Raw genomic sequence first — 72,089 nt, forward strand, 5'->3', positions numbered from 1 at the left:
CTTGTTCATCACCTACATATATATAGAGAGGGTGAGCTTGGATACTCAGTGAATGATACTAGAAATAAAGGTTTTGCATGATTGCTATCCAAGATTTCTTTCAAAACTATACATAGCATACTTTTCGATCAAGAGGGAAATCAAGTTCATTTGCCGGCTTTCATGTTCCTTGGATGTTAATAACATCTACTTATTTCAAGGGGTGATGACATATCAAGACAAGAGTTTCAAACAAGCTGTGCTGCGAAAGTTTATAGTCCTCTAGCACTAAGGACTGTCAAGACAAGCTGTGCTGCAAAAGTTTAGAGTCCTCTAGCACTAAGGACTGTCAAGACAAGCTGTGCTGCAAAAGTTTAGAGTCCTCTAGCACTAAGGACTGTCAAGACAAGCTGTGCTGCAAAAGTTTAGAGTCCTCTAGCACTAAGGACTGTCAAGACAAGCTGTGCTGCAAAAGTTTAGAGTCCTCTAGCACTAAGGACTGTCAAGACAAGCTGTGCTGCAAAAGTTTAGAGTCCTCTAGCACTAAGGACTGTCAAGACAAGCTGTGCTGCAAAAGTTTAGAGTCCTCTAGCACTAAGGACTGTCAAGACAAGCTGTGCTGCAAAAGTTTAGAGTCCTCTAGCACTAAGGACTGTCAAGACAAGCTGTGCTGCAAAAGTTTAGAGTCCTCTAGCACTAAGGACTGTCAAGACAAGTCATCAAAACAAGATAGCATTTGATATACAAAATAGGGATAGTCATTCATGCTAGATCAAGTACTTTTCAAAACAAGGCAAGACGAGATTTATCAAAACAAGTGTAACATAGCTTTATTAAAAATACCACTCACATCGTTTCTTCACACGTCGGGGTCGAGACAAGCCCAAGTCCTACAACACATGGCAAAGCCTATTGAATGCGCTTTCAAACAAGTCTCTCATATACACAAATGTTTTCGGAAAACATGCTGGGCACCAACCAGGTCTAGGCCGAGGTTCCACACCTCCTTGCCGAGGTGTGTTCCCGAGGGCCACATGCAAGGAAAGAGGTCGGGAAACTCTGGGTTTCCCTCTGTTGATGAACATGAAGAACATGAGTGTGAAAACATGAAAAATACGAATGCTTGATCATAATCCGCCATCACAAATCTGGGATTTTCGTGCTATGAGTTTGAAAACATGGACCTGGGTACCCGTAGTTGAAAATCATGCAAGAACAAACACAAAACATGAGTCTAGGCGAAAAGCTTTCGGATCAAAACAAGACTTTCTTGAAGAACACATGAATGTCATTTTCTCTTTCTAGAATCGAGCTTCAAAACGATGCATGGCTTACAAATCATTTTCAATCATGCAATGCAATAACATAAACATAAAGAACATCATGAGCAGATCAAGAATCTAACCTTAGAACACGGATCTAACGGTTCGATCTCTAGGAATCAAGCTTGAAGATCTACTTCTCTCTCAAGAACTCTTCTCCCTCTTCTAGAGCTTCTCTCTCTCTACAAGGCAAGTTTATGATACCAAATGATAGTTTTCTATACTCGGTTCTGGGGTTAACCCTCTGCAGAGACACGTGGCGGCGACTGGTTGGGTTCATCCTGAAAAGGTGGCTGACAGGCCAGACAAAGCATGGTGGAAGGGTGTTCAACAAGCAAAGCGGTATGGCCTTCTGACAGACTATGACATCGGCTAACAACAAGGCATATCTAACAAGCTACACGTAGTGGCACTCCGGCAAGGGGTGACATCGGCTAACAAGGACTTCGGTGACTAAGGTGACAATGACCTCGGCTAGGAAGGACAACACTTGACTAAGCTGTGCCACATCTTGGCCTAGATGTGCCACACCTCGGCCTAGGTCATACCACTTCCAGGACGAGATCACTTGGGTGCAAGGTAACATCTCGGCTAATGTGGTCAAGGCAAGGACTGAGGTCGACAAGGGGTTTCAAGATACTAAGGCCAGACTAAGGAAGACCTCAGCATTGAAATAACGTCGGCTAGAGGCAAGGCGTGACCTAAGTTTTAACATCAAGGAAGGAACAAGACAAGTACACTGCGCTTAGACAAATCACAAGGCTTCAAATCAAGGCACGAATCTCACTTGTTAAAGCAAAACAAGTCACAACACACACATGCAAGCTAGCAAGTCATAATCTTACCGATGCTCATGAACATGATGAGGACATAAGGTGTGGGTTCCTACAGTCTACCCTCCTTAAAGAAGTTTGGTCCCCAAACTTAAGTTACCTTGTCCTATGAATAACTCCGGGTAACGGATTTTCATCTCTTCTTCTTTTTCCCATGTGGCCTCCTCGCCATAATGCTTCTCCCATTCGATTTTCACCATTGATATCGACTTGTTTCTCAACTGCCTCACTTGTCTGTCGATAATTCTCATCGGCTTCTCTTCGTAGCCCAAGTCTTCATTAACTACAACCCCGGAGTAATCTATTGCATGCAGTGGGTCTCGGATATATTTTCTCAGCATTGAAACATGGAACACACTGTGGACTTGGCTCAAATCTGGCGGCAAAGCGAGTCTGTAAGCAACGGTGTTAACTTTCTCAAGAATTTCAAACGGCCCAATATATCGGGGTGCAAGTTTACCCTTCTTCCCAAATCTCGAAACTCCTGTCATCGGCGAGACCTTCAAAAATACATGATCCCCAATTTCAAATTCTAACTCCCTCCTTCTTTGGTCGGCGTAACACTTCTGTCGACTCTGTGCAGTCTTAATCCTTTGCTGAATGAGTTTGATCTTTTCAGTTGTCATTCGAACCAATTCGGGGCCAATTAGAGCTTTGTCTCCCACTTCAGTCCAACATATCGGCGATTTACATTCCCTTCCATACAAAGCTTCATACGGCGCCATGCCAATGCTGGCTTGATAACTGTTGTTGTACGCGAACTCTACTAATGGCAAATGTGATTCCCAACTTCCCTGGAGGTCCAACACGCACAGTCTGAGCATGTCTTCGAGCGTCTGAATCGTTCTTTCTGTCTGTCCGTCGGTCTGGGGGTGAAAGGCTGTGCTAAATCTCAATTCTGTTCCCAAGGCTCCTTGTAGACTCTGCCAAAATCTAGAAACGAACTTCGGATCTCGGTCTGACACAATGGACATCGGCACACCATGAAGCCTAACGATCTCATTCATGTACAATTCGGCAAGTCGGTTGGCATTGAATGTAGTCTTGACAGGCAAAAAGTGAGCTGACTTAGTAAACCTGTCAACTATAACCCAAATGGAATCCATACCTCTTTGCGTCCTCGGCAAACCCACTACGAAATCCATGGAGATGTGCTCCCATTTCCACTCAGGAATTGACAAGGGTTGAAGAAGTCCTGCTGGTCTCTGGTGTTCTGCCTTCACTCGCTGACAACACAGACACTGAGATACAAACTCGGCTATCTCTCTTTTCATGTTTGGCCACCAAAAGGTCCGCTTTACGTCCCGATACATCTTGGTGCTCCCTGGATGAGCGGCAAATTTGGAACTATGGGCCTCTTGCAAAATCTTCCTCTTTAACTCTGGTACGTCGGCCACGCACAATCTTCCTTCAAACTTAAGCACCTGATTCTCTATAGTGTATCCCGGCCTCGGCTTGGTGACGAATTCATCAGTTACCTTCTTGAGGAATTTATCCTCCCTCTGACTAGTCTTCACTTCCTCAATAATAGTTGGTTCCACCGAAACCGCTGTCAGGCACGCCAAACTTCCAACTAACTTCCTGCTCAATGCGTCGGCTACGGAATTTGCCTTACCTGGGTGGTACTGAATCTGCATGTCATAATCCTTCAGTAGTTCGAGCCATCTTCTCTGCCTCATATTTAACTCTTTCTGGGTGAACAAGTATTTCAGACTCTTGTGGTCGGTGAAAACTTGGCAAGATGTTCCGTACAGGTAATGACGCCAGATCTTCAGAGCAAAAACCACGGCAGCTAACTCCAGGTCATGGGTAGGATAATTCTTTTCATTGGGCTTCAATTGACGAGACGCGTACGCTATGACTTTACCTTTTTGCATTAAAACGCAACCCAAACCTTTGTGTGAAGCATCGCTGTAAATCTGAAATTCCTCATCAGCTGATGGTAGTACCAAAACTGGTGCTGTAACCAACCTCGCCTTCAGCTCCTGGAAAGCTGATTCTCTTTCGTCGGTCCATTCATAAGTTGTTCCCTTCTTCGTTAGTTGTGTCAATGGCACTGCAATCCTCGAGAAATCCTTTACAAACTTTCTGTAATAACCTGCCAAACCCAGAAAACTACGAATCTCGGACACGTTGGTCGGCGTCGGCCAATTCACAATGGCTTCAATCTTACTGGGGTCAACTGATATACCGTCTTCATTAATCACATGCCCTAGAAACGAAATGCTGGAAAGCCAAAACTCGCATTTACTTAACTTGGCGTACAACTTCTTATCTCTCAAGGTCTGCAGGGCAAGTCTCAGATGATTCTCGTGCTCGCTCGCACTCCCAGAATAGATCAATATGTCGTCGATAAAAATAATGACAAATTCATCTAGGTACGGCTTAAAGACTCTGTTCATCAGGTCCATGAATGCTGCTGGGGCATTGGTTACTCCGAAGGGCATCACCAAAAATTCGTAGTGGCCATATCTTGTCCGAAAAGCAGTCTTCTCGATATCCTCGGCTTTAACCTTCAACTGGTGGTAGCCCGACCTAAGGTCAATCTTGGAAAAGACTCGTGCTCCTCGTAGCTGATCAAGCAAATCATCGATTCTTGGCAATGGGTATTTGTTCTTAATGGTCACCTTATTAAGTTCTCTGTAGTCAATGCAAAGACGAAGGGTGCCGTCCTTTTTCTTAACAAATAAAACGGGTGCTCCCCACGGTGAAGTGCTCGGCCTGACGAATCCCTTATCCAACAATTCTTGTAATTGCGATTTCAGTTCTCTAAGTTCAGCTGGAGCCATTCTGTAGGGTGTTTTGGAGATAGGTTGTGTTCCTGGCAAGACGTCCACAGTAAACTCTATTTCTCTATCGACAAGGTGGCCAGGAAACTCAGTCGGAAAGACGTCGGAGAATTCCTCCACAACGGGTATGTCGGCTAACTCAACATTTCCATTCAGATCACTTAGTATACTGCATAAGTAACCCTTACATCCTTTTTGGATCAACTTGTAGGCCTTCATGGATGAGATTAAGTAAGGTGGGGGTACAACTCCTTTACCCTGGAAAATGACCTCGGCTTGACTTGGGGTCTTCAATGTGACGTTCTTAGTAACACAATTAATGGATGCATGATTCGCCGCTAACCAGTCCATTCCCAATATAACATCGAAGTGAGTCATGTTTAATGGCATCAAATCAACTAACAATTCTACACTCTCAATCATAGCAATACACGCCCTATAAATGGATGTAACAATCATATTTCTCCCAGATGGGGTAGACACAGATAATACATAATCAAGGGGTTCTAATTCTCTATCCAACTTCTCGGCGAATATAGTGGACACAAATGAATGCGTAGAACCCGAATCAATCAGTACGTATGCATCTTGAGAACAAATTGAGAGGGTACCTGACACTACCGCCTCGGCATTCTGGGCGTCTCCTGGTACTAATGCAAAAACTCTGCCCTGCCTCGCCTGTATTCCCCCGATGTTATTCTTCTGCGCAGAGCCCGAGGTGCTTCCAGTCCTCTTCCCATCATCGGTCCTTGCTTTCGGGCAGTCCTTCACGCGATGGCCTATCTCTCCGCACTCATAACAAGCTCCTGTTGCCCAACGACAAACCCCGAAATGTAGCTTTCCACAACTCGCGCACATCGGCTTAACGTTACCTTCCTGATTTGAGTTGCTGGAACTGTCTGTGCTTATCTTCTTCTTGGCATTGAACGGAACTCGGCGATTGTCATAACTCTGTCTCTTCCTCTGACCCTCACCCGAACTCTGGTACCGGTTCAAGTTAGCTTCAGCCAGGATGGCCTTGTCCAGTACTCCGGCGTACGTCGGTATATTGAGCATATTGACCCGATCTTGTATCGGTCCACGCAACCCACTTTCGAACTTCCTCGCCTTTCGGTACTCGTCGTCAACCATATGAGGCGCATATCTCGCTAGTTCAGTAAAGGCACGATCATACTCTGCCACTGTCTTGTTCCCCTGTGTCAGATTCTGAAACTCCGTGGTCTTTCGGTCTCGGACGCTAAGGGGAAAATGCTTGTTGTAGAACAACTCCAAAAATTTTGCCCAAGTCAAACCCGGATTGCTTTCTCGGACCATCATCCACCACCTACGAGCATCGTCATCTAATGTGAATGCTGCCAGAGATACCTTCTGAGCGTCTGTACTGGGGAAAACTTCAAACAACTTCTCCATCTCTAAAACCCATGCCTCGGCTTTCATTGGTTCTATGCCTCCCTGAAATCTCGGCGGTTTCATCTTCTTGAACTCTCTGATTAGAGTTATCGTGTCGTTCCCATACAAAGCTTGCTGCGGAGGCACTTGTGGCACCGGAGGGGGTGGAGCTGCATATCGGCCATTCGTCTGTTCGGCATGCATAGAAGTGGTACCAGTATCCTGCGGCCTAGATTGCCTCTGCTCACGAACCAAGCCTTCGACTAACCTTTCCAATCTCTCCAACCTGTCTTCCGATCGATCTCGGCCAACCGGGGGTCTACCTCTCCTCATGATGCTAGGGGGGGAATGCAAGATGAGACTTTAAAACAATTAAACAGATAACACATATGCAAGTAACGAGCGTCTAGGCCAAAATGATGCACACATAGTCAAGTAGCAAGCAATATGATGCAATTCCTAACATCATTCTAGGGGAAATCCTAGGCTCTCTAGGACTCAAGGTGTGTGATTAACGTACTACAAGGATCTTGTGCTCTGATACCAATCTGTCACGCCCCCAAACCGCCCCTAGTAGTTTGGTGCCGTGATGGCCAGTAACCCGAGGTTACCGAAGGCCGTCTTACAAAAATCACACACAATCAGAGTATGAAATATGGGGCTTACAAGAGCGGAAGCAAAATATACATATAAACCGAGTTGTCCATGAGAGCCGTGCATAAGTCCAATGGAATGCCATACATCAAACATCTTTACAAGTCTTACAATTTTAGATACAACAAAATGGAACACAAAATACATCCTGACCAAAAGGCTTCTCAAGCCGACATATGCCAAAACAAACAAAGAAAACATAAGCCGAGAAGCATAATCTTCAAGACGATGCAAAACGCAAATCCAAAACATGTCGGCAAAGCACCCAAAACACATCGGCAATCACGTCTAGGCCTCAATGCCTTCTTGTTCATCACCTACATATATATAGAGAGGGTGAGCTTGGATACTCAGTGAATGATACTAGAAATAAAGGTTTTGCATGATTGCTATCCAAGATTTCTTTCAAAACTATACATAGCATACTTTTCGATCAAGAGGGAAATCAAGTTCATTTGCCGGCTTTCATGTTCCTTGGATGTTAATAACATCTACTTATTTCAAGGGGTGATGACATATCAAGACAAGAGTTTCAAACAAGCTGTGCTGCGAAAGTTTATAGTCCTCTAGCACTAAGGACTGTCAAGACAAGCTGTGCTGCAAAAGTTTAGAGTCCTCTAGCACTAAGGACTGTCAAGACAAGCTGTGCTGCAAAAGTTTAGAGTCCTCTAGCACTAAGGACTGTCAAGACAAGCTGTGCTGCAAAATTTTAGAGTCCTCTAGCACTAAGGACTGTCAAGACAAGCTGTGCTGCAAAAGTTTAGAGTCCTCTAGCACTAAGGACTGTCAAGACAAGCTGTGCTGCAAAAGTTTAGAGTCCTCTAGCACTAAGGACTGTCAAGACAAGCTGTGCTGCAAAAGTTTAGAGTCCTCTAGCACTAAGGACTGTCAAGACAAGCTGTGCTGCAAAAGTTTAGAGTCCTCTAGCACTAAGGACTGTCAAGACAAGTCATCAAAACAAGATAGCATTTGATATACAAAATAGGGATAGTCATTCATGCTAGATCAAGTACTTTTCAAAACAAGGCAAGACGAGATTTATCAAAACAAGTGTAACATAGCTTTATTAAAAATACCACTCACATCGTTTCTTCACACGTCGGGGTCGAGACAAGCCCAAGTCCTACAACACATGGCAAAGCCTATTGAATGCGCTTTCAAACAAGTCTCTCATATACACAAATGTTTTCGGAAAACATGCTGGGCACCAACCAGGTCTAGGCCGAGGTTCCACACCTCCTTGCCGAGGTGTGTTCCCGAGGGCCACATGCAAGGAAAGAGGTCGGGAAACTCTGGGTTTCCCTCTGTTGATGAACATGAAGAACATGAGTGTGAAAACATGAAAAATACGAATGCTTGATCATAATCCGCCATCACAAATCTGGGATTTTCGTGCTATGAGTTTGAAAACATGGACCTGGGTACCCGTAGTTGAAAATCATGCAAGAACAAACACAAAACATGAGTCTAGGCGAAAAGCTTTCGGATCAAAACAAGACTTTCTTGAAGAACACATGAATGTCATTTTCTCTTTCTAGAATCGAGCTTCAAAACGATGCATGGCTTACAAATCATTTTCAATCATGCAATGCAATAACATAAACATAAAGAACATCATGAGCAGATCAAGAATCTAACCTTAGAACACGGATCTAACGGTTCGATCTCTAGGAATCAAGCTTGAAGATCTACTTCTCTCTCAAGAACTCTTCTCCCTCTTCTAGAGCTTCTCTCTCTCTACAAGGCAAGTTTATGATACCAAATGATAGTTTTCTATACTCGGTTCTGGGGTTAACCCTCTGCAGAGACACGTGGCGGCGACTGGTTGGGTTCATCCTGAAAAGGTGGCTGACAGGCCAGACAAAGCATGGTGGAAGGGTGTTCAACAAGCAAAGCGGTATGGCCTTCTGACAGACTATGACATCGGCTAACAACAAGGCATATCTAACAAGCTACACGTAGTGGCACTCCGGCAAGGGGTGACATCGGCTAACAAGGACTTCGGTGACTAAGGTGACAATGACCTCGGCTAGGAAGGACAACACTTGACTAAGCTGTGCCACATCTTGGCCTAGATGTGCCACACCTCGGCCTAGGTCATACCACTTCCAGGACGAGATCACTTGGGTGCAAGGTAACATCTCGGCTAATGTGGTCAAGGCAAGGACTGAGGTCGACAAGGGGTTTCAAGATACTAAGGCCAGACTAAGGAAGACCTCAGCATTGAAATAACGTCGGCTAGAGGCAAGGCGTGACCTAAGTTTTAACATCAAGGAAGGAACAAGACAAGTACACTGCGCTTAGACAAATCACAAGGCTTCAAATCAAGGCACGAATCTCACTTGTTAAAGCAAAACAAGTCACAACACACACATGCAAGCTAGCAAGTCATAATCTTACCGATGCTCATGAACATGATGAGGACATAAGGTGTGGGTTCCTACAGAAATGGCATCAAGCAGTGAGAGAATTGCAAATGAATATGTTGTGGACAACATTAAAGTAGTTAGGGCGTTCGAAGTTGTGTCTTTTGCCAATGGCTTGAATTTGTTGCGTACAGGCTAAGGAATATTTACTTTTAACCAAACAAATTTGTTTTAATGAAGAAAATTTATCATCTATTGGAAAGCATACAGGCTGAGGTATTTACTTTTAACCAAACAAATTTGTTTTAATGAAGAAAATTTCTAAATCTATTGGGAATCATACAAGCTGAGAGTAGTTTCTTTTAACCATACAAATTAGTTGTAATGAAGAAAATTTCTCATCTATTAGGAATATCATTGTTGATCTGATATTAAAGAGTGGATGAGAGTTTTAAATCTGCTTGTATTCATGACAAAATGCTAGGAAATGAAATTGCTCATCTATGGTCACTTTGAATGGAAGAGGTTCTAATTTAGGTTGTTTCTTGTGTCCATTCTGATTTTGTCTGTATTTTATAAATGAAATCATTTTTCTACATAAAAAGATTTTTTTTTAATTCTTTTACGCGTTGTTTTTAAATCGTTACAGCAGTAAAAGACTTCCATCATTCCATACATTTTCATCCATGGAATTTATTAGTACAATTCCTACCTTATTTACATCTCTAAAATTTCTAACATATTCATATTTCATTGAAACCCAATAAATATGTTTTCCACTACAAAATCACTTGGGTCTCCACAAAGAACAAATGAGGGTAATTTAATTAATAAAATTACAACTTTTTCCTTTCCCTGAGCAAGGCCAAAGGTTTCTACTGAAGCATAGCCATAATAATAATAGTTTAAAAAAAAAATAAATAGAAAAAGCTAAGAGAGATAGTTGTCTTGCAATATATGACCTTCAAATCACTCATGCCAGTTCCAATAATCCTTTAGGCTTCGTCAAAATCATTTAAAAACCTATATTTCAACCAAAAGAAATATGTCAATGTGAAATGTAATTCAAAAAAAAACTGATGCTGATTACCACAAAAGTATAAACTCCCTCTATGTAAAATTTTAACATATATAATGTAGTAAATATTTTCAGTAAAATTTTCTAACTATTCTAACCCCAACAAAAAATCTGATTCTAGCTTAATAAATCAGATTCAAGCTCCCCAGACAAAGATTTGAAGATGTCAAGGCAAAAAATTAAAATAAAAGACTCGTCAATGGACCTGCACAGCCCTTTCAAACCTCCAAAACCTGAAAATTTTCCAATTGAAAACAAAAATACAATATCCATGTTTACAAAGATTGACTAATAAAATAACCATGTCTGCTATAACGGTAGCTAAGGTGCTATTTTTCATTCATTTCTCCCAGCTATCACGGAGAAAAAAAAGCTAATATGAAGATTGCATCCGAACATGATAGAAATTAAAGAAATATAAATGCAAGGTGAGTGGACACATGCAGGCATAGCAATAACCCTAAGTCCTAACATTATCAGTAGCATTTCAATTTTGAAGTGATAAATTACAATTTACAATAAGACCCTTGGTCTGCTTACTTTTTTAAAAAAATGTACCTAACATTAATATCAACCCCAAAGTCAACAACCCTCCTCCACAATACAAAAACAAATATACTATTCCTAAAACAAATCATTTTAGAAAGTTAAGTAATCTGAGTGTTCCAGCTAAAAAGTTAAGTAATATGAGTTTTCCAGCTAATTCATAAAATACAAAAACAACAAATCTCATCAAGCAAAGGATACCGATTAATGTAATTCACTAACAACATACCAATAACATACCAAAGGGCACTAACTAATGCACTCCAAAAAAAAAAAAATTCTTATCTAACTCTCACCAACAGCATACCAATGGCATGGAAATTCAATAAAACCAAAGGACACCAACTAATGTACTCCAAAAAATGTACAACAAACAATAAAAAACCAAAATATCTAAATATAAACAATTATTATGAAACCAACTCTACTTTGACAACTGTTAGTTTGCGATTGTTTCTCTATCTTTGTATGGTTCTTCTCACAACAACAACAAACTAAACTTATCTCGATAATAAAAAAAAGAACCACCAAAAATGCGTGAATACCTTATTTTGATATCATTGAAGCATATAATTCTACCATTTGAATATATTGTTTGTGAACTATTTTATTTCTCTCATTTGGTGTTATGATGAAGTGCCAGAGCATGGGAAAGTGCTGGAAGAGATTTCCCTTTCCATGACAGGTAAACTTAATAATTTCTTTAATTATATATATATATATATATATATATATATATATTTTAAAAGGGTCTGTTGGTTTATTCTAAGCTTACCTCAATGCCTCCCAGGTAGCGAATGTGTAGTGTTTATCTTTTTTATTTCAACTTGAAATAGGAAAGAGTTGGACAATGGAGAGAGATCAATCGATTGATTTCCACTAGGAGCAACTGAATCTTAACCAAAAGTAGTGATCTAAAATCTGTTACATATAAAGAAAATAGATCGGAAAGCAAAGTATGCAAATCAACTTTGAAAACAACTAGGTGTGCAATTCCAGTTTCTTTGTGGTTGTTCAGTATTTTGCAAAACATTAAAGTGGACTGGAACTGCAATTCTACTACCAAAATCTAATTACTCACCAATATCACTATAAAAGTACTATCATGCACCATTCCAATATGCACTGTCACTCCATTCAACCAAATCTTTCAACCTGTATTCATTACAATACATAGTGCCTCTCACCAAATCCCAATTCCCCTCATCTTGAACACTGTTAAATAATTGTAAAAGTGGATGTATAAGTCACCATGTTTAATGAAAACAAGAGGGGAATTTGAAATTGTCCCTCAATTTCAAAGTCAATTAACTGAAAAAATTCAAATCCTAACCATGAACATAAAGAAACCATTAATTTGAAAACATCTTTTAAATAAAAAAAAAAACCCAATTAACTGATGAATTTACCTTTTATAGCTGTGAATTTTATAAAGTAAAAATAAAACAAAGTAAGTTTCCATCTTTCTCTCTATAACCATAACTTTTCCAGTTAAAACAAACAAAAAGACAATTTTATAAAAAGAAAACAAAGTAGCAATCTTTCGCAAATCAACAATAGCTAAAGATACAATATTAAATATTAAATAATAAATAACCTATCTTCATAATTGTGCCTAATTGGTGAGCATACGAGATTGTGTTTCTCATTGTAAACTTAAATTTCAGAACATGAAACTTCATATTTCGGATCATCTACCATGTATATCATCAAGAAAACAAGACTAAAACTTACCCGAATCCATCGATGAACGGTTAAACGGAAGTGTCTGATTGTCAATAAAACCTTTGATATTGACTTTGTTAAAGCCTTCTAATCCTTTCCCTTTGGTGCCTTATGTTTCTCCTTGAGAGGATTTAGAAAAACAAACAGTGTTCTTATTTTTTTCCACCTTAGGAAGGAATAGGGACCATAACCTTTTAAAGGTTGTAATTGGTTTTCATAACTGAAAGATAATGAAAACCAATAAATTAACCATTATTGGTTTTAAAACTGAAAGGTAATGAAAACCAACTTTAACCAATATGTTTTAATTTCTATTTCTGCCTCTCATAGAAATAGAAATTATACAACTAGTATCTACACATTAGGTCCATAACACATATACCCTTAAGCCTATTAACTAAATTGAATCACTTAAATTGTAGGCTTTTTATAAATGATAACACCACATTTAATTATGTGGTCCCATTGAGACATTATCTAACAATCTCCCACTGGACCACATATGTATCTTGAAAAATGTGCTTAACTTTAGTGAGCTCAGAAATTTGTTATCATAACTTGAGGGTATCCAAACAATCTTGTCCATTAACTATATTAATATAGGATCAAAGCGGTCTTCGTTACATCAATCGTAACTTGACCCACCAATGGTCACGTATACAAATATAGCTAAATGACATAGATCAATCATGGATGCGTAGCATGGAAATTACATGTGATGTGATCCATACATGCCTATGTCCAACTGGTCCTACTTAACTTTATTGAGATCAATACTTCAAAATACGTAACGGAGCGTAATAAACTGAATACTTCATTTCTGCAGAAATTAATCTAATTACATAAATAAAACTCAAGGCTGACATAAAGCAGTAATATAAATACAAACTCCCACTAAACCAGAATGTTCTCAAATAGAACAACACCCATATGAGCAGTGTGCTCATGAAAGACCTTGGGTGGTAGTTTCTTCGTAAGTGGATCCGCTATCATGGAGTTTGTCCCAATGTGCTCTATGGAAATCTGTCCACTCTGCACTCTTTCTTTTACAACTAGGAACTTGATATCAATATGCTTTGATTTTGTCGAGCTCCTGTTGTTATTGGAATATAAAACTGCAGACTTATTGTCACAATATATCTTAAGTGGTCTTTCAGTGCCTTCCAAAATACGCAACCCAGTGACAAAATTCCGCAGCCATATCCCTTGGTTTGATGCCTCATAACATGCTACAAACTCTGCAGCCATGGTGGACGAAGCTATGAGCGTCTGCTTTGTAGACCTCCAAGAAATTGCTCTGCCAGCTAACAGACAAATATAGCCTGATGTGGATTTCCTACTGTCTTGGCATCCAGCAAAATCGGAGTCGGAATATCCAATGACCTCTAACTTATCCGATCTCCTATATGTGAGCATATATTTCTTTGTTCTCTGTAAATATCGCATAACACGCTTGACTGCTTTCCAATGATCCATGCCAGGATTACTTAAATATCTGCCTAACATGCCAACTATAAACGCAATATCCGGACGCGTACATACTTGAGCATACATTAGACTCCCTACAGCTGAGGCATAAGGAATCTTCTGCATTTCTTGAATTTCAAGACTGTTCTTCGGGCATTGGCTGAGACTAAACTTGTCTCCCTTAGCAACCGGGGTTTCACCTGATTTACAATTTTGCATGCCAAATCTAATGAGTATTTTTTCAATATAGCTCCTTTGTGATAATCCCAGAATACCTCGAGAACGATCTCGGAGTATTTCGATTCCTAATACAAAGGAAGCATCACCAAGATCTTTCATTTCAAAATTCTTAGATAGAAATCTCTTGGTGTCATGCAATAAGTTTATATCGTTTGTGGCAAGCAATATGTCGTCAACATATAAAACCAAAAATATGTGTTTACTCCCACTGAACTTGTGATACACACATTCGTCAACAACGTTAGTTTCAAAACCATACGAAGTGAGAACTTGATGAAATTTGAAGTACCACTGACGAGAAGCTTGTTTGAGTCCATAGATAGATTTAGTCAATTTGCAAACCATATTCTTTGGGTCTCCTGACACAAAGTTTTCTGGCTGCACCATATAAATTGTTTCTTTAATGTCACCATTAAGAAAAGCTGTTTTGACATCCATCTGATGCAACTCAAGATCAAAATATGCAACAAGCGCCATAATTGTCCTAAAAGAATCTTTCGAAGAAACTGGAGAGAAAGTTTCTTTAAAGTCAATTCCTTCTTTTTGAGTAAAGCCTTTGGCTACAAGACGTGCCTTATACCTCTCCACATTACCATTTGAATCCCTTTTGGTTTTAAATATCCATTTACAACCTACGGTCTTCGCACCAACTGGTAATGAGACAAGTTCCCAAACTTTATTGTCTTGCATAGACTTATATTCTTCATTCGCACCAACTGGTAATGAGACAAGTTCCCAAACTTTATTGTCTTGCATAGACTTATATTCTTCATTCATGGCTTCTATCCACTTATGAGAGTTGGAACTTTCCATGGCTTGACGAAAGTTGATTGGATCATCTTTCGACATTCCATTTTCTACCTCATGTTCCTGGAGATATACAATATAATCATCTGAAAATGCAAATCTCCTTTCTCTGGTGGATCGCCTTAATGGCACAGATTCTTGAGGTTGAGGTTGTAGAGTTTGTTCCTCAGGAACAATTACCTCATCTTGAATGGGGGTTTGAACTATATTATCTTGAACAACATTGTCTGGTTGAGGATTTGAAATTACTTCTCGAGCAATGACAGGTATAGGAACCTGTGATTGGTCAAAAGTAGTAGTAGGAAGTGGGATTACTCCTGCTTCCTCCTCAAAGACAATGTCTCTAACTGGATTTCTCCCCCCAAACTCAACATCCTCAAAAAATGTTGCAATTCTCGTCTCAAATATTGACCTATTTGTGGGATCATAAAACTTGTAACCCCGTGATCGTTCGGCATAGCCAATAAAGTAGCTGCTAATGGTTTTAGAGTCCAATTTTCGTTCATGAGGTTTATAAGGCCTCGCCTCAGTAGGACACCCCCACACATGCAAATGTTTTAGACTAGGCTTTCGCCCAACCCAAAGCTCATAAGGTGTTTTTGCAGCTGCTTTAGTTGGCACCCGATTTAAGATATAAGTTGCTGTCTTTAGAGCCTCACCCCAGAGGGACTCTGGTAAAGTAGAATGACTGATCATACTTCTTACCATATCCTTAAGAGTCCGGTTTCGTCTCTCAGATACACCATTCATGCTAGGTGATCCTGGCATGGTGTATTGTGGGACGATTCCACAGTCCTCCAGGTATTTTGCAAACGGTCCTGGACGTTGTTCACCTGATCCATCATATCTGCCATAGTATTCACCACCACGGTCAGACCTGACACTTTTAATCCGTTCGTTGAGTTTTAACTCAACTTCGGCCTTAAATCTTTTGAAGACGTCCAAAGACTGTGATTTCTCATGGATAAGAAATATATACCCATATCTGGAATAATCGTCTATGAATGTGATAAAATATTGTTGACCATTCCAAGACGCCATAGGGAATGGGCCACAAATGTCTGTATGAATTAGTTCTAAGACATCTGTAGTCCTATGGGCACCATATTTCTTTATTTTGGTCTGTTTTCCCTTGATACACTCAACACAGACATCAAAATCTGAAAAATCAAGAGAGTCCAAAATTCCATCAGACACAAGGCGCTCAACTCTAGATTTAGAGATGTGACCTAGGCGTTTGTGCCATAATGAGGCTGAATTTTCCTTAGTTAATTTACGCTTTGTACCTCGTGATTCCACGTGCAAGGTTGCATTATAAGATGCAATAGTTTCGAGCAAATATAGATTATCAAACACATTAAGTAAACCAGTACCAATAACATTGGAATTAATAGACATACTAAACTTCATATTTCCAAAAGAACAATAATATCCCAATTTGTCCAATACAGAAACAGAAATTAAATTCCGTCTAAAGGACGGTACAACAAAAGTGTCTAATAAATCCAAATAATAACCAGTTTTCAGTAATAATCTAAAGTGCGCTATTGTCTGCACTTCTATTGACTTGCCATCACCCACAAAGATGTATCTTTTAGCATCAGTTGGCTTTCGGTAGTTCAGGCAACCCTGCATAGAAACACATATGTGAGTAGTAGCACCAGAATCTACCCACCAAGTGTTTCTTGGTACTGAAGCTAAATTTATTTCAGAACAGACCAAAACATGAAATGGACCTTTCTTTATACGCCAGGCGACGTATTTGGCACAATCCTTCTTTCTGTGTCCGGGCTTGCCATAAAATAAACAACCATCCTGCGTTTTCTGTTTCTTTGGTTCCGGACCCTGAGGAATAGCAACTTCCTTTCCCTTATGCGTTCTTTTGCCCATATGCTTGGAGGTGCTTGCTAGATGAGCACTTTCAGTCCTTTCTTGCTTCAATCTCTCTTCCTCTTGCACACAAAATGAAATGAGCTCATTGAGAGTCCATTTCTCCTTCTGGCAGTTATAACTGACCTTAAATTGGTTAAACTGTGCAGGAAGAGAGATGAGAACTAAATGCACGAGCAAATCATCAGATAGGTCGAGCTTTAGTGCCTTAAGTTTTGAAGCAAGATGAGACATTTCCATGATGTACTCGCGAACATTACCCTTGCCTTTATACTTTATTGAAATCAAGCTTGCTAAAAGCGTGCTTGTTTCAGCCTTATCGTTTTTAGCAAAACGCTTTTGAATTTCTAAAAGAAATTCACCGGCAACGGTAACATCCTCTGTTATTGCACCCCGAAAAACTTCTGGAATCCCACGCTTCATGATCATAAGACTTAGCCTGTTAGAACGATCCCACTTTTCAAAGTACACAGTTTCCTCAGGAGTACTTTGTGTAGTGAGAGCATTCAGTTTTAGCATCTTTAATGCCAAGTCTATGTCCATGCAGCCGAGAACAATCAATATGTTCTCTTTCCAGTCCTTAAAGTTTGTTCCATTTAACATTGGAACATTGTTCATGTTGGCAGAGATTGAAGTAGTCGACATTAAAGCTGAATCGAAAAGAAAATAAAAGGAATAAACAATTATACTCACATTAAGTTACCAAACAGATAATCTCTAAATAAATTAATTTAATGACAACATCTCAAGATACCTAGCACAACATTAATACCAAACCTTTGGGTAGTGATATTAACTGTAAGTGGTATTCTTGTTGTAATGATCAAACATTGACAATAAGTTATGTCAAATAACAAATCTATCTTTTGATGGATTTATTATTCACATTAGGTTTCCTTGACAATTGGCACATGTTTATCACCACAAAATGTATGTGTAATTCTGCCAAGTCTTAATCATGTCTTTGGACCGATAAATACCCGCATGAGATACACAGACATGAATTTCAAAACATTCCATATAAAACAATCTAGACAAGAGAGATCACTTTTGTGACATCTTGTTTGAATTGACTTATATTTAGAACATTAGAAAATTAAATTTCCATAGACGTTGTATGAAATTACATTAAATTTAAAGATTTCTAAATTTGTTACCCCGTATATGTTATATAATCTGAATCCATCCCAATTATATACATATATATATAAATACATAATGTTCACCATTTGAAAAATGAACCGCCCATCCGAATTATGTTCCATTTCCAGAAAACAAAACAGAATTTGCAGCAGAGGGAAAAACAGAAATACAAAAAACAGAATCTGATTCCAAGAAACTAAATAGGATGAATAAAAGCATATCTATTCTGATAATACACATGATATAACCGCTCTGATACCACTTGTAAACTTAAATTTCAGAACATGAAACTTCATATTTCGGATCATCTACCATGTATATCATCAAGAAAACAAGACTAAAACTTACCCGAATCCATCGATGAACGGTTAAACGGAAGCGTCTGATTGTCAATAAAACCTTTGATATTGACTTTGTTAAAGCCTTCTAATCCTTTCCCTTTGGTGCCTTATGTTTCTCCTTGAGAGGATTTAGAAAAACAAACAGTGTTCTTATTTTTTTCCACCTTAGGAAGGAATAGGGACCATAACCTTTTAAAGGTTGTAATTGGTTTTCATAACTGAAAGATAATGAAAACTAATAAATTAACCATTATTGGTTTTAAAACTGAAAGGTAATGAAAACCAACTTTAACCAATATGTTTTAATTTCTGTTTCTGCCCCTCATAGAAATAGAAATTATACAACTAGTATCTACACATTAGGTCCATAACACATATACCCTTAAGCCTATTAACTAAATTGAATCACTTAAATTGTAGGCTTTTTATAAATGATAACACCACATTTAATTATGTGGTCCCATTGAGATATTATCTAACACTCATGACACAAACAATTTCAAGGAGAAGGTTATCTTAAAAATAAAAATAAAAATAAAAATATTCAACCCTCCATTAAGATAACCCAAAGCGTCATCAACTTTCAAACAAAACAGTTATCTAGATGTTCAAATGTGACTTTAATTAGTAGTAATAGTTTAATTAAATCAAAGATCACAACCCAATTAAACATAGCTCAGGAAACCACCGGGAACATAAATGCTTGAAATACCAATGCTATTCACACAAATATTCACAAAAGGCAATGAAGTTGCCACAGCACATATAGCGATCCCGGTATTCCCTGTTGTTGTATAACTATAATCTGGACTCAGTTCCGTAGATTCGTTGTTGTTTTATCCTCATTTCTATCCCTTTCTCTTTGTTTTAGAGTTTTGGGTTGTGTTGGGCAAGTTGGGAATTAGTTGGTTGTATTTTAAAGCTTTGAAATTTTGCCCAGGTTTTGGTCTCTCCGCTCGAGCGGCGGTTTTACGCTCGAGCGGGCTTTTGTTGCTGCCTTTACGCTCGAGCGGCAGTTTGGACGCTCGAGCGTGAATTTCCTTCTCTCAGCATTTTGGTCGTCTGCAGAAAATTCTGGGAGAGTGCATCCGGCGCTCGAGCGGATCTTTGGACGCTCGAGCGTGAACCTGTGTCTGACGCTCGAGCGGGGTGTTGTCCGCTCGAGCGGACCAGCTTTTATGTCAGTTCGTGAAACCACCTTTTTGATCACTTTTTGATTTCCTTTCTCTCTCTTACTTTTTCAAAACGTCCATTGGAGAGCACCTCACTCTAAAACCAAACTTCTCTCTTAGGATTGATCTACCTAGAGTGTTTTCCTCACCTTGGGCCTTTGTAAGAAGTGTGTTGATCGTCGAGGGCTTCGTTGTGATCCAAGAAATTTGGGATTTGGAGCACTTCCGAGTTTTACTCATCTTCTCCTTGAGTTCTTCATTTGAGGTAGGGATTCTCCTTGTTCTTTTTCAATACTTCGTCTATAGATAGACATGTGGTAATTTTGTATTGCATAAAAATCATATCCATGTTGGATTTGTTTGAAATCATGGGGAGGAACCTAGGGTTGGGTATTTGAAAATGGTTATGTTATCATTGAGAGTTGTTTTGGGCTAATTGGAGTGTTAATTAGCATGTGGTTGTTGAAAGGAGAGGAAACCCTAATTCTTTTTATTCGATTTAATAAATTAATTGAGGGGTTTTGATCTTTGGGCAAATACTTAGGTATTTTGAGTCTTAATTGTGGTTATTGTTGTTGTTGATGTTAATTGGGCCTTTTTGGTCAATGTTGAGAAAGAGGAAGGAAAACCCTAATTTATTGTTTATGACTTAATCTGCATAATTAGTTTGAAATGGCTTTGAAAAGAATGTAGTGAATTTAAATGAGTTATGGCTTTTGTCCTTGGGCATGATTTTGTGAAAACAAAGGAAGTGGAATTCATTTTGTGAAATGGAAAGGTATTTTGAAACAAGTATAAGAAAATGGGAATGTTGTATCTTGAGTGTTGAACACACACATGTGGGGAATTGTATCTTGAACTACCATGTTAATGTTGTTGTCGGGTTTGTGGTCTCATAGTAATTGAGTCTTTAATTGGTGTACTACATATTTGCATCTAGAGGTTTTATCCTTGGTCATCGGTGGAGGATGACGTGGTTGTGTTGAATTGTTGTGTATGTAATACACCATTGTTGATTGAACATTACATGTGATGAAATGCTGAATTACATTATATTTGTATACTGGTTTGGGAGAAGAGAGGGGCTGTACTCCAGTGTGTGTGAGAAGATAGGGGATGGACTCCACACACTTTTGTGTTCAGCGCTTATAATCAGAGGTATCATACCCTTCCAGCTAGCGCCTGGAGAACTGACGCGCTGATAATCTAAGGTACCATACCCTTCCAGCTAGCGCCTGGTAAACTGGTAGATTGTGGTGAGAAGTGTATCTTTGGCTTACTACGCATATGGCTAGTAGTGCAGTGTTGTTTTGTTATTGTTTCAGTGTATCTGGAAACATTGTGGATTGTATTTGTTACAGTGTTGGAGGGACGAGTTGAATCATTGATTGATTCTATGTATGTAGTTGAGTTGTTATCTTTTTATAGAGGTGTGCATGGATAACTATGAAATAATTGGAATTGCATTGAAATGCCAAATATGTTTTGAAAAGGCACATCTGTTGTATGTGTGGCAAATGGAAGAGTGATGGGCTTAGTGAATCTATGTTTCTAAGTAGTTGTTAATGTTATAAAAGATTGGGAACGGGGGTTAATGAAAGGAAAAAGGAAAGATGAATCGCTTATAGCGTTGAATTAAATGGTTGTTTTCGAGAAAAGTTCATATATATATATATTTTGTATAAATTGTCACATTATTATTCTAGTATGAGAATGAGTGTTCATGATCATAGCTATCTGTAATGTTGTTATTGTTGAGGATCATGTTGAGATCCCTACTGGACTATATGTTCATCCCACGTTGTTGAATTCTTTTCAGGTTTCAAGCAGGTTGAGCTGTAAGATTTGGATCTACTTATTTGTTGGCCACGGGGCCTTAGCTATGTTGGCGGAATGCCATTGTTGTAAAGGGTTACACCCTTCTTCTTGTACTTTTAATGATGTAAGCCCAAGGGCAATTTATTAAGTTAGTTCATGTAATGTTTACTTTGCATACGAATGAGAGTATTGTTAATCATTTCTATGGATTGAATGTATGAGTTTATTTCCGCATGTTATCTCTGAAATTGGATTAGTTAAAGAATTTAGTAATGACTTCAATTAATAAAAGTGGGGCGTGACAGCACATAAACAACGAAAATTTTCCCTTGTAGAACCATAATGATAATGATAATGATAACAATAACAAAACTTCAATAGCAGTTATAACACATCATCTAACACATCCAAGTAGTGGACCTACCAAGTCTAGAGCAACTGGAGCAACATAGATTCAACCACAAAACATTAAATAACACAAACAATCAAGGCTCAAATGGTCTTCAAAATCACATAATCTCATAAATTACACCTAAAAAAAAATCAAGTCTTTCTTCAAAGGAAATGAGACCGCATGAAGATGGGTTTTCAATTTTTTTACTTAATCATACAAAAAAATACATGTCCTCTGCTTGAAAACCCTAAATTTGAAATTTCCTCTCACCACAGACAAATCGCAGATAATAACAGTAAAAGTACGGGCTTTGGGCGATTATGAACTACATACATACCAATTTGTAATCCAGCTCGAATACATCTAGGGTTTCGTCGTCGCAGAAAGGGGTTGGGCGTTATCGAATAGGTTGTTTAAGTTGGAGATGACGGTAGAAACGAAGGCGGTTGAGTTAATGGCAGGAAGTGTAGGATCCCTTGAGAGAGAGTGGCACTTACTTGGAGTGGTGATGGTTAGTGGCGAAGACCGGAGAGAGAGAGCATAATTTCTCAAAATGTTTAGGGCCTAAGAAATGGTCCAGGGATTTGTCCAAAAAAAAAAATTAGAAGGGAATTTTGATTTGGACAAAATTTTGGGTGTGTCTTCCAAATTTTTGACAATTATTTGGGGGGAAATTATGATAAAATTGATAGTAATTTTTTTTTAGTAATAATTATAATAAAAAATACCATGATTTGAGTATTACAATAAAATAAATTATTAATTTTTTATGTTATCAATTTAAACCTTAAATTTTTTATTTGCTTTTAACATAAATTATTTGTCTATTTTTGTGTATTGTAGTCATCAATCACAAAATGTACAACCACACCACTAATTGGTGTAACAAAAATATCTAAACTTCGTAGAAATTGCAAATATCGTAATCAAGTTATAAAATTTCATGACATAAAACATAAAATATGTGACCACATCACTAATTGGCATAACAAAATTGTTCAAAATTATTAGAAACCACAAATGTTGTAATTAAGTCACAAAATTTCGTAACATCAACCACAATAGGGTTAAAATAGACAGAGAGAGCAGTGACAAACTCAAGGATCTGGTGTAGAGACACAGGAGTAGAGAGAGGCAATCGAGGTTGAGAGAGTAAAAATTCAACGAGAAAGAACTATTAGCGTTGATCGTTTGATAATTTGAACGAAATAGAGGAATCTAAGTGAGAAATAAAGATAGTTGAGGCACAACTAAGACAAATTGAGAGAAATAAAATATAATAAGAATAGAAAAAGAGAAATAGTTGGGATATGTGTCATCCCAAATTCGGCCCGACATCGAGACTAATCTAACCATTCCAAATCCGACTCTAAAAAAATTCAAATTCCAAGCCCAACCACTTAATCCAATAAATATACACTATTAACTTTTTTTTTATTTTCTTGAATGTATATTAATTTATTTAAATCCTTTTATATATCATTGAATTTAGAATGTTAATAAAATTAAATAATAAAATGAAAATAATTTTTAACAAATGTTTTAATTTAACTCCTACAAAGACGTATATATATATATGCTTTTTTTTTGTCTTATATTTTTTTTTACTTTATTTTATAATTAAAATGTTATAAAATTATAATTATTGTTTTATAAATGGACCAACTTGACTATAACTCTTTATCCCAATCCTTGCTCAGGCAAAATTTCAACCCACCCCTAGTGCGATGTCACATTTTTCTTATTTACCCAAAATACTCTCGCATAATTGTCACTTGTAACAAACATGTGTCCTGTAAGTAATTAAAATTATATTCAAACCAAAATTTGTAATTTAATTGCATACCCATCGAGCGGCCACACACCACTAGTTATATATATCCAAAATCATTTTCCAACCTTTCTAGAACACGTGTGTACAAATTGAAAAAACAAAATATTTTGAATCAAAACTAGAGGCAAAGGTTTGTGTATGTATGACATATTAATGTGAAGGAACTAGATTTTTGAGATAGATGTATTTGGTAGATAGAGAAATATCACCATCAATATGATTGAAGTAGACAGAGAGAGTAGCGATGAACTCAAGGATCTGGTACAAAGATACAGGAGTAGAGAGACGATCGAGGTTGAAAGAATAAAAATCCAACAAGGAAGAACTATCAACGTTGACCATTTGATAATTTGAGCGAAATAGAGGAGTCTGAGTGAGAAATAAAGAGATTTGAGACATAAGTAAGACATATCGAGGGAAAGAAAATAGAACAGGAAAATAAAAGAGGAAAAGTTGGGCAAAAAATTTAAGAGGACAGTGATTTACTAGAAAAAAAATAAAATCACGTCTTTCAATGTATTTTTTTATTAAAATTTAATCAAATTATTTATATCTATGTCTATGTGTGTATATAGATGTTTTAAAATGTATATTGTTTGTATATTACCCTTTCTATTATATTTTGTAGAGATATTATGGCTAAAATAAATATAAAATAGAGATATGTGATCGAAATTGGTTATGAGCTATGTGGTTAGTGGTTCTAAGTTGGTTATGGTCAAAGTTAGGTGGTTATGAACCAAAATGGGGTTGGTTATAAGATATATGGTTAGTGGTTATGAATGATATTTGTTATGAGATGTGGTTATGAGATATGTGAAGTTGGTTATGATCAAAGCGGTATGATTATGAGTCAAAGCATATTGGTTATGAGATATGGTTGCAAGATATGTGATTAGTGGTTATGAGTAAAGTGATGTGGTTATGAGTCAAAGAGTGTGAGTTAAGAGATGTGATTTTGAGAAATATGAGTAGTGGTTATGAGAGATGTGATGGTAGTTATGATTAAAGTAGTGTGGTTATGAGCCAAAATGTGTTGTTATGAGATATGTGATTAATGATTATAAAAATATAGGGTAAACTACCAATAGGTCCTAATAGTTGGACTTAATTCACATCAAGTCCTATTGAAAATAAGTCTTGATAAAATTGTCGCTAAAAATAATTTTTTTGTGACAATTTTTTTATTTATGTCGCTAAAAATTGACAATTAGTGATTTTTTTTTGTCATAATTTTTATAAATTGTCACTAAAACTTACAATTAGTGACTTTTTTTATGAAATTTTTTTCCCATAGGACCTATTAGACAATAAGTCCACTTTTTAGGACCTACATGTAAGTACCCCTATAATATATGTGATATTGGTTGTGAGCCAAAGCGTGTTGGCTATGAGATATATGATTAGTGATCATGAGACATGTGATTTTTGTAACGCCCCGAAATAAGTCGACATGAACTACCCACAAATAATCAACATTTACCCAACAATAACAATAATATGCCCATCTTTACATAATTACTAATGAGTCTTTACAAAGGTTTTACATGCTCGTATACATTCATCAATACAAACATATGAATCTATAGCATGTAAAGCATCCAGTCTCAAAACAATACAATGCCCTTAAGGGCTTACATCTTCCAAGGCATAAGCCTGGTAACACAAAAATGGTTTCTGTAACCCATGCACATTAGCCCTTGGCTCAAAAGAATTACACAAAATAAAAGAGCTATGTACTCTTCTAAAAAACATCCACGCCCTCAGTTCGGCAGGATCACTACATCTTTACCTGCACCAAATCCGATAGGGGTGAGCACAAAGCCCAGTAGAAAATTCTTACAAAGGATATATAGTTATGCATACTCTTTAAAACCATGCAATTGTTAATTCCATGCCATGCATCCTTATAAGAAAGTCCATTTCATGCACATTTAAAAGTTTTTATCTTTCCAACAATCATTTGCAATCTCAACATTTTTCCCAAAATTCCAATCATTAAGCAATAGGGGCGGTAAATACGACACTGGTAATCCCTAAGTTGGTGTCTGCAAGTAGACTCTATGAGTACTACCAAACTGTCATTTTTACCAGTATTAACCAGAAGGCTCGACACCTATCCGTGCGGCTTTCTGGTCTTTCACCAAGGACACTCAGGCCAACTTATCAAATTCAACTACACCCCCTATTCGGACTTACCACGTATTTACCCCATTCACATTTCCATAATTCTCGTTACAATATGATCTTTCTCAAAATAAATGCCTTTCCAAAACATGTCAAGGTGCACAATAATAATAACTTAATTGAAATATGATGCAATAATAACTATTCTCAAAATATCTCTACAACAATATCAATCAATCCATTTCTCATTTCTTCCTTTCAAGTCATTTCACAAAATACCCAAGTGTCTTCAACACACAATAACAATTTCCCCATCATACACAATTCTTTTATGCACAACAATTTGATCATCACAAAAGTATATCATCGTGCATTCAACTATAGTCTTTGAAACAAAAACTCTCCATTTCAATGTGCATATCACAAGATGGTCATTTTTCAAAGCACTCATGAAGTCTACACTCATCTACTCTTTTTATCACAAGAAGAATAAAAATAGCATAGATGTTTCCTTCCCTTCCCAAAATCCCCAATTTCTAGGGCTTTTATCAAAAATCTAACATTTGTCCACTTCAAGGTGAAAACCAACCCAATCACATTTTATGAGTCAAATGAAAAGAGTGCCCCTTAGGGAGAACAACAGAGTTGAGATTTTAGAAACCCATATTTCAAAACTCTCTTTCTCTTTCTTCATTTAGTGCAAAATTTAAAACCAACACAACTACTTCATAGCAACTTTAAAATCAACATTTTGTAGCAAAACATATATATATATATATATAACTCAAAAATTCCCTACCTCAAAGATTGATGAAGAAGGAGATGGAAACCCTAGCCTTGAGATGGAGGATTCTTCAATGTTCCACAACCCCAAGAGAAACCCCAACTAGATCTTCAAGATTTGAGAGTGAGATTGATGATCTAAACCCCAAGAATTACAAGAATCAAGGAGTTTCAATGTTTGGGAAGGTTTTCTAGAGAGAAAGAGGAGAGAAAATAGGTTTTAGAGTGAGAGAATGAGCCCCAAAATGTGTTACAAGTTCGACCAAAAATGTAAGAAAAATAGGGTTTTCGGACTTCCTATGTCCCGCACGTGTGGCGCTTCCTGCACCTCCCTCACGCACGTGCCTTTTAGGTAGTGTGCAAACTCCATCAGCTCCACCCTCACTACACGTGCGGCCTAGCCCCCCGCACGTGTGGCCCCCACCCCGCACGTGAGGCCCTTGCCAGCAGCCCAGAATTTTTTTTTTTTGATTTGGTTCCCGGACACTTCGGACTCGCCCTAGCGCTCACCGAAACAAGTGAGATTCAACACCGACAACAAAACACGAACGAGAGCTTTGATTTGAAATAACTTCCAAACGCTTTAAACCCAACGGAAACAAGAAAGGGCGAAGCCAAAGGGAAAGAAAAGAAAATAAAGGAAACCAGGCCATTACAATTTTGGTATGAGCAAAATAATGTAGTTATGAGTCAAAGGGTATTTAGTTATGAGATATGTGATGTTGGTTATAATCAAAGTGGTGTAGTTATAAGCCAAAAGGTGTTGGTTATGAAATATGTGATTAGTGGATATGATATATGTGATTTTGTTATGAGCCAAATGGTGTTAGTTATGAGTTATGAGATATATGATAATTAAGGTTTGTTTGGGCTAATGGATCATATATTTAGTCATTTGCATGTATTCTTTTCTGAATTCCAAGCAACATCTTGATTAATTCCTTTCCTTCATTTTAATCATGTCTTTCTAAAAATTTTAAAATTTATTAGGCTCTGGCAAAAAGATGATCTTCTAGGCTCTTATTGGGCACATATTCATATATCAATAGACATTGTATCCCTCTTTTCCCATCCATAGAACGGTATCCTAGAAGTTTTAGAAGCTTAGGGTGATCGAGAACACTGAGAAATTGAACTTCAGCAAGCCATTGTTTGTACCGTACGTGAGAAAAATGAAACAAGAGAGAATGAGAGAGTAAATCACTTTATATTTTTTAAAATCACAAATGGGCAGTTCATGCAAATGGCATAGTCCTCTACATGTAAGACATTGCTCATGACTGCTCCCACCAACTGACCATATCTGACCAAAGCTTCCAAACCAATCGACAAAATAATAATACATGATCCATTGATTCTCCCTCTGTTTTGCAGAACAAACACTAAGTGTTGACATTAGGCATCTAACACCCCAATCCTTTGCAAGAACACTGATAGTGATTATAAGATATGTGAGTTTGTTTATGAGCGAAGTGGTGTGATTATGAGTCAAAAGGTACTTGGTTATGAGATATGCGATATTGATTATGATCAAAGTGGTGTGATTATGAGTAAAAGGGTGTTGGTTATGAGATATGTAAGGTTGGCTATGAGTGTTGGTTATGAGATGTGATTAGGAGCTATGTGGATAGTGGTTATGAGATATGTGATATTGGTTATGATCAAAGTGGTGTGGTTACGAGCCAAAAAGGTGTTGGTTATGAGATGTGGTTATAAAATATGTGATGGTAGCTCATAACTAAAGTATAAAAAGTGACCTGTTTACTCAGTCACTTTTAATGATGCGGCTTGTACTTGTCAAATTTGACTATGAGATTGTTTGTTATAGCTTTTGGAGGTAATTATAGCTTATTTTGATTTGGGAGTTTGTGCAGGATTGTTTGGTGCAGCTTCTGCTTATAACTTATTAGGTAGAAATAGTTTAAGTAAACTAAAAAAAAGTTAATTATTTGAAAGCTGAGATAGGGGTGCTTTAGTTTATACTCTATGATAATCAACTTTTAACTTCAAAAAAACTCCACCAAACGGAGCCTATATCTTATAAGCTTGCTTACTTTGTACAACCCATCAAAAAGCAATAAAAAAAAAACTTATCTCTTACGACAAGTTAATAAAAACAAATTAAAGTGTAAAAATGATTTTTTGACATTAATTTTATAGAAAACAATCAAAACTTAGAGAGAAATTGAAGAAATCTTTGACTTTTTCAATTGACTTTTCGATTTTTTAACAACTTTTTAAATATTTTAAATACTTTCCAAACAAAGCCCAAAATGATAAATATCACAAGAAAAATGCTTAAAATTTTGAATCACTTTGGGCTATAATTACTTGGAAGCTTTCTTTAAACTCCTTCAGAAATTGCTAGGGGTGTAATTTGTTCGGATCAATACGGTCATTGTTGAGAATAAGTAACAAATCGATATTTTTGGTTTTGATGATTGAAAAACTGATGCAGACCATATACTATTGTTCAATCTTATTGATTTTGTGGGTTTGATGTAGAAGAGGGATTGCTTGACGTTTTAAAGGATTTTATAAAAGTTCATAGAATTTTACATTAAAAATATATGAAGAAAATGTATGAAAGTTGCTTTATAATGTTTCACTAGTAATCATACAATGCTCAAAAAACTAAAATATAAAAGTATTTAAATATAATTTTTGATCAATTCAGTTTGCATCAGTATACAAATCTTCAAAACTAAAACAAGCCGTATATTATGAAAAAATGACCAAAAATTAAAACTTCAATCAATTTCAGTAAGTTGGTTCATTTTCATCAGTTTTTCTAAGAAACTCTCGCCAATTTTTCTAAATTATTTACGAGTGACTTTAGAAAACATTTGCCCCTGCTTGAACCTGAAGGCAAAAAAAAAATTTCATTTCATACGAAGTCATTTATGTGCCTGGGAGAAAGCACAAAGGACAAATTATAAATACACCCTCTAAAATTTGTTTAAAATATAATTTACCCTCTGTAATTTTGAAAATTACAAATACTTTTTTGCCAAAATTTATCTTTTAATAGAGTTCATAAAAATAAAATAAAAATCTTAATTATACTCCTATACAATAATAAAATTATCAGAATTGTTAATTAAAATATATTTTTAGCACATCATTAAAAACTATTAGTTAACTTAATAACTAATTAATAGAAGGATTAATTTATTATGCGATTATAAATTTAAAATGATAAGATGTAATTTCCAAAATTACATAGAATAATTAATATTTTAAGCAAATTTTGAGAATATATTTTAATTTACCCTAGATTTTGCAATTTAAATTATTAGCTCAAGACTTTTGCTTTTCCATCTCTTGCAGGAAAAATAGAATGAAACAGTAATATCATCTCATGTAGTATAACATACCAATAAAAAATCACAATAACTATTAAATCCACAAAGCTTACCTCCCACCAACCCAACCAAGTTGTGGTCTCCACCACAAAATTAGGGGGTGTTTGGGAACCTAGATTTGGGGCTAAAATAGCCTGAAAACTCCTAAACCAAAAGTTCTTTTTTTTTAAAAAAAAAATAAAATAAAAATAGGCCAGTAGTGGCTGTCACTGTGACAGTCCTACCACTGTCACAGTGACAGGTAGCTAAATTACAATTTTCCCCCTTCAAATTAATTTTGAAAAATGTGAAGTTAGGGACAAATTTGTCATTTTAACTTCAAACATCATTTCAACACATTTTTCAATACACCAACTTAAATAAAAATTCATCATATCTTCCCAAATACAAAAACTAAAATAGCTTACTAAAATAGCCAAAAAGCCTCTAAAATAGCCACTTCCCAAACACCCACAAAGTTACTCAGTGGATGGTGATAATTATGGCTTTGTGGTAGACACCAATCATGAATTCAGATCATTTTATTAGCAAGTATGGAAGAGAAGGACAATGGATAGAAAGAACAAGACAACATAATAGTTGGTAAAATCTATTGGTATTTATGCCAATACCTTGAAATCATGTCCCTTCATCTGAAATGGAAAAATTAATGAAAAAATGTACAATATATCCTATACCATTGTCCAAGTGATGCCATACACTTATCCAGGTGGTTTAATGCCAACCGGGGTGCTACTTTATTTGTAACATAGGTCAAGGCCAGCTCAAGGTCCAAAAGAAGAGCATACATGGTTAGTTCTTCTCAGAAAAAGGGGAAGACAAAAAAAAAAAAAACCCTATTTGTGAGGTTGAGCTACAATTTACTACTAGACTACCAATAGTTTTACAGTTTAGTTGGCCTATCATATATATTCTAGCTCATAAATTTAATCACAGACAACACAAACAAGACATAACCTGCTCCACATAAAATCCAAATGCTTCACTAATAACAACAATAATCCCAGAGAAATGTATAATACAAGAAGCAATGTCAATAATCCTATAGAAATGTATACTATGTGAGGCAATGTTTCCAAAGGGACAAACTAATAGCTAACAAACAATGACGACTTCACCACATTGCACACTCGAGTTATATGACTGACAGAAATTGAAAAATTTGTAAATTGGCCACATACAAAAACTCAAACCTTAAGAGAGTACACATAAAAAGAAACACTCTAACTGAAGTTGATCCACTAAACTCACATTGTTGTAAATGCCTTCTTCCCACCACCAGAAGAACCAGCTGGAATCACTTTCAACACATTAAACCTCAGTCTTTGACAATGGCCTGCAAAGAGGGACATAATCGTACACGGTTACCAAGAAGTAAGTATATCCTCCAAAAATTCAATGAAAGAGTAGAGCTGCAAGACAAACCTGCATTGACCAATAATAACATGGTCTTCCTCTTTCACAAGGAAGCAAGGGGATATGTGAGCTGGAATAATCACATGGTTGTTAGAACCGCACGATTTATGATTCAATAAGTTTCAACCAAAATAATTTAATTCGTGCCATTGACTTTTAAATTGAGCGAATCGTACAATTTGTGTGTGTATGCTGCATGAAATGATGTCATTTTTGCAACAGAGAGATCAATTAATTATAATGATTTATGCAAATTAAGTCTATAAATATACATGATTTAAATATATTAATATTTATTTCATTTTTAACATAATGTGGGTGTTTTTATATGCATATACATATATATATATATTGTGCTATATAAAGTAAATAAAAGACATTCATATGATTTTTATCGATTTTGAGAAAGCATATGATAGAGTATCTCGGGATATAATCAAATGGGTGTTAGAGAAGAAAGTAGTGACAAAAGGTTACATTTATGTGATTAGGGATATGTATAAAGGTATGGTGACCACTATTAGATCACCTGCTAGAAACACAAGTGAATTTTCAATTACTGTAGGGTTACACCATGGATCAACCTTAAGTCCTTATTTTTTTGCTTTAGTTATGGATGAGTTGACGAGAAATATTGAGAATGATGTGTCATGGTGTATGCTTTTTACAGATAACATCGTGTTAGTGGATGAGACTAGAGAAGGAGTTAATACTGAGTTGAAAATTTGGAGAGAAGCACTTGAATCTAAAGCATTTAGGATAAGCAGAACTAAGACAGAGTACATGGAGTGTAATTTAGTAACAGTAACAATGGAAGCAGATGAGAAGTAAAGATTGAGAACCAAGAACTACCTAAAAGTGAATATTTTTGTTATTTATGATCAATTATCACAACGGCTAGGGAGATTGGAGTGGATGTGGTCTACAGAATTAAGGCGGGGTGGCTTAAGTAGCGGGGTGCGTCTGAGGTACTGTGCAATAAACGAGTACTTATTAGACTAAAAGGGAAGTTCTATAGAACGACTATTAGACCAGTGATGTTGTATGGGTTAGAATGTTGGGCAACTAAAAAACAATATGTAGGTAAGATGAATGTTACTGAGATGAGGATGCTAAGGTGAAAGTGTGGCAAGACTAGAAAAGATAGAGTTAGGAATGTATATTCAAGAATGGGTAGGAATAGTATCAATAGAAGATATGTTAAGAGAAAATAGATTGAGATGGTTTGATCATATACAACAAGGACCAACAAAGACAGTAGTAAAGAAATGCGATATAGTGGCGGTAGATGGAAATGTTAAGGGAAGGGGCAGACCTAAATTGACGTGAACTAGTATAGTAAATGGAGATATGAACCTCCTTAATTTGATTAACGAAATGGCCTTGGATTGAGTCGAGTGGAGAAGAAGGATTCATGTAGCCAACCCCATTTAATTGGACTTAAGGCTTGGTTTGCTATATAAAGTGAACATTACCATTATGATTCACGATTTACAATTCACAATATGACAACAATAATCACACAAGGTAGCATTCTTTGCGTGGACGGCGGCATTGGATAGGACTCTCACTATTGATACTCTTACTCGGTGTCGACAGATTATGTAACGCCCTCAAAATAATACATAAAATCCATCATTTTAGACATGCATTAATATAAAAGAAACCAACTATTTCTATTCATCAGAGTAATTCTTACAATTGTATTACATGTTAACAACAAAAGCAAATGCCCTATGGGCTTACAGCTTTCCAAGTCAACACTTGGTTACACAAAAGAAGAGTACTAACTCTATACAAAATAAACCCTTGGCTTGATGTACATGTAATACAAACAATTTAATCAAAAAAAAGAGTCTTTAACTCTCATCGTCATCCAAGATATGTCCTTGGAGGCGGTATGCTACCTGTACCTGAAAGTAATGTCCCATAAAGGGTGAGCCAACGCCCAGTAGAGATATGCTAAACACAGTATGAGCAATGATTAAGACATTAGCAATTGATAAATGTTCAATTTCCATAAACCAATTCATAACCCATTTCCATTTCACTTTAGTTTCCATTTCTTATCAATTTCACAATTTGCATCAACGACTCAGAACCTGGCTAACCACTTATATGAGACAATGACTCATGTTAAACATTTCCCATTTTACAATAGATAAACATACTAGTTGTATCAACGTCTCAACAGATAAGCATACAAACTGTATCCACATTTCAACAGATATGCCTATTAGCTATATCAACACTTCCAATGACGAGCATATGAGCTGTATCAACACTTCCAAAGATAAGCATATGAGCTATATCAACACATTATCTGATAAGCATATGAGCTGTATCAGTGGAGTCCATCCCCTATCTCCTCCCAAACAACATCCGGTTTAGAGGTCCATTCCCTATCTTCCCCTAAACCGTGGAGTACATCCTCTATCTCCTCCCACACACACAACGTATATACACATAGGTCATATACACAATCAATCAATACATAACGTTAATGTATTCTATCAACCGTCATACTCTATGACATATCCACTTGATTAGTTTTAGTTTGCCTAATCATCATGCATTGTCTACAACAATCAAAACTACCCTCCACCGGTAGCCCAAGCAATTATTTCTAAACAGATAATAAAAGCTCCAACAGATAAAATATCAATGTTTTCAAAAGTGAGCGATTTATAAATCCAACTCCATCATTTCACAACATAATGAGCCAATTTCATTATTTCCAACTCAATTCCATAAGTCCACAATTTTCCCAAATTAATTATACCAATTAATTTATTCAACAAATTAGGGTTTTCTACCCCATTTCCCAATATTGACCCAATGGCCTATATATCAACAACCAATCAACAAAATCATTATTTTGAAATCCAAAATACATATTTTTTAATCAAAATAACAAAACCCCTTTTCAACATTTTCAAACCCTAACTTCCCAAATTAACCATTTAACAAAGTACCCAAATATCTAGGTCAAAACCCATAGTTGTGAGTAGGAATCCCTACCTCAAATTCGGAGCTCAAGGGAAGAAGATGACGAAACTCAACGTGCTCCAAAACTCGAAATTTTCGGATCAAGGTAAAGCCCTCGATGATCAACCCAACTTTTGTAAAGGCCATAGGTGAGGAAAACACCCTAGCTAGATCAATACTTAGAAAGAAGTTATGGTTTTAGAGAGAGGAGCTCTCAAATGGCTTTTTGGAAAAGTAAAAGAGAGAGAGAGAGAGAGAGAATGTAAAAAGTGATTTTAAAATGCCCAGTTGCCAACTGATATACGACATTCCCGTTCGAGCGGATAACACAACGCTCGAGCGCCAAGAACAAAAATCTGGACACGCTCGAGCGCAAGAAGGCCCGCTCGAGCGCCAAGACACAAGAATAAAGCACATCCGCTCTAGCGCGAAAACCAGTCCGCTCGAGCGTAGATTTCCCCCTCCCAGAACTTACACCCAAAAAGTACTACCCGCTCGAGCGCCAACAAACCCGCTCGAGCGTAGAAATCACACCTGCAGAAGTTTTACAGGGACACAAAATATTGGGGGTGTGCAATCCCCGCTCGAGCGCAAGAATACCCACTCGAGCGGACCGCCTAAAAACTGGGCAACAAGGAATTGAAACCAAGACCTAACCAACCTGTAACAACCCTGCCCAAAACATCCTAAAACTCAAACAAATGGAATTAAAGGACGACAACAAGATAGATACAACTACCAACTCCACGGAACCGAGTCCGGAATACAACAGAACAGTAAAGGGACAACCGGGATCGCTATAGATTATGGTCAATTGGTAATGTATGTGCCATAGGGATGCGAAGTCGGTGTCTCATCTTCTTCTTCACTGTTTGATTTGGGTGTTGAATTTTTCTTTGTTTGGTGTGATTTGGGTACAACAACAAAGTGTTGAGGATGTCCTTCATAGTTGTAGAGGGAGTAGGGTTGGAAAGAGGCATAGGAAGGTGTGCACTTTGGCACCTTTTGTCTAATATGGATGATTTGGTTAGAGCGTAATCGACAAGTTGACGGTAGACCGATATGCTTTAATAAAAATGAGTCAGAAGTCAAGAGAGTCGTTTAGGGAGAAGAAGAATCAGTGACTCATTTGAAAGATCAATTTTTAGTGTTTCTGTATAGTTGGGTGTCGGGGAGAGTGTCCCTAGATTTGTTTGGTTTTGTGGATTTTATAGATTCTCTTCTTGCTTAGTTTTTGTTTTTCTATTGATTCTTTGTCGGTGTATTTGTTAATATTGCCCTGATGCTTTTTCGTTAATAATATTGACTTTTATTTATCAAAAAAAAAAAATTTTGATCACACATTTCAAAATTTTCATAAAAATGGTAGAAAAAATAGTATCGATTAAAATGAAAGTGATTGGTCTTGCCTTTGGTATTTCTTGACAAAATGAAGGTAGTTTTGTCAAACAATGATTGTTCTCATCATCTTGCATTGTGGCAGGTTCCAACAAGTATGCGGCCCCTAATAGAAACATTGCCTGTGAATGGACATTTCTTGTCAATATAAGTTCCTGCAAACATGGAAGACATTGGGATTAGTTACTAGTTCTAATTTGATACAAATTTATATTTTTTTGAAAATTGGTTGGAATGTGTTTGTATTTAATTACTAATTGATGTGAATCTAGAAGACATAGCAAAGAGTAGCAAACAATTCTAATTCCCTTATTTCATTAGAGTAAATTTCACTTCACTCCCTATGGTTTGGGCCATGTGCACAAACCAAGTGATTTGTGGACTAAAACACATTTCTAAAATCTATTAACAACATATGTAAATGGACCTAAATACTCTCATAATCTCATTCTCTTCTAAATTAAACCTCTCTATATTATATGTATGTATACCTCTCTCATTTTTAACTCATCCTCCTCTTCTTTGCTAGGACCAACGGCATATAACTACCCGACCCATCAAAAGTCAACTTCTAAATTTGCAAAATAATCCCCTGACATTAAGAAATAAGCACATTACCCCATGTGATTTGTAAACTAAAACACACCCTAACATCTGTTAATGACACTTGTAAATAGACCTCAATACCCTCATCTTCTTACTATATTCTGAACTAAACATTTCTATATAATATAGAAATAAGCATTCTTACCATATTCTGAACTAAACCTTTTTATATAATATAGACATAAGCATACATATATAGTCTTTCTCTCTGTGTCTCACATGCACACACACAAGCTTACTCAGTCATAGCCTATTTAATTTAAGTACATTTCTAAACAAATTTGTGATATTTACAAAAATATTATTTATTTTTGGAGTTCTAAAAAATACACAATATATGTATTTTAGTACCCTGAGATTTAAACAAAAAAATATTTATGTCCTGGTGTATCCACAAAAGTATTGAACACGCACCCATGTTGTACAAACATTTAGGTTTTGTTTGGTTTGCTTTTTAGAAAAAAATTTTGGAAATTTTTTTTAAAAATTTTGTTTGGTTTAGTGATTTTGGGAAAAAAAAAAAAATCAAAATCACTTTCTATCTCCTACATATCAATCAATCACTTTTTCTCTCTGCTCTCCTTCTCAATCATTTTTTCTCTCATACACATCTACTCAACTATAACAAAATATCGAATGATCTCAAACTTTTACACTTCAAAACCATTTCCAAAATATACAACCAAACAAACCAAAAAAATTTCTAAACTCTTTTCCCAAGATTTTTTTTTGAAAATTTATCTCCCAAAACCAAACCAAACACACCCTCGATTTTTAAAAAAGTAAAGTTTCGGATATGTATTTTGTGTACCCAATACGCACGTAGCTGTACCCATACCCATGCTGGATACATACAACCCATATAAAGATTTATGATAACATATAGATCAATAAAATTTATGGCATAAATATAAATTTTTGATGTCAAACTCCATCTTTAACACCAAAAACATTTCACCATAGATAATGGAAGTTTTAGTCCTTGTGAAATAAGAAATGTGAATGCTAACAACACTGCTAAAAGAGGTAGAGCAAAATTTCAAGCTTAAAGCGGCAATGTAATCATAAAAAGAACGACTGTTGACATCATTCAAATCGTGGACAGCCACAATTGCAGAACTCCTTGTATTGGATTCACAAAAAGAACAAAGATGGGCTTAATCCTTAAACTTATTATTGAATTTAGACCCTTTTAAAAAATAAAAAATAAAAAAATCGCTGAGATATTAATTTGTAATTATATTTCAATTTTAAACAATCACTACACAAGAGTTTACCTTTAACGGCAGTTACAAACCATCGTTAATAGGTATATAACCGTCGCAAATACTTTTAACAGCGGTAAGATGACAAAAATTGAAACTGTCATCTATATAAGTGTCAAGAATAATTTTAAGACAGTACCATTACCGCCGTTAATAATAATGGTGGTATCTATGGTGGTTATTAATAGCCACATAAAGAATTCGACGTCCATAGAAATTAGCAGCATTTTTTTGTAGAACTGTTGTAAATGTAGTTCCATTAAAGACGATTTTTTCAAGGGAAAGATGGTTGTATGATACCGCCGCAAAAGATGTCAGCAATTGACGACAATAAATAACTGCCATTAAATATATTGTAAAATTAAATGTGTCTTTCTATTAGTGACGAAATTAAACCGCCAGTAATTGTGAACCATTTGCTAAACTGATTCTGTTTATACATTCATATTCAATACCTGTTAATGTACTCAATGAAAGTCATTCAATAGAAGTGTATAACTGATTAAAGCTTCCATACATTCAATATTATATCCATAGAAACCCATACACCATATTCAGTATTCAAAATCTATTCCAAAATACATGTCACATGTAGCAAAGTTCCAAAATACATGAAACAGGTAGTAATTAGTTCCAAAATACATTTCACTTGTAGCAATTAGTTTCAGAATATTTTTCTCAAAACACAAGTGCCAAAATAAAAGTCCCAAAAAGCATATGTGCATCATTTACATGGTCCATTTAGCTCCCTCAATCTGGAAATACAGCAACTAGTTCCAAAATGTTTGTCTCAAAACACAAGTGCCAAAATAAAAAGTCTCGAAAAGCATGTGTATCATCAACGTGGTCCATTTAGCTCCCTCCAATCTGCAAATGTAGCAACTAGTTCCAAAATATTTGTCTAAAAACACAAGCGCCAAAATAAGAGTTCCAAAAAGCATGCATTATCAACATGGTCTATCTAACTCCCCTCAATCTATAGTCTGCAAGTGGATCCTCAATCTGCAGATGTATAAAAATTTAACTACCACTAAGATTTGAAAATATAATAAATATAGTATTAGTGAATGTGCATTACATCAACTGAAGGCCAAGCTACACATTTGTGAAGTGCATCTCCAATTGTTTTGACACCTTGATGACCTTTCACCAAATTTTGACGAGGCTTTATCGCCTTCGTAATATGAACTTTCCATTATTCTGGCCCCAATCATTGTCCATCAACTATGACAGCACTCGAGGGCAAAGTTCCAATGAAGTTATGAAATTTGTGGCGTAAGCATGACCATTAGATCAACAGCATAGCAATTTAGCACCTAAAATTTTCACACATAGTTTGAAGAAAATGTCTTAAATTCTGGAGAACAATCATCATTTTCATAAAAATTAAGATATATCAAGTTCATAAATATGAGAGATGAGATAATAAAATACTGATTGCCTTGACAAGAATGCTCATTCAGACCTTGGTCGCACATACAGCAGCATGACCCACATGAGAACGAAAGTCATTCAGGACATTTGGCTGCAAAAACAGTGTTTCTGTCAAAAGTATAGGCATCTCCAACAAGAAACCTAAACTTAAAATATAGATAGAGTTGCATACAGCTGGAGCTTCTTCAATTATTTTCTGATGTCTTCTCTGCACACTGCAGTCTCTTTCGTATAAATGTAAGATGTTGCCATGTTTGTCCCCAAATACCTATAGCATTAAGCAAATTCAGGAACACTCAATGAATCGGTACATAAGTCTTATAGACATATGTTTCTTATAATGCCATTAAATAAAAGTATCAATGCATCATCTACAGATTTTAAACCCAAATATAAATAAATAAATAAAATTAAGGAAACTGGGTATGATATAGGACATGCTAAATTTGACAGATAACATTACTTTAGTATGGATGAATAGAAACAAGAGACATGTAAAAATAAAAGTATCTGGACTTCAATGTGTCTTGGCTGTGTGACATATTTCTCTAGCAACATTGTATTTATGCCAAAAGAAACAGTAGCCTCACGTTGTGCCCCCAAGAATGAGTCAACAAATTCATTTAGACTTTGCACAATCCTCATACCCTGAGAATGACACATATCTTGAGAATTTCATCTCAAACATAATTGATGTCCATATAACAAGGACACTCCTATTATGACCTTTGCTAAGCATGTTGTTAGAGGTTTGAACAAAAGTTGCACTATATAATATTAATAAAGAATGGAAGAAACGTGAATATACAAATATTGCATGAAATGTTTACTTTGATAGGGTAGGTGTAACTTAGTTGAAGGCAGTAAACAAACATCAAAGAGGAGCTGACTGTAAAAGGGGGAAAAAAAAATACTATAGACTGCAGTAAAGCCTTACAATTGTTTTTTCTGTTCTATTTTCCCGTAGTTTATATACTACTCCTGCTTTGTCATACCCAGGCTTGTTCTAATCTATAGTGCATACGACATATTACTTGATGGCCTCCCATATTCAAGAGAGTATCAGAAAAATGTTCAGAGGGAACTCAACAATTGTCACACCTTCCCTCCACCTCCATGAGTTGGCTTTATCAAAATAGGCTATCCAATCTTTTCTGTTTCTGACTTCCTAAGGTCAATATCTTGTTCTTCACCATGATATACAGGCACAAGTGGCGATGAAGATAGTGAGATGCAACAACAAAATATTCATGCTACTAGAGTTATTGCTTTACACTTCATTTTTAATTTTATTTTTTTAAAGGAAAAAAAAAAGTTAACACTAATTCTTGACATACACAAATCCTAAACTACGAATGATGAATGAAGAATAAATAGAACATAGAAAAAGGCAGACACAAATGATGGAAGACTCTACACAACAGCTCAACTTTAATGAAATTTTCAGCAAGCCATACACGCACCTAAATAATGAGAATTTTGGATAACCAGCAACATGGTCTACATTGGGCATGGTAAATGAATCATCCCTCAATGATGAATGTTTTGCCCCAGCTAGAGAGACCACATGATATATCCAACCAAACATAATTCCATTGAACCATTTATAAAATTTTCAGCGAGACCATGCTTGTACTCTTAATCAATGTCCACTTTTAGTAACATAATATGGTAAACCAACATATTTTACTTTCAAAATGTGTGTGTAAGCAGCGATAACTCAATCGAGCTAGAGGTTTGTCACGCCCCGAAAATAATCCCACACAACTATTACATCAACCCATTTCAAAATGAGACATTAACCAAATTCATTTACATAGTTCCAAAGGTTTACCAAAGTATTCTCACATGTCAGTATACATTTATTTACAAACTAGTACATGAATCTAGAGCATGTAAAAGAAATCATTGAATCACAACAAATAAGGCCCTCAAGGGCTTACAAGTTCCAAGGCAACAGTCCGGTTACACATAATGGTCTCTCGGACCCAAACACATTAGCCCTTGGCTTACAACAAATATCACAACAAAATAAGAGTCAAACTACTCTTCTTCAAAACATCTCCACGCCCTTAGCTTGGCGGGGTCGCCACATCTTTACTTGCACCAATTCCCATAGGGGTGAGCATAAAGTCCAGTAGAGATTCCTCACAAAGTATATACAGTTATGCCAATTCCATCAACGTTAAAAATGCATATGTAATGCCATGCAAGTGCCAATAATAAAGGGAAATCTTATTTTGACGCAATAGTTCAAAATCATCATGCTCTCAATAATATTCAATGCACAAATTAAATTCACCATGTTCTCGATAATATTTAGCAATATCATCAATTTCAAACTTCCAATATTTAAATCAATAGGGGTGGTAAATACGACCCTGGTAATGCCAAGCTGGGGTCTGCAAGTAGACTCTACGAGTATTACCAAATTGTCATTTTTACCAGTATTAACTGGAAGGCTCGACACCGATCCGCGCGGCTTTCGGGTCTTTCACCCTGGACACTCAGGCCAACTTATCAAATTCATCTACACCTCCTATCCGGACTTACCAACGTATTTACCCCATACACATTTCTATTAGTTCTCATTACAATAATCTTTCTCAAAATGAATGCTTTTCCAACTCATGTCAAAATATGCAATACTGACAATAAAACAATTGAGAATATAATGCAATAACTACTAACTCATAGCATTTCTTTATATTCAAAAACATATCTACAACAATATTCAACATCACATTTCCATTTCCTCCTTACCATGTTCTTCCACAAGATACCCATATGTCTTCAACACATAGTTACAATTTCTCATTTCGCACAATAGTCATGTGTCCTCAACACACCACAACAATTCCTCAACAATAATTCATCATAACCAACTTTCAATATGTCTAGCATGCTATCTCTCATTTCATTTCCTATTACTTTACAATTAGGCATTTTACAACACTTATGGCACTCAACAACTCACCATTTTACCACTCTACACAAATGTGAATTTATCAAAGAATTTTTTTTTTTTAAAGAGGGCCTCCATTTAGATATATATATATATATATATATCTATACATCAAGAAGTTGCTATATTGTTAGACATTTGGTGAGACTAACTCTCAAACATCCTCTTGATACAAGAAAATAGATAATTTCATGGCATCTTCATTATTTTTCAAAAAGCCCCAATTTCTAGGGTTTTCCTTGAAAGCAAAACTTCATCATTTTCTAAAAGAACTCCATCATAACCATTCATCATGAGTTTAATAGAGAGAAACCCTCAAGAAGTAGTAAAAAGTTAGAGATTTCAAACCCATATTCAAGACTCAATATGTTGAACCAAAATCTAAAATTAACACAAAACTTCAAGAACATTTTTAAATCAACATCCAAAGAGCAAAACTAGTATATATAACTCAAGTAATCCCTACCTCAAAGTCTTTGATGAAAGGAGAGATGAAACCCTAGCCTCAAAGATGAGAGAAATTTTCGGATCTCCACTACCCAAGTGAGGCCCTAGCCTTGGATCTTCAAGATTTGAGGGAAAATGTTGATGATCTTGCTCCAAGAATCACAAAAATCAAAGAGTTTTGGGTGATTGAGATGTTTTCTAGAGAGGAGGAGAGAAATTAGGTTTAGAATGAGAGAAAAATGAGTTAGAAGTGATATATTCGGACCAAAATGTTATAAGAAAACCGGGCACGGATTGTCCAGTCTGCCGCTCGTGTGGCCATCTCCACCGCTCGTGCGGCCACCTTGACCGCTCATGGGGCCCATTTTCTCCGCTCGTGTGCTCTAGGCAGAATCGAATTTTTTGGGTCTAAGCCTCCACCACTCATGCAGCCTAGCCCACCGCTCGAGCGGCCCAGCCTCGCACCTGCGGCCTAGGGCCCTGCACGTGCGGCCCAAGCCCAGCCACCCAAATATTCTGCTTCGCTCCCGGCACTCCAGACTCACCCGTGCATCCTCCGGAACAAGCGAAATTTAACACCGAACAGAAAAACACTAGAACTCCAATCTAGGGAACCATCCCGGACATTTCAAATCCAACGAAGGCAGATGGAGAACGAAGCGGAGAAAGAAAGAAAGAGAAAGGAAAGGAACCTGACCGTCACAAGGTTTCACCTGGAAAGCATAGCACCCCCAAAAATGCAATTCTTTAGTTGGCTAGCTTTGAAAGGAATAGTTAAAAAACCAAACATATATTACAGGTTTAACAAGTACAAGACATAATAGACATTTTATCAAACAGGTGGTAAGTGCCACTAAAATTCACAATTTAAACATACAAAAGCACAACATATATGAATTTCAATAATTAATAATACGAGGTAAAGCATTTTTTTGCTCATCAAAACTCTGTAAAATTTCTTTAGTGAAAAGAGACCCACAAAAATCTCTATAAAAAACTCTATTTTTTATTTCTGGGTTTGTCTATTTTCGCTTCTTTCATCTTTGTTAACCAATATATATATTTATATATATGTATGTATGTATAAACTAATAATAAGAGGCAGATTTTAAAAATGTATAGTTGATTCTTGTTTTCATTGAAACAAACCCTAAAATGACATTACCTTTCTCTAATCACTCATGGCCTAGTAGAAACACCATCAAAAAAAGGTAGAAGGAATGGCAATATAAAGAGAAGGAAAGGGGAAAACATGGAAAAAGAAACTAATGGAGGCAACAACAACAAAGAGTGAAAAAAATGAAGCTAATAGGGGAATCAAAAGGTAGGCAAAGGACTCTTACCTCCGACGATGGTGCTGCAGTGTGACAATGGTACTTCGAACGACCTCCGATCCGATGCTGAAGCTTCACTCGTGACTCTTCGTTGACTACCTCCAATAGCAAGCCTCTTTCAGAACTTAGAGATATAAGGGAAAAAGTAATCAATTAGGAAAAAAAACTAATCAATTAGGAAAAATAGGTAATAGAAGGGACAACGATTTCGTCTACCAAATTAATTGGAGGGAACCCAATTTTTTTGGAACGGGAATTACACTATGTTTGGGAACTTTAGAAAAAAAATAAAAAATAAAAAAAATTTGATTATTTAAGTTATAAGAAGAAATAAAAGAAAATAAATGATTGTCAATTCTCCCATTTTTTTTTGAATAAGTAAGCAATAAAAGAAAAGAAATAATTGTAATTTCTCTCATTCTTATTTGGTTATATTTCATAAGAAAAAAAAAACTGTTTTATGTTGTATTACTAAAATAATATTTTTATACGAAAAGCCATTGAAGATATGGGTGTCAATCATTTTATATCTTTTATTTTTACAGGGACAAAATTGATATTATAGAAATATAAAATCTGTTAGTTTCTTTTCTCTATCAATCTCTTCACTTTTGGGAAGATTAAAAATGAGAGTTATAAAAGAAATAAGGTTGCGTTTAGTAGAGTTTTCGAAATATGATTTGAGAGTAAGAGTTGTATTTTGAGTTTGTGAGTTTTGGAATTATAATTTGAGTGTGAAAAATTTGTTTGGCGAAAGAGTTTTGAATTGAGTGGGGAATTTCTTATGTAACATATGATATTTGATACAAAAACTTACAACTTATAACCAAACACACAACTCAAAATTCTATTAAAGCTCATAAAAAAATTTTAAAAATTCAGAAAATATTTTTTTTGAATATATAAAAATTAACATGTGAAAAAATAAAATAAAATAAATTATACTGTTCCGATCAACTTGCCGAACGACCGGTGGGACGTCTAGTAGGACGTTCGGTGGGACGACCTATAGCGAGCCCAGGTTTTTCCCTTTATGTACAGTATTCTAGACTTAGGTTCCGTGGTTGAGTGTTGTTGCATTTGTTCCATTTCCATCCTTTAATTCCTTATGGTTGAGTTATAAGATGTGTTGGACAGGTTTGTAACAGGTTTGGTGAGCTTTGAAACAAATGGTTGCTGCCCAGGTTTTGATGTCTTCGCTCGAGCAAGGACTTTGTCGCTCGAGCGAGCTTTTTGTTTTAGATCTTTCGCTCGAGCTAGGTTTCCTTAGCTCGAGCGAGAGTCGGTTGATGTGTTTGGTGGCTCGAGCGAGAAGTCCTTCGCTCGAACTTGCGTCTGTGTTTGGTTCTGGACCTAAGAGTTGCTTTTCTTGGCTAGAGCGAGCGAGGTGTATGTTTTGAGTTTCTTCGCTCGAGCGAGAATTCTGTCGCTCGAGCTTGCTTCTGGGTTGCAGACCTGAAGTTTCGAATTGTTGGCTCGAGCGAGACTTTCTTCGCTCGAGCGAGTATTCTTTGTGCCTGGTCGCTCGAGCGACCAATCCTTCGCTCGAGCGAGCCTGTGTTATATCAGTAGGCAGCAGCGGAGAAACACTTCACTTTTTTTATCTCTTTTGTTTTCAAAACCCTAGAACCGTACTCTTTCCCTCTCTATACACCTTCTCTCTAGGAATTGATCTACTTCCAGTGAGTTTCTAGCCTAGTCTCTTTGTAAGAAAGATAGAGGGTCACGAGGACTTCCTTTTAATCTGAAAATTTGGGGATTTGGAGCATTTTGGTTTTTGGTCATCCTCTCCATTTGAGTTCTTCATTTCGAGGTAGGGATACCCTACTCCATCTTATGAGTTTTGTCTTAAATTTTGGGCATTTTGATATGTTGGTATTGTTGGGTAATTTTTGAGAAAGTAGGGTTTGGTTTGTAATTTATAAAAGAAGGGTTTTATGATATTAAACTCCATGTGTATGTAAGGTTTGGAAAATGGAACTATTGTTGTCAAATTGTTGAATTTGAGCCTTTGGGTTGATATGTGATAAAGGGCGGAGAAAGCCCTAATTAGAAAATAAATTAATTAGTATAATTAATTTTGGGAAAATGTGGAAATATGAAATTGAGTTGAGAATAATGAAATTGGAAAATTATGGGATTGAATGGTATAGTTGAATAAATTAATCACTCACCTATGGAATAAGTTGATATTATATCTATTTAATGCATTTATTTTCTATTTAGAAATAACTGCTTTGGGCTATTGGTGGAGGATAGTCTTGATTGTTGTAGACACTACATGTTAATTAGGGAAAACCGAAACTAATCACATTGAGTATGTTATTGAATATGACGGTTGGAATAATACATCAAAAATGTGTATTGACTGGTCCCTTGTATATGATAATTGTTTATATACTTGGAATATGTGTATTGTGTGGGAGGAGATAGAGGATGTACTCCATGGTTTGAGGAAAGATGAGGGATGGACTCTCAAACCTGTTTGGGAGGAGATAGGGGATGGACTCCAATGATACAGCAAATATGTGTATTAGATTGAAGTGTTAATACAGTGAATATGTGTGTTAATTGAAGTATGGAAGTGTTGTGATATGAATTGTTGTTTCATATGAATTGTGAACAATGGAAGTGTTATTATGGGATGTAGTCACATTGAATTATTTGGCCAGGTTCTGAGCCATGTTTATGAATGGAAATTGTATAAGTAAAGGAATATGAAATGAAACATGGACTTTATGTCATGGAAATGGATTATGTTATAATGTGGTTTATAAGTGTTAACCATCTATCAAATGCTATTGTTTTAGTCATTATTCATAATTGGTTTAGTATATCTCTACTGGGCTGTGGCTCACCCTATATGGGACATCATTTTTAGGTCCAGGTGATATGCCATCTCCAAGGACATAGCTTGGGAGGTTCTGGGAGTTGAAGACTTTTTTGTTGTTTTGCTACCTTTTGATGTATTACATGTAAATTCAAGCCAAGGGCTTAATATGTATTTGAGTTAGTACTCTCTTCTTGTATCCAAGTGTTGGCTTGGAAAGTTGTATGCCCGTAGGGCATTTACTTTTGTTGTCAACATGTAATACTTTTGTAATGAATACTCTGATAAATGGAAAGATGTTTATTTCTCTTATGTCTAAGCATGTCAAGATTGTTGGGTTTTATGTATTATTTTGAGGGCGTTACAACTTGGTATCAAAGCGTACCGGGTTCGAATACTTTGGGTACGCGGGAAGTGGTTAGTACCACAATGGGTTTGTCTCGCCTGTTAAAGACTTAGATGTAATGTTATGTGTTTATTTGATAACATGTTTATGTGACAAATATGGGTATGGAATGTAGCTTCTAGGATGTTGATTGGATCCTTGGGTTTCTGGGAGTCTTGTTGGAAAAGCACTTGATCAATGTTGTTTCTAACCGGAACTCTAGCAACGCTTCGGGACTGTCATTATCCAGAAATGAAATTCGTAAGTGCTGATGTGATTATGTGCTTACGTGGAATGAATTACTGTTGTCCATGCATTAGGACGCGAGTGTTTTAGCTTCGGCACATTTGTCAATGTGCTAATGTTCCTGTTACCTTTATTAGGATGTCAGGACGAGGACGCGGAGGTAGGCGTGGTAGGCAGGAGATGCCTATACCGGATGAGATTCTAGCGCAGCAGGAGGGCGTTGGTCAGGCCAATGTGGCCGAGCTAGCAGGTCAACAGGGCATGGGTGCCTTAGCCCGCGAGATAGCAGGAGCTTTGAGGGAATCCATGGGCATTCTTAGAGCTGAGAATCAAGTTCAGGCCCAGGTTGTTAATGCAAGGCCTTCCTTTCTGAAGAGGGAGTTTTTTCGGTCTAATCCGGATGAGTTTTTGGGGGATCCGAAAGAGCCACTTAAGGCTGATGAGTGGCTGGAGCAGATGACTAAGACGTTTGAGACGCTTGGCATCGAAGACGGGGCATTGAAGGTGACCTTGGCATCTTTCCAGCTAAAGGGGGATGCGGGTCAGTGGTGGAAGTTCATGAAGGGTCACATTGGTGGTACTTGGGAGGCCTTTGTAGATGCTTTCCAAGAGAAATTCTTGTCTCCAGCTGTCAGGGTGAAGTTGAGAGACCAGTTCTGCCAGCCTAAGTAGCTAAGTTCATCAGTGGCCGAGTTTGAGGCCACATTTACTAGTTTATCCAGGTTTGCACCTGAGCTTGTGGCGTCTGAGGAACGCCGTTGTTTGGAATTTGAGAGGAAGTTGAGGCACGGGCTCAAGATGAGGGTTGGAGGGTCTATGACTGAAGAGTATGGGCGTCTAGTGGATGCTATAGCCCATATGGAGATTATGATGCATGAGGAGGAGGAGGAGAGGTTGAGGGGCTCCAAGAGGAGTTAGGATGGCCAGGGGGATGGCAGGAGGCAGAGGGGTTCTAACCCTCAGCAGTCCTAGGGAGCTTTTGCTAGATCTACCTTTCCAGTGCCGAGTGTAGGTTCTAGAAGAGGCAGTCAGAGAGACATTACTTGTTACAAATGTGGCCAACTGGGTCACAAGTCTCCAACTTGCCCGCAGAGGGGAGGAGGTCAAAGAGCTGCTTCATCTTTGGCTCGACCTCAGAGCCAGAGTCAGGGCAGAGGTCAGCCACTGTCTTGTTATCAGTGTGGTCAAGCGGGGCACCTGAATAGGTTTTTCTTGTAGTTGAGTGCCACGTCGGGTGCGTCTGGTTCTAGGCAGACGCAGAGTTTTCAGCCAGCACAGTCTGTTCAGGCCTCGAGGGCCAATCAGGGAGCTTTATCATCCCAGTCTGTGCAGCAGTCTTTTGCTCCTAGGGATGAGCAGGTTGTTCAGAGACCTTCTGGGCGTGTGTATGCTATTACTGCGCATGATCTTGTACCTGCTCCATCTGTTGTGAGATGTACCTTCTTGTTTTGTAACTCGGTTACCAATGTGTTGATTGATACGGGTGCATCCCATTCTTTTATATCTGCTGCATTTGCATCTGTTTTGGGGCTGGAGTTGGCACAGTTAGCATCTCCTATATGTGTTGTATCACCTGTTGGGGGTGAATTGATTTTAAAACAGGGGTGTCGAGGTTGTGATATGGAGGTTGCCGACCGCCGGCTTCCATTTTCTTTTGTAGTTATGGCTATGTCGAGTTTCGATGTGATTTTGGGTATGGACTGGCTATCATCATACCGGGCTGTTATCGATTGTTACCACCAGAGGGTCACAGTATGTACCTTGAGCGGGGATTGTTTCCACTTCTTAGGGGATCGGGTTGGTAGTGTGTTACCACCGGTGTATGATCCGCGAGGGCAGAGTGAGCTTAGTGGTCTTCTCGCTAGCTTCATGAGTGGTGAGTGTGATGAGACCCAGACTGTATTGCTGAGAGTGGTTTGTGAGTATTCAGATGTTTTTTTCCGAGGACCTTGTTAGTTTACCACCTCATCAAGAGATTGAGTTCTCTATTGATCTAGTGCCCGGCACGACACCGATTTCTATGTCACCATATCGTTTTGCCCCAGCTGAATTGGTTGAGTTGAAGATTCAGCTCCAGGAATTGCTTGATATGGGCTTTATTCGCCCTAGTGTTTCGCCGTGGGGAGCACCGGCCCTCTTTGCTAAAAAGAAAGATGGTGCCTTGAGACTTTGTTTGACCAGTTAAAGGGTTCCCGTTGTTTCTCTAAGATAGACTTGAGATCGAGTTACCACCAGTTGAGGGTCAGGGAGGAGGATATCCCGAAGACGGTATTCCGTACGCGGTATGGCCATTATGAGTTTCTGGTGATGCCTTTTGGGCTCACCAACGCACCGGCAGTATTTATGGACTTGATGAACCGGATCTTTCAAAAATTCTTCGATCGTTTTGTGGTCGTTTTCGTGGGCGACATTCTGATGTATTCACCTTCTGAGGAGGAGCACGAAGAACACTTGAGAGTGGTGCTTGGGTTGCTTAGAGCCCATAGGCTGTATGCCAAATTTGGATAGTGTGAGTTCTGGTTAGGAGAGGTCAAGTTCTTAGGCCATGTGGTTTCAGGGAAAGGAGTGTCTGTCGATACATCCAAGATTGAGGCAGTGCAACATTGGGCACAACCTAAGAGTGTGTTTGAGATCCGTAGTTTTCTGGGATTAGCTCGGTATTACCGTCAGTATGTGAAGGATTTCTCCAAACTAGCTTCGCCATTGACTAGATTAACGCGTAAAGGGGTCAAATTTATATGGGATGAGACTTGTGAAAAGTCATTCCAAGAGCTGAAAGTTAGATTGATCATCGCTCCGGTCTTGATTATTTCGGAGAGAGGGTTGGGTTATGCGGTTTACTGTGATGCCTCACGAGAGGATTTGGGTTGTGTGTTGATGCAAGAGGGGAAAGTGGTAGCCTATGGCTCACGGCAGTTGAAAATACATGAGAGGAATTACCCTACACATGACTTAGAGCTAGCAGCTGTGATCTTTGCCTTGAAGATTTGGAGGCACTACCTTTATGGTAAGAGATTCGAGGTGTTCTCGGATCATAAGAGTCTGAAATATCTATTTATACAGAAAAACTTGAATTTGAGGCAGATGAGGTGGATGGAGTTTATTGAGGATTACGACTTCAAGTTACATTACCATCCGGGGAAGGCCAATGTTGTGGTCGATGCCCTTAGCAGGAAATCCATTAATGATGTAGCTGGTATAGCCATCCGAGAGTGGGAGATGTTGGGGGCACTTGGCGAGTTTGATTTGCTTCTGGGCGAATCCGTTGAGGTTGCGGCCTTGTTTTCTGTTGTTGCGCAACCTACACTTGTGACTTGAGTGTTAGAGGCACAAAGAGGTGACCTTGAGGTAGAATTCCTCCGGGAAAAGATCTCCAGTGGGAAGGTTGAGAAGGGTTTGACGGTGTATCCCGACCTGAGTGTGAGATACTGAGACTGTTTATTTGTGCCGGAGTCTTGCTGAGAGGAGGTACTCCGAGAGTTTCACCATTCACACCTTGCGGTGCATCCGGGAGGCACTAAGATGTATCGTGATTTGGGTCGCCAGTTTTGGTGGCGGTATGAAGAAGGATGTGGCAGTTTTCGTGTCTAAGTGCCTTACTTGTCAGCAAGTGAAGGCCGAACATCAGAGGCCAGTGGGTTTGTTATAACCCTTGCCTATTGCCGAGTGGAAGTGGGAGCATGTCACTATGGACTTCGTTGTAGGTCTTCCGAGGACTCAGTGGGGGTAGTGATGCTATTTGGGTGGTTGTAGACTGGTTGACTAATTCAGCGCACTTTATCCCTATGCGCGTGAGAGATTTGGTAGATCATCTTGCCGACTTGTATATTCGGGACATAGTGAGGTTGGACGGGGTCCCAGTGTCGATCGTCTCAAATAGAGATCCACGTTTTACTGCTAGGTTATGGAAGAGGTTGCAGAGTGCCTTGGGCACAAAGTTGACCTTTAGCACGGCTTATCATCCTCAGACTGACGGGCAATCCGAGCGTACTATTCAAATCCTTGAGGATATGCTTCGAGGTTGCGTTCTTGACTTTAGTGGGTCGTGGGAGAGGTACTTGGCCTTGGTGGAGTTTGCCTACAACAACAGTTTTCAGTCTAGTATCGGTATGGCACCGTTTGAGGCCTTGTATGGCCGACCGTGTAGGTCTCCAGTTTGTTGGGCCGAGATAGGTGATGCGCCTTTGTTGGGCCCGAAATTGGTGAGGGAAACAACAAAGAAAGTTTAGCTTATCCGTAGGAGGCTTGTTACAGCCCAGAGTCGTCAGAAGTGTTATGCCGACCGTAGGAGGAGACCTTTGGTATTTGAGGTGGGTGATCATGTTTTTCTAAAAATATCACCTAGGCGGGGATTGATGAGATTTGGTAAGAGTGGGAAGTTGTCCCCTCGGCTTATTGGCCCTTTTGAGATCCTTGAGAGGATTGGCAAGGTTGCCTATCATTTAGCTTTGCCGCCGCAGTTGTCCGGAGTTCATGATGTGTTTCATATTAGTATGCTTCGGAAATACGAGCCGGATCCGTCGCATGTATTGGATTGGACCGACTTAGAGGTAGATGAGGATGCCTTGTTTGAGGAGAGACCGGTTCGGGTCTTGGATAGGCGGGATCAAGTTTAGCGAGGCAAGACTATTCCTTTGGTAAAAGTTTTGTGGAAACATCACAGAGTGGAGAACGTGAGTTGAAGGTCCGCGAGAAATATCCGGATCTATTTGTGGATGTTTGAACATATGTTATATATTTTGTTGTATTGATGAACTTTCAGAGTATTGAATATGTATTAAGTTGTAAAACATTGTATATACTCCGGTTTATGGAAGTATTGTAGAACTTGCCTTGAAATGGAAGTTTATTATAACATTATATATGTTGAATGTGTTGCAGGAATGGAAATATATCATGACCATTGAATATGATACGGGATTGTAAATCTTGTATATTGGAAATTGTTGGATTTGAAGGAAATGCATGTTGATAATGCATGTTGTAATATATATTGTAATATGCCTCTTGAATAAAGATGGAATGACCGGTAATGAGTCAAGTTATGAAATTTTAAATTATAATGTTATTGGGAATTGAGAAAAACTTGTTTTTTTGAAAACTCGTACTTAATTTCAGGGACGAAATTCTTTACGGGAGGGAGGTTATAGCAATCCTGGGTTTTCCCCTTTATGTACAGTATTCCGGACTTAGGTTCCGTGGTTGAGTGTTGTTGCATTTGTTTCATTTCTATCCTTTAATTCCTTATGGTTGAGTTATAGGATGTGTTGGGCTGGTTTGTAACAAGTTTGGTGAGCTTTGAAACAAATGGTTGCTGTCCAGGTTTTGGTGTCTTCGCTCGAGCGAGGACTTTGTTGCTTGAGCGAGCTCTTTGTTTTAGATCCTTTACTCGGGCCAGGTTTCCTTAGGTCGAGCGAGAGTCGGTTGATGTGTCAGGTGGCTCGAGTGAGAAGTCCTTCGCTCGAGCTTGCGTCTGCGTCTGGTTCTGGACCTGAGAGTTGCATTTCTTAGCTCGAGCGAGCTTTCCTTTGCTCGAGTGAGCGAGGTGTATGTTTTGAGTTTCTTCGCTCGAACGAGAATTCTGTCGCTCGAGCGTGCTTCTGGGTTGCAGACCTGAAGCTTTGAATTGTTGGCTCGAGCGAGACTTTCTTCGCTCGAGCGAGTATTCTTTGTGCCTGGTCGCTCGAGCGGCCAATCCTTCGCTTGAGCGAGCCTGTGTTATATCAGTAGGCAACAACGGGGAAACACTTCACTTTTTTCATCTCTTTTGTTTTTAAAACCCTAGAACCGAGCTCTTTCCCTCTCTATACACCTTCTCTCTAGGGATTGATCTACTTCCAGTGAGTTTCTAGCCTAGTCTCTTTGTAAGAAAGATAGAGGGTCACGAGGACTTCCTTTTAATCTGAAAATTTGGAGATTTGGAGCACTTTGGTTTTTGGTCATCCTCTCCATTTCAGTTCTTCATTTTGAGGTAGGGATACCCTACTCCATCTTATGAGCTTTGTCTTAAATTTTGGGCATTTTGATATGTTGGTATTGTTGGGTAATTTTTGAGAAAGTAGGGTTTGGTTTGTAATTTATAAAAGAAGGGTTTTACGATATTAAACTCCATGTGTATGTAAGGTTTGGAAAATGGAACTATTGTTGTCAAGTTGTTGAATTTGAGCCTTTGGGTTGATATGTGATAAAGGGGGGAGAATGCCCTAATTAGAAAATAAATTAATTAGTATAATTAATTTTGGGAAAATGTGGAAATATGAAATTGAGTTGAGAATAATGAAATTGGAAAATTATGGGATTGAATGGTGTAGTCGAATAAATTAATCACTCACCTATGGAATAAGTTGATATTATATCTATTTAATGCATTTATTTTCTGTTTAGAAATAACTGCTTTGGGCTATTGGTGGAGGATAGTCTTGATTGTTGTAGACACTACATGTTGATTAGGGAAAACCGAAACTAATCACATTGAGTATGTCATTGAATATGATGGTTGGAATAATACATCAAAAATGTGTATTGACTGGTCCCTTGTATATGACAATTGTTTATATACTTGGAATATGTGTATTGTGTGGGAGGAGATAGAGGATGTACTCCATGGTTTGAGGAAAGATGAGGGATGGACTCTCAAACCTGTTTGGGAGGAGATAGGGGATGGACTCCAATGATACAGCAAATATGTGTATCAGATTGAAGTGTTAATGCAGCGAATATGTGTGTTAATTGAAGTATGGAAGTGTTGTGATATGAATTGTTGTTTCATATGAATTGTCAACAATGGAAGTGTTATTATGGGATGTAGTCTTATTGAATTGTTTGGCCAGGTTCTGAGCCATGTTTATGAATGGAAATTGTATAAGTAAAGGAATATGAAATGAAACATGGACTTTATGTCATGGAAATGGATTATGTTATAATGTGGTTTATATGTGTTAACCATCTATCAAATGCTATTGTTTTAGTCATTATTTATAATTGGTTTCGTATATCTCTACTGGGCTGTGGCTCACCCTATATGAGACATCATTTTCAGGTCCAGGTGATATGCCACCTCCAAGGACATAGCTTGGGAGGTTCTGGGAGTTGAAAACTTTTTTGTTGTTTTGCTACCTTTTGATGTATTACATGTAAATTCAAGCCAAGGGCTTAATATGTATTTGAGTTAGTACTCTCTTCTTGTATCCATGTGTTGGCTTGGAAAGTTGTAAGTCCGTAGGGTATTTACTTTTGTTGTCAACATGTAATACTTTTGTAATGAATACTCTGATAAATGGAAAGATGTTTACTTCTTTTATGTCTATGCATGTCAAGATTGTTGGGTTTTATGTATTATTTTGAGGGCGTTACACGACCGATTAGGCCAAATTTTCCCGCCTAAAACAGAGTTTTCAAAATTGCGTGTGGAATTAATTTGGAAAACCATAAACAAACGTCAAACGCAAATAAAACGGTGGAATTGTAGTTTGAAATGCGTTCCAAACAAAGCTTAAGTTTCTCTCCGTTTCTCTCTATTTCTTCTCATTTCTCTGTACTTAAGTTATCCAAACAAGCAAGATAAATACATATAAATACATATCTCTCAATTTCTTTTTTTTTCTTTTCAAATCACTCAATCCAAACATAACATTAGAAAAAACAAAAGTTTTTTACGACAGTCTTCAAACAACTGCCTTAAAAGAATGACACAACGAAATCTAATTGGTTGCCTCAGACCTGGGTCAAGATTTCCCTCAAACAATAAAAAAAACTAGTATCTTGAATTTATGGGTTTTTTTAACGTCTTCTCAACGATAATGTATAGGCGAAAATGCCGATTTTCTTACTCTGATTGTTACAAACTTAAGGCACCTGGGATGTAATAAAGGTTGACGTGGACATAACTAACCAATAAATGGACAACTAGCCAACGCTAGGCTGGACAAAAGGCAGCTAGGCAATTACTTTTTTTAGAATAAAGAAAAAAAGCTGATTAGTTTAATAATTGCAGAAAAAGTTTATTTTCTGTTATTAGTACCCATAGTCCTTAGTTAATAATTCTAGTGATTCGATTTATGATAGGAAATAGGATATTCAAATAAATAATTTTTTATCGAATGGTTATTCATCTATTATATTTTCTTGAGAAATTTTATTTTATTATTATTATTTTTTCAGCTTAAGATAAACATGTTTTTGCTTTGGGTGGTTTGGGTATGACTTATTCAGTAGTTTTTTGACTTTTTACAAAATACTAATAGAAAAGTAGAAAGATAGTGTGACAACTTATAACAAATAAGTTAATAAACAACTCATTTAGGTGGTTGCCAAGCCACCAGATTTTTTAGTCCATGCCAATCAGGCCATAGTCAGTTAATGTAGTTGGTTGAGATGCTCTGTTATTGTCTGTTTTGGTATGACTGGAACATAAAAGATAGAGAAGTTGTAGTAAGAAATTCTTCTCTCTAACTATTGGCTGTAAGAATTGCTCACATGGTTTTCTTCAAATTTTACTCCAACAAAACAAGTCCAATGCAACATTCAAAATAAAGCATTTTAGGTAAAGCCCGGAACAACTTATTTCCCACTTGTCATTTCTCATACACAATCCAACAACAAAACACGCCTTAAGCATACAAACCCATTAAAAAATAAAATTGAAAAAAAAATAAATAAATGCCATTATGTACTATATACCTTCAATGACATCTCTAGCAGTCTTGAACCCCAATCCAATGTTCTTCCAGCATCGATTCCCTCCCTTTTGGGCCTCTTTCCCTTCCCTGATTTATTCGAGCGGCAAGAATTGTTAAACAGATTCACAAGGCCTAGTTTGGGAAGACTAAATAAGTGCACTTTTTGACTTTTTATGAAATATGGGTTGGGTTTGGGTTTGGGTTAGGTTTGAAGTGATGTGTTAGAGAGGTGATATGACTTAAATAAGATGATGTGACTTAAATAGGATAGTGACTTTTTGACGTTTTGTCTTTTTTCAATTATGCCAAACTTGGATAAAAAGAAGCTTTAATAGTGGTATAGTCAGAAAATAAAGATGGGCAAATTACATTTTATTCTCCATAAACTATTATCTAACATCACTTTACTCCCTTGAATTGAAAATTGTAATACTTATTCCTCTCATGTATTCATTCTTGACAAAATTCTATTTGCACACTATTAATTGCCGCGGTACACACCATCTCTTCACTATTTACTTAGTTCACACCACACTTAAATTAAAAGTTTTAAGGGTGAATTACACTAACGGTCCATATAGTTTGAGCCTTGTGTCATTTTGGTCCTTGACTTTTCAATTGTGACACATTTGACCTTGAATTTTGAATATTGTTCCAAATAAGGACAATTGAACATACCATTGGATTTTTCAAGGGCAAAATTGTCAATTTGATAAAATATAAACTAATTTGACAAAAATAAATATCAAAAAAATATTTTTGAATTTTTTAAAATTATTTCTACCCACTAAAGATAAAATTATGTAAAATTGATTAATCTTTTAGACATTTTTTTTTTACAAAATTAATTTTTATTTTGTGTTTGGATGATAATCATGTAATGGGTGGTTATTTTTGTTTTTATTAAATTAGTTTCTATTTTTTTTAAAAGTCAAATATGGCGACAAATTTGATATCATTATTAAACCAATTCATTAAATCAAAAAATTCAAAACTAAAAATATTTCATATATTAAATATAACAATTACACATTAAAAGCTTAACAACTACCCATTACATGATCATCATCCAAGCATATAATAAAAATTAATTTAGTAAAATAAATAAATAAATGTCTAAAAGATTTATTAATTTTACATAATTTTATCTTTGGTGGGTTGAAATAATTTTGAATAATTTAAAAATATTTTTTTGACATTTATTTTTGTCAAATTAGTTTATATTTATCAAATTGACAATTTTGCCCTTAAAAAGTTCAATGGTATCTTCAATTGTCCTTATTTGAAACAAGATTCAAAATTCAGGGTCAAATGTGTCACAATTGAAAAGTCAGGGATCAAAGTGACACGAGCCACAAACTATAGGGACTGTTTGTATATTTCGCCCAAGTTTTAATGTTGTCTCTATATACACCATTATTTTTCAAATAATACCAAATTATTCCCTTCTCTAGCAAACCCTAACTCTAGCTAATTCATTGTCGACTGTCAGTTGCTACTCTCTCCCTTCCAATTAATGCCTACTCCACAACATCTATTTCCTCCCATCGCAACCTCCCTCTTCTCTTGCCGCAACCAGCACTTACCCAATCGTGTTGTCCCTCTACCACCCCTCTTCCATCCCTGTGACCCCTACCCCTCATTTTTCTTATTCTTTTCATCATCGAGATCTGAAAACCTTTGAATTTTCTTTCTTTCTCTCTATAGTAGAGAAAAGTATGGGACTGCATTACGATGGAGAAAATGGGGAGGTGGCTCGCGATGGCTGATGCGAGGGCAGAGTTGTTCGAGATAACAGGAGCAGGGTTGTTTGCGGTGGTGAAAATTCGTTAGTGGCTACAATGGTGATTGGGAAGGGTTGTGGTGGTAGTGGCTGGCGATGACGGTCGGAGGTAAGAATTAGACAACGGAAGAGAGAGGCAGTCACCGATGGTGATGGTGGGGTACGGGGAGAGTGTATTGAGAGATTAAGATTGTCTAAAATGGTAATTTGATTAAGGGACGCAAATGTAATAAAAACTATAGTGATGGTGTATATTGAGAGAGATTGTGGTGGTGTGCAAATAGAATTACCCTTAATTGTTTTTCAATATAGACCTTAGTGATGAAAATGGGTGGCCCTAATAGTCTTCACTTTTTTTCTAAGGACCCTCTATTTCTTTTAATCCCTACTTATAAAATTTAAACATTGATAAAAATTTTAAGGATCCGCATATAATATCAAAACTATCTCTTATCCAAAATATTATACACCCACCTAAACTGTCATTACAGCCCCATATCGATTTTTCCCCCAACATCTCATCAACACAAAGCCCATAAACAAATGAGAGTGAAGAAAAGGAAAAGAAAATCTTGAGAGATTGAAACCCAGATACTGAAAATGAGTCTTCCTCACAGATATGGGAAGTTTCTGAGGGTGGCTACCTCTGTATATACAAAAAGAAAAAAAGAAAAAGAAAAAAGAAGTCCATGGTTTCATCTCCATCTCCAATAATCATTAACCCTTTGGGTGTGTGTTTGTATGTGTTAAGTACTCTATATTTTTTTTATCTATATATATGCATATTTCTGTTTGGTTTTCTTTCAACCTTGCAGTAACCACGAATAAGAATACTATATGCTACGACAGTAGGCAACAAATGCTGGTTAAAGCACAATGGAAGGAAAGTGCCCAAGTCTTAAGACCGGTCATGTAGCACCTGTGTCCTTCTAAGCTTTTGGGAAGTGTATTTTAATCCTTTTTTTTATTTTGAAAATCTTTGGTGTTGTTGTATCTTGGTTCTAGAGGAGTACAAATTGATTTAAATGCGTTGGGATTGTTCGTTCACGCTTGTTTATGTTGAAAATTATTTGGGAACTTAGAAATTCTATTCTAAGGTCGACACTAGCCTTGTTGAGGGTCAACCTTTACCTGTTGGTGAAGTTTCTGGAAGTGTTGCAGGAATTTAGGTCCGACACTAGCCTTGGTGGTGTCGACACCTGCCTCTTGTTGCTGTCCACAAGGGTCGACACCAGTCTGGGAAGGGTTGACCCTTATATATTGCAGAATCTGTGTGTTAGTTGTTGGAAATTAGTGTCGACCTTTCATGTCTAAGGGTCGACCCCTTGCTTGCTGCCAGATTGTCTTTTCTACCTGAAGGGTCGACACCTTTGCCCAAAGGGTCGACCCCTGCATGTTTTTTTTTTCAGAATTTTGGGGTTCGAATGGGCCCTATCTTTGGGGGGTTTTGGGCCTATTATTTTATTTGACCTTAGGGCTATTTTTCTACTACTATAAGTAGGCCCAAACCACTTCCCTCTCATTATTTTCCTCCCATTATATAGAGGAGTGCACACCACTTAAGCAATACATATTATGATGTTAATTTTATTATTATTTTTACTTATTTAAATTGCACACACATCGCGTGTGCTAACCGCTAATCTTCATAAAATTCATTATCTGCTCTAATAACATATTAACTTATTAACTAGTTATTTACGTAAAAAATTAAATTATTAAGAGATTTTACTAGCAAGCTAAGCCAAACTTGAGGTTATTTGAACCTCCCCAAAAGTTTTCTATTGTAAGAAAAAGTTCTTACAAATTTCCTCTTTTAATTTTTTTTTTGGTATATATAGATCAATGTATTCGTCATTTAAAATTTGAAGTATGATCAAATTGATTTAGTAGGAACTTGATGGGAAAGGAGGTCTTTATGGCCAACTAGGTGCTTGTTTGAGATCATTTAAAATAGACAAAAAGTCCAAAAGTTACTAAAAAAGTAAAAAAATTAACACTATTCACTAATCAATTGTTTAATCAAAATGTCAGCATACACAGAGGGCAAAAAGATTAAAAAGACCTTGCTGACATGCACAAAAATTTTAAAAAAAAAACCAGCGTCATACAGTGCACTGACGCAGCACAGTGCAACACAGTATATGTCAGTGCTCAGAATGGTACTTCGGTAATTTGCTAGTTGATACAATATTTGAATACAAATTTTTTCATAAAAAGTCAAAAAAATATCCCAAACATATATCTTTTTTTTCCTCTTCTTTTTTAGTAAAAGAGTCAACCTAGATCAACCAGTCAAAATGTGACACCCTGAACGTTTAATTAAATACCACATAAATATTTATAGTTATATAATTGTGGGTGTATGCGATAACATATTATTAAATAATTAATAATAAATACAAAAATCTAATTTAGCACTGGATTATATGGGATTAATTAGGGATTTTTATTTAGGGCCAAATTAACAGCAATATGGAATTCTAATACTAGTTAGGTCAAATTAAAATTAAAGATAGTAAATAAATAATAATATGGAATAACAATAGTAATCTGTAAAGTAAAAATAAAATAAAATAATTAATTTTATGATGCTACATGATAAGATGCAATTTAATTTATATTAGGAATATTGAAACACTTAAACAAATAACTAAATGAATAAAAGAAAAAAAAAGTTTGGCCCAGTAATGTTTTATAGATTTTGGCCCAAGTAGGAAAAAAAAAACAAAAGGGGCCCAAGCATGTATATTAAGAAGATAATACTTATCCATAAAGATTTAAATCTCATACTGAATCTTCGATTAAGAGCTCAAATCTTCTAGCCTCATGATGCCTCCATAAGAGAGTGGCTACGTGTCCTTCATCTCTGGGCTCAGTAAGCAGTATATAAAGGGACTAGGGGGTTGTGATTCAGAGAAAAAAAAAAGGGAAGAAAAAAAAGGGGAAGAGTGGAAACCGAGAGAAACCCATAAGTTGAGAGTAAGGAAAGGAAGTTCTGATAGTAAAGCAAAGGCTAAGGGTTATACTTAAGGTGAGTTATATTATACCTTGCTTTACCATTATATGTTTTACGAATGTTTTGAGTTACCATAACTTATTTTATACAAGTTATATTCATTAAGTTATATAAATAAAAGTTATGTTTATAAATATTTCAGTTACGTGGGTTACTTTCTAAACTTTATTTACTTAAAAGGAAACCTATGGATATGTTTGTTTAAATTTTAGTATATATTTGACTATAACCTTATAAATAATTATGTTTTGTAAGTACCACCACGGGAGTCCCACGCCTTGGGGGACTTAAATAACCACTAGCCTCTGTTTGACCACTTTGTGGTCCTCTATTTGTCATGGATCCATTGACCTCTGTTCTGACTGTCACTTCTGTGACCTCTGTTTTGTTCTGTTTATACCGTGGTTATGATTATTTATTTACATGATTTTTTGTATTCTGCCACTTTAAATAAATTGTCATTTTAAATTAAAATATGCAAATATTTTAGCCTAACTAATTATCCATGGTTGTTTTACACTCTTGGTATAATATTTCTCACTCTGCTGTGTGCTTATAGCTGTTACCCTTTCAGGTGATGGGATGTAAGGGAAACCCATAACCCCACAAAATGGAAGCTGCACATGGACTGATGTTGAATCACTATTTTATCTTTCTTTTTTTATTTATTTATTTTTTTTTTATATTTTTGCTTCCTTTTGTTTCTATTCGGGGCTGGTCACTGAATAATAAAATAATGAAAGCCCTAGAAATGTATTTCCTTTTTCTTAAATAGTAAAATTTCTGTTTACTTTATTTTCGCTAGCGCAACTTAATTTGCTTCGAATAAGAATAAGTTGGTAAGTTGTGATTTCAACCCTAAGCCTCTGGGGTTGGGTCGTGACACAAAACGTTACCTGAATTTTATCATTTATTGAGAAAAATGGGGTCACCTTAATTTATTGGGTAAATTACACTTATCATTTTGGAGATTTATAAAAAAAAATACATCAAATTTTATAAATTTTAATATAATTATGTTAATTTGTTTTAATATTGTAATTCACATGACATTTAATTCTATTTTTTTTCAATAATTTGTTAGTCATAAAATGATATGTCATCTCTTTTGCATTGAATTTTTTTATTATTGTCTCTTGTGATGAATTTTTTCGTTAGTCAGGAAAATATATTTATTGATTATTGTATTTTGCGATGAAAATTAAGAATATTTGTGGTGTACATTATGTCACTCACTCTATAATAAAAGTTACAAATGGTGAATCTATGATGCACACAACTAAAGCAAAATTTATAACCACTGTGATTATGTATATTACAAATAATTTATGATGAGAAATGTTAGGAATAATTTTGGTTATAAAATTACAACATATTATTTGTTTGTTTTGAAACGCTATAATTATATTGTACATATTGTAATAGAATACATATGATATGCACCTTGTGAAGGAGGCACATTGTCGAGAAAATATTATTTTGCCCCTACAGCTATTGCCTAAAAATCAATTCAATTCTTATTCTTCTAATAAAATCAATTTTACATATAAACTATTTAATTTTATCCTCACCATCAATTGTCATCTATAATTAAACAGAAGTTGTTGATATGGCCCTCAAATTTCATTTTACCTTCCAAACTATTTCTAAAATAAGAATTAGACTCCTGGACAAAATGAAATTTGAGGGTCTAATTAATATTTTATAGATAATTTGGAAGATAAAATGAAATTTTAAATGAAAACATGATGCCAAGTCAGCAAATTCTGTCTGATCATAGACAACAGTTGACAGCGGGGTGAAATTGATTCAAAATTGAATGGTTTATGTGTAATATTCATATAATCGAAAGAATGGATGTCGAATTGATTTTGAGTGATAGTTTGGGGGCAAAGTAAAACTTTCTTCACATTGTTTAAAGGGGGGTTGAGCTTCGTCGTGGAATCCATTACAAGTTCTGTTTCAATGATCCGGATTATTTATGTTGTAGAGTCTTTAATGTATATTATTTATACAGAAAAATTAAGTTGAACTAATAATCATAACATTTTTATTTTATTACTTTTGTTTTCAAAAAATTAAACAAATATTTTTATTAAAATACACTATTTATTTTTTTAGAAAAGTAAGATAAAATAAAAAATATTATAGTTATTAAATCAATTTAATTTTTTTTATAAATAATATACAAATTTTTTTTTATAAAATAAATAATTCAAATTATTAAAATAAAATTTATAATAAACTCTATAAACCAAAACGGAACTGTAATAAAATTCACCAAGTAATGTTAGGAATCATGAAAAAAGTATCATGAAAATGATCATGAAAGATTCTCTATCGTTGGATTGCACATACAACAAAACACCCCATACTAATAAAAAAAATAAAAAAATTTCATAAAATATTTTATAATATTTTTTTTTATATTCCCTAATTTTATTCAAATCTTCTCTCAAGACAATGCGGTTCAACAATCCTGGTGCCGGCCAGTGGGCCATATTTCTTCCCTGCGTCTTATCAATTATTGCCTCGGTAAACATCTGTAGTAGGCCACCCCTTTCTTTATCTCTTCGGCACCTTTTCTCAGTCTCACTTGGTCTCTCTCTCTCTCTCTCTCTCTCTCTCTCTCTCTCTCTCTCTCTCTTATGGTGTCATAGCGTTTCTTCTCTCTCATGATCCATCTCTCTCTTTGAAACCCTGACCATCAAAGAAAAAACGTGTTCACTTTCTCTCATGATCCATTTTTCTCTTTGAAACCCAGACCAGACCATGAAAGAAAAAACCTGTCCTCTCTCTCTCTCTAGCCAAGACTCCAACACGACCCTCTTTTGGTAGTAGTTCCTTTCAAAGCCATGGACAGTAGTATCTCCCAACCAAATCCACTTAACAACCACCACTACAAAGCTACCACCGCCACAAACAACAACGACGACTACCAAGTTGCAAATCCTGATCTCACTAACATGATTGGTCGAGATCTTAATTTCATGAAAGAGACCATGACACAGATTCAGAAGTTTGTAGATCATATGAATATGCAAATCAACCAGGCTTGTGAGAAATTTGAGGAGCTCAAAACAAGAGGATGGAGTGATATTAACGAACTTGACCAACTGAAAATGTCTGTCAAAAAGTTGAAATCCCAGATTCCCTCCAAGCTTAAAATCCATTATGATGATGATTCAAAACCACATCGGAAACCATGGTTTGATGGATCCATTAATAGTAGCAGCGGCAACTACCAAGTCAATGTAAACAAGGCCGGCAATTTGCACAGTTTGTACAATCAGCCAGAGTTTGTTCACACCACTGCACTTGAAGATTTCCGGGTATCTTTCAATACCCTTCCTTGGAAACTACATATTTGTTTGTATTTTTTGCGGGTTTTCCCAGGAATGGCTATAAAGGAAAGAATTATGATTTACTGGTGGATTGGGCGACATACAGAAGAAGAAATTGTGCTGGGGAAGACGGCAGAGGATGCAGAGGATTTTGTCAACGAGATCTTGGATGAGCTTATTGCAAAGGGCTTCATCGAGCCTATCTACAAATATTATGGATTGGTTGTGGATAGCTACAGGTTGCCCGCTTACATTCGTTCTGCTATAACCATTAGACCAACTTTGTATACTCCTGATGCGGCTATTATTGATGGATACATTAACTATTGGAATAGATGCATCGTCAACGTTGATGCGGCTATTATTGATGGAGGACATGAATTTATTTTCCTTTATTTTCAAAAGCAGTACCGATGTCAAAGTTGTTTACTTGGGAAGGTGGAAGGACTCGGTCACCCATCACATTGAAGTCTCAGACATCAAAATTCTCAATGCACTCAAGAATATGAAACAATTGAGGTTTCTTAGCCTTCGGGGAATTTCTTTGATTACAGAGCTTCCTCAATTCATTTCACAACTCACAACTGACTGATCTTAAAATTCTGGATCTCAAAGCGTGTCACAACCTTGAGGTGATTCCAGATTGGATTGGCTTGCTTGAAAATTTGACACACTTGAATATATTGAGTGTTACCTTTTAGATCACATGCCCAAGGGGCTTGGTGCACTATCTAATCTCCAAGTCCTTGAGGGATTTATTATTGGAGATTCCAACGGCAAAAAGTCATGTACTATCAATGATTTGACAAAATTGCCAAAGCTACGAAAATTGAGCATATCCACAAGTATGAAAGAATTTCCAACAGATCGGCAGCTTCATCATTTACAAAGATTAAAATATCTACAGAAGTTAAAAATATCTTGGTCAAGATGCATTTTACGAGGTAAAACTGATAATTCACCTAAGAAAGCACAACTATTTTCCAAGCAGACAACGCTGACAAGATCATTCATTGAGCAGGATGATCCAAAACTTCCTCTCTCATTGGAACTTCCTTCATCGTTGCAAAAACTAGAGCTTGAGTGTTTTCCTGAGATAGATACACCCGGTTGGTTGTGGTCTGGCAATTTCAAGAACATGAAGAAACTTTACATCAGAGGAGGACTATTGTGTAATTTGGACAGAATAGTAGCTACCACAGTTGAAATGTTACAATTGAAGTACTTGAGTAACTTAAAGATTCCTTGGAAAGACATTATGATGTTATTTCCCAATTTGATTTACTTGGAGAAAGTAGAATGTCCCGGCCCCAATTCCTTCCCGTGTGATCAGAATGGTGTTTGGATGAAGAAAGACAATGGCATCGATGAGAAATGCGGTGGAAGAAGCTACTGAGAGAGGATAGGAAACCTCTTTCTATTGTTTTCCCTTTATACTTCTAGGCTGGCAAATTAATGTCTTCAGAGATAATATATAATAATTTTCCTCTCTCATGAAAAACTAGCTGTACGTATTTATTTATTGAATCAAATGTATATGTCTTGAAGGTCATTCATCAAGGCTTCTTTACAAGTTTTCAATAAAGTTGCATTTGGGTAAGGCAAAGCATGTCTTTACTAGTAATTTTTTCTAAGGGGAAATTAAAAAAATAAAAATAAAAATTAAAAAATCAGAGTTTGAATTTTGTTAAAAAACAAGCTTTAATTTTTAATTTTATCAATTTAAATTCTAATTTTTTTGATTTGTTTTCAATCTAAACCATCAACCTACTTTCCTATAAGCTACAATGAAAGATATTTTATCAGCTTTGAAGAATTCTTGATTTGAAATGAGTGTTTTTTTTTTAATTTGAATTTTTTACTAAATATATAATTTATTACATGTATTCAACTTTGTAATAAACAATGCTGAGTTTTAATTTTCCACTGCCTTTCATTTCTCTTGCACTAACTTATATTCAATATTTCAGTTACTTTACACATTAACATTTTTATTATGTGAATGTGATGGAATTTAGTAAACTACTAAAAAGGAATATATATAAAAATTTAAAAGATGGGAGTGATGGTTATTGGTATCATTGTGAGAGATTTCATGAGAAATTGCATCAAGCAGTGAGAGAATTGCAAATGAATCTGTTGTGGACAATATTAAAGTAGTTGAGGCGTACAAAGTTGTGTCTTTTGCCAATGGCTTGAATTTGTTGCATACAGGCTAAGGAATATTTACTTTTAACCAAACAAATTTGTTTTAATGAAGAAAATTTCTCATATATTAGGAATATCATTGCTGATCTGATATTAAAAATTGGATGGGAGTTTTAAATCTGCTCGTATTCATAACAAAATGCTAGGAAATGAAATTGTCTATCTATGGTCACTTTGAATGGAAGAGGTTCTAATTGAGGTTGTTTCTTGTGTCCATTCTAATTTTGTCTATACTTTATAAATGAAATCATCTTTCTACATAAAAAGAATTTTTTTAAATTCTTTTACGCGCTGTTTTTAAATTGTTACATTAGTAGAAGACTTCCATCATTCCATACCTTTTCATCCGCAGAATTTATTAGTACAATTCCTTCCTTATTTACATCTCTAAAATTTCTAACATATTCGCATTTCATAGAAACCCAATAAATATATTTTCCACTACAAAATCACTTGGGTGCCCACAAAGAACAAATGAGGGTCATTTAATTAATAAAATTCCAACTTTTTACCTTCTCCGAGCAAGGCCAAAAGTTTCCACTGAAGCACAGCCATAATAATAATAGTTAAATAAAGGGGGGGGGGGAGGCTAAGGGAGATGGTTGTCTTGCAATATATGAACTTCAAATCACTCATGCTAGTTCCAATAATCCTTTAGGCTTTGTCAAAATCCTTTAAAAACCTATATTCCAACCAAAAGAAATATGTCAATGTGAAATGTAATTCAAAAAAAACTGAAGCTGATTACCACAAAAGTATAAACTCCCTCCATGTAAAATTTTAGAAAAATGCTTGGGACCCCCTTTTGGGGGTCACCCCCTCACCCCCTTTGCCACGTGGCGGGGGGTGATTGGAGGAGCAGGAAAAAAAAGAAAAAGAAAAAGAAAATGTGACCAATGAGAGAGAGAGGGGGTCAAAGGGGGTGGGAGGAAAAGGGGGGATGAATCATTGTTGAAAATTTTAACATATATAATGTAGTAAATATTTTCAGTAAAATTTTCTAACAAATCTAACCCCAACAGAAACATCTGATTCTAGCTCAATAAATTAGATTCAAGGTCCCCAAACAAAAATTTGAAGATGTCAAGGCCAAAATTTAAAAGAAAAGGCTCGTCAATGGATCTGTACAGCCCTTTCAAACCTCCAAAACCTGAAAATTTTCCAATTGAAAACAAAAATGCAATATCCACGTTTACAAAGATTGACTAATAAAATAACCATGTCTGCTGTAACAGTAGCTAAGATGCTAGTTTTCATTCATTTTTTCCAGCTATCAAGGAGAAAAAAAAGCTAGTATGAAGATGACATCCGAACATGATAGAAAATAAAGAAATATAAATGCAAGGTGAGTGGACACACGCAGGCGTAGCAATAACTCTGAGTCCTAACATTATTAGTAGTATTTCAATTTTGAAGTGATAAATTACAATTTACAATAAAATACTTGGTCCAAAAACTTTTTTATATTAATGTACCTAACATTAATATCAACTCCAAAGACAACCACCCTCCTCCATAATACAAAAACAAATATACTATTCCTAAAACAAATCATTCTAGAAAGTTAAGTAATCTGAGTTTTCCAACTAATTCATAAAATACAAAAACAACAAATCTTATCAAGCAAACGATACTATAGCGATCCCAGTTTTCCTTTCATATTGTATCAACAAATCTTATCAACAAATCTTATTGTATTCCGGACTCGGTTCCGTGGATGTGTGTTGTTGTCATTGTTGTCTATATCTTGTCTTCACCCTTTAACTCTTTGATTTTGAGTTTAGAAATGTCTTGGGCGTGGTTCGAACAGGTTGGTTGAGTTTTGGTCTCTAATCTTGTTGCCCAGATTTTTGATGATCCGCTCTAGCGGGTCTTATTGCGCTCGAGCGGAGTTTCCATCCTTTCAGCATTTTGTGCGTTTGCAAAGATACTGCAGAAGTGGTTTTCACGCTCGAGCGGAGTTCCTTACGCTCGAGCGGGTATCTTTGCGCTCGAGCGGGTATTCGAAGTCTGTAAAAGTACTGGAGGAGTGTATTCTACGCTCGAGCGGGTCCCTTTGCGCTCGAGCGGGTAGTGCTTTGCTGTTGTGCCTTGGCGCTCGAGCGGGTTAAGTTTTTTGTGTCTTTCGCTCGAGCGTCTTACTCTCTGCTCGAGCGGACTATACGTATATCAGATCGCGACTGTGTCATTTTAAATCACTTTTTCGACTCTCTCTCTCTCTCTCTAGCTTTTCAAAATCCTCATTTGAGAGCTCCTCTCTCTAGAATACAACTTCTCTCTACAAAATCATCTAGCTCTAGTAATCTTCTACCTTAGTCCCTTTATATAAAGTGTGGAGCTTGGCTTGATCTTCGTTTGGATCCGAAAATCATTGGGTTTGGAGCACATTCAAGTTTCTTCATCATCTCCCTTGAGTCTTTTCACTTGAGGTAGGAATAACTACTCATTTTTATGAGCTTTGACATGGACGTTGGACATTTTGTATAAATGGTTTGATTTTTGAAGTTAGGGTTTGAGATTTGAAATATTGAAAAGGAGTTTTGTTCCTTTTGAATTATACATGCGTATATGGGTCTTAAAATAAGGTTATTGAGGTTTATTGTTGATATTTGAGCCTTAGGGTCAAAGTTAGGAAAAAGGGAGAGAAGCTCTAATTTTATGTGATTAATTAATTTGTACAATTAATTTGGGAATGCATGAGAATGTGAAATTGAGGTGAGAATCATGAAATTGGGAAGTTATGAGATGGAAAGGTGTATTTGGATTGATAAATCACTCACCCTCGAAATTGTAGTAAATTTATCTGTTTGATAATTTATTATCTGTTTAGAAATAACTACTTTGGGCTATCGGTGGAGGATAGTCTTGATTGTTGTAGACATTGCATGATGATTAGGTGAATTAAAACTAATCGATTGAGTATGTCATTGAATATGACGGATGGAATAACACATTGAATATGTGCTTTGCTTGATCATTATATATGATAAGTGTTTAAATACATTGCATATGTATGTTGTTTGGGAGGAGATAAGGGATGGACTCCATTGATAATTAAGTTGGCTGGAGTGTCCAGGGTGAAAGTCCTGAAATCTTGATTACGTTTGCATAACGTAGATGAATTGAAGTATTGAAGTGTTTTAATATGAGTTGTAGTCTCATTTGAATTGTGGATAATGGAAGTGTTTTAATATGAGTTGTAGTCTCATTTAATTGTTTGGCTAGAAAGTGAGCCATGTTTACGAATTTGAACTGGGAAAGTGAAGGAAAAGTGAAATGAAACACGAATGTATTTGTCATGAAACTGAAAAGCATTGTAAGTTGATTTACGAGTGTTGAACATTTATCATATGCTAATGTTTTAGTTATTCTTCATATTATGTTTAGCATATCTCTACTGGGCGTTGGCTCACCCTATATGGGACATCATTTTCAGGTTCAGGTGATATGCCACCTCTAAGGACGTAGCTTGGGAGGCTTAGAGGCTGAAAGATCTTTTTTGTTGTTATCTTTTGGTATTACATGTAAATTCAAGCCAAGGGCTTAATGTGTTTAGAGTTAGAACTCTCTATTTTTGTAACCAAGTGTTGGCTTGAAAAGTTATAAGCCCATAGGGCATCTACTTTTGTTGTCAACATGTAATACTTTTGAACTAAATACTCTGATGAATGGAAATATGTTTTATTCTTTTATATCTATGGATGTCTTGAATGATTGGTTTACATGTATTATTTTGAGGGCGTTACAGATACCAATTAATGTAATTCACTAACGACATACCAACAGCATACCAAAGGGCACCACCTAATGTTCTCCAAAAAAAATTCTTATCTCCTAACTCTCACCAACAACATACCAATGGCATGGAAATTCAGTAAAACCAAAGGACACCAACTAATGTACTCCAAAAAAAGTGCAACAAATAATAAAAAACCAAAATATCTAAATATAAACAATTATTATGAAACCAACTCTACTTAGACAACTTTTAGTTTGCGATTATTTCTCTCTCTTTGTATGGTTCTTCTCACAACAACAACAAACTAAACATATCTCGCTAATGAAAAAAAACAAAAGAACCACCAAAAATGCATGAATACCTTATTTTGATATCATCGAAGCATATAATTCTACCATTTAAATATATTGTAGGTGAACTATTTTATTTCTCTCATTTGGTGTTATGATGAAATGCCAGAGCATGGGAAAGTGTTGGAAGAGATTTCCCTTTCCACGACAGGTAAACTTAATAATTTCTTTAATTATATATATATATATATATTTTAAAAGGGTCTGTCGGTTTATTCTAAGCTTACCTCAGTCAGTGCTTCCCAGCTAGCAAATGTGTAGTGTTTATCTTTTTTATTTCAACCTGAAATAGGAAGGAGTTGGGCAATGGAAAGAGATCAACAAATTGATTTCCACTAAGAGCAACTGAATCTTAACCAAAAGTAGTGATATAAAATCTGTTACATATAAAGAAAACAGACCGGTAAGCAAAGTATGCAAATCAACTTTGAAAACAACTGGGTGTGCAATTCCAGTCTCTTTCTGGTTGTTCACTATTTTGCAAAACATTAAAGTGGACTGGAACTGCAATTCTACTACCAAAATCTAATTACTCACCAATATCACTATAAAAGTACTATCGTGCATCATTACAATATGCACTGTCACTCCCATTCAAACAAATCTTTCAACCTATATTCATTACAATACATAGTGCCCCTCACCAAATCCCAGTTCCCCTCATCTTGAACACTGTTAAATAATTATAAAAGTGGACCTATAAGTCACCATGCTTAATGAAAACAACAGGGGAATTTTAAATTGTTCCTCAATTTCAAAGTCAATTAACTGAAAGATTCAAATCCTAACCATTAGCATAAAGAAACCATTAATTTTAAAACATCTTTTAAATAGAAAAAAACCCAATTAACTGATGAATTTACCTTTCATAGCTATGAGTTTTATAAAGTAAAAATAAAACAAATTAAGTTTCCATCTTTCTCTCTATAACCATAATTTTTCCAGTTAAAACAAACAATTTTATAAAAAGAAAACAAAGTAGCTATCTTTCAGCAAATCAACAATAGCTAAAGATACAATACTAAATAATAAATAACCTATCTTCATAATTGTGCCTAATTGGTGATCATACGAGATTGTGTTTCTCATGACACATACAATTTCAAGGAAAAGGTTATCTTAAAAGTAAAAATAAAAAATATTCAACCCTCCATTAAGATAACCCAAAGCATCGTCAACTTTCGAACATAACAGTTATCTAGACGTTCAAATGTGACTTGAATCAGTAGTAATAGTTTAATTACACCAAAGATCACAATCCAATTAAACATAGCTCAGGAAACCACCAAGAGCATAAATGGATGAAATACCAATGTCCCATATTTGAACAAAACAAAAAGACCAAACCAAATTCACAACTCAAAAGGCTTTTTTTTTTTTTTTTTGTTGTTCCATCCCTCATGAAAAAATTCTAAATAATCTTTACCAATGGGGTTAGAGAATACTTCCGCCTCAACTTGAAAAGAACGTGCAGAAGCCTTTAGATCCCTTTCACTCTTGTAAACACCATTAAATAAACACTAGTTCTCTCGAGATAACGCGGTTCAACAACCTTGGTCCCAGCCAATGGGCCATATTTCTTCCCCGTATCT

General features: G+C 36.4%; 2 long non-coding RNA genes and 1 pseudogene across 2 annotated transcripts; all 3 read right to left on the minus strand.

The window, feature by feature from the left end:
* Positions 1 to 16,606: 16,606 nt before the first annotated feature.
* On the minus strand, positions 16,607 to 16,987 carry LOC145803220 (uncharacterized). Its single transcript, XR_014345344.1, has 2 exons — positions 16,932 to 16,987; positions 16,607 to 16,824 (listed from the first exon to the last, which is right to left on the minus strand). It is a non-coding gene; the product is annotated as an uncharacterized LOC145803220 (long non-coding RNA).
* A 14,322-nt stretch (positions 16,988 to 31,309) lies between these two features.
* Positions 31,310 to 56,652, minus strand: LOC145802579 (small ribosomal subunit protein uS17-like; annotated as a pseudogene).
* On the minus strand, positions 38,459 to 44,079 carry LOC114272207 (uncharacterized). The gene is made up of 3 exons (XR_014344376.1): positions 43,925 to 44,079; positions 38,814 to 39,437; positions 38,459 to 38,737 (listed from the first exon to the last, which is right to left on the minus strand). It is a non-coding gene; the product is annotated as an uncharacterized LOC114272207 (long non-coding RNA).
* Positions 56,653 to 72,089: the final 15,437 nt, after the last annotated feature.

Source organism: Camellia sinensis, chromosome 11 (genome assembly GCF_055761805.1).
Source record: "Camellia sinensis isolate YWXY chromosome 11, ASM5576180v1, whole genome shotgun sequence".
In the NCBI taxonomy this organism is placed as follows: domain Eukaryota; kingdom Viridiplantae; phylum Streptophyta; class Magnoliopsida; order Ericales; family Theaceae; genus Camellia; species Camellia sinensis.